The sequence below is a fragment of the Tauraco erythrolophus genome, chromosome 6 (genome assembly GCF_009769465.1).
Source record: "Tauraco erythrolophus isolate bTauEry1 chromosome 6, bTauEry1.pri, whole genome shotgun sequence".
Classification (NCBI taxonomy): Eukaryota; Metazoa; Chordata; class Aves; order Musophagiformes; family Musophagidae; genus Tauraco; species Tauraco erythrolophus.
The window spans coordinates 61,996,070-62,066,118 of record NC_141470.1 but is presented as its reverse complement, the minus strand read 5'-3'; the positions used below and the strand labels follow the sequence as shown (position 1 = coordinate 62,066,118).

Below are 70,049 nucleotides of genomic sequence, written 5' to 3'. Positions count from 1 at the left end.
TGTTTGACATGGGTGGAGACTGGGATCTTTCAGTAAGCGTCTCAACCCAAAGAACAAGGAAGATCTTAGCAGGGAGGAACGATAGCTTCATGGCAATGCCTCATGCAAGTGACCCCGTGGAGTGGACTGCACCCTGTTTAAAAAGCTGACCTCTGAGAGCATCGCCTCGTGGTCGCACCAGCTGGGGCAGCCACTACCACAGCAAGGGGAAATAAAAAGCATTCAGCACGTTACTATGCCTGCTCTAATCCCTTTGAATCACTTTTCCCTTATCTTTAGTCATGGCCTTGCTACAAGCCCAAGCTGCACACTCTCAGGAGCAAAGAGTGTCCTTTTACCCAACACGCATCTACCTTATTCAGCCGAGTGAGGCCCTGGCCTCTAGTGACAATTTTTAGGCTCTCATTGATAAAAGTAAACCCAGGCAATTCTACTTCTTATACGCACAACAATCAGGATTTCAAACCTTGGTTGAAGCCACTGAGCTCCTTTCATCTGCTTGTGATGCTGCCCGAAGCAAAGCCGTCAGCTGAGAAGCATCCTGTTGCGCTGGACAAAGAGAAGCCACTGATGAAGGCTGCTGAGCTGCAGCAAAGCTCTGATCACAGGCTCCTGGAGGAAGATGAAGGTTCGCAAAGCCAAGGCTAATAGACCTGCTGCTAGACCTTCTACCTGCCAAATCGCAGCATTCACGCTGAGGTTTTTAAACAGAGAGACTGTATGGCATGAAGTGAGGGAAATCACCCAACGCTTACTGTTCCCTTTCCTGGTGCCAGGAGTCTCTGAAGCTTCCAGCAGATTGAATCTGAACACCAAGTTGCCTTTTAAAGATGTACTTGTTACTGTTAATCAGATAGCAGCAGCAATAAATTCAAAGACTCAGGAAACTTTTAAGTCAGGCTTCTTCCTTCCCTAAAGAAATGCTCACAAAATGAACACTCATCTTTATTAGGTGGTGGAATCCTGATTTAATGATCTGAGGTGGAAACAGCAGTATGTGGGTGAACATACAGCAAGAGGTGTTAACTCAGTGCCAAGAATTTCATAGTTAGTGGAGGCCTCAGCACTTCTAGAAGCTTGCCCTGTGTGTGAATATTAGGATACCACCTTAAAATACACTTAATCTGACCCACCTGTGGGCTACTAGACAAGAACACTTTTACTCCCTGCACCCGCCCATTGTGTTTACCCCAAATCTACCATCATATAGCTTTGCTATGACATCATCAGTTCACTAATCCCATAGAAAACTCTTCTTTTGGTGGATTTATTTTCTAGTTTCCCCACTGGAGGGAACAGGTCCATCTTACAAGTCGCTTTGTCTTGGGGTGAAAAAAAAAGAGATTATTCTCTTTGGTGGCAGCCTGAAATTGTGATCAAGTCTGCTCTAAAATGAGGCTAACCACGTCCTAAACGAAACTTCACTGTGTCACAGCTGGTAGCAGCCAACACCATGCAACACACACCTCAGACAGAAACCTTCTGGTGACATCCTAGAGATGGTATCAACCTGGATCTGCAAAGCTGCATCTGCACACCACCAGCATGGATCAACTGATGGGTCTGGTGAACTGCACTGACCTGTCCTAGCCAAGAACCGGGCTCAGAGAGCGAGGAGAGGTACTGCCCACTCTGCAGGGAACTCTCTTGTGCAAGTTAAAGGGCACCAGTATTTCTCAACATCGCAACTGAGACAGGTCCTGGGAAGGCACAAAGCTTCTCATTGTTCCCTGTGCAAGCAGGAATCCTGCTCAGGAAAAGGTAAATCCCACTCAAACCCCTGTCTGAAGAACTAGCCCGATGGACAAGCACCTTCTGCTGCAACAGGTAAGCAACTACCACGGAGGCACAACTTGAGGAAGTCTTACACCCACGTCACCAATGTGACCAGGAGATACCAGTGAATGATTTCATTTTCTCCATATTGCCAATACCTAGCCTGTTGACAGAAGGAAGCAGGAAGCCCAGGGCTGAAGCCCTGCCTCCAACTCGAGTGTTTTTAACCCTTCCCTCTCAAACTTCTGTCACCACCCTACAAGTTCTAGCCTTTTGCTTTAAAAAGTTCCACGTTCTAGTCTCTTAATTGCCACTCACACGAACTAAAACCCATCCATACAGTTTTCTACAGCAGTACCAGGCGAAAAATCATCACCTAACAGCTACACTGTGTTTTTTTCAGAGGATCTCAACCTTCCAGACTCTGCTTCCAGCCTGGCACACAAACGTGCAATGGTGTGCACACAACTATTACACAAGGGAAGCGTGTGCCTGCACCAGGAGGAGGTATCTTCTGGAAGGGTCACATGAGGATTAATTAATCTTCCAGGTTCCCAATGAGCATAAAAATTGAAATACAAGCCTAGTCTGAATTGAAAGAAGAAAAAGTGTTCTTGTAAGATGAAAAATAAAAAAGCCAGGACTAAACCTGTATTTAAGTTTTAAAAAATCTTTTTGTACTACTGCAATAAAAAACTTGTCTAAAACAAAACAAGAACGCTTCCAAACATGTCATGGCTTCAACCCTATCGTCCTAATGTTGTTTGCCATGTCTGCCAGGGCCAAGTGACAATTTGAGGCCAAGACCACAGACCTACACCCCACTGCTTTGGAGAGGAAAACTGGCAGCTCAAGTCACCGCTATTGTTAGAGCAAACAAAATCTTCACTGTCATCGAAGTCTAAGAACAATTTGATTAGGAAAAGCAGCACTCACTGTCCACTGGAGCCTCTGTCTCTCAAAACTTGTAATACTGAATCTCAAAACAATGAAAAAAAACATTATTACTCTATTGCCAGTCTTGGTTTTCCAGAGCAAAAGGCAACAAAAATCCCTCCCCAAAACCCCATACTCCTAGGCCAAAACCCGTCACTTGCCACTCCACACCAGTTTCCTGATTTAGATGGACATTTCCCTTTGTATTGTTTCTAAAACCATCAGGTTCCTCAGCGTTGGCATTGAGGATCTACAAAACAGAGCAACACAGGTCGGCCTCAGGGGCTGCCACACGCCAGGCAGCAGAGCCTGCCCTCTTCCCCTCCCTCCCCACCCCGAATCAGACTGGAGGATGGTGACCAGCAGCAGTGCGTGCTGACTGCAGAGGTAGCAGCTCGCTTATCTGTAGTCAAACTGCTGAAACCTGTATTTGGCAGAGGTGTTGGAAACCTCAGAAAAAAAACCCAAACTTACATAGTGAACACCTGTAGGAGTTTTGTTAAAAACACACCTGCAACAATTAGAATCCAGACAGGTGGCCTCTGGTTTAAGCAGCTGGCATCTTTATACTGTACTGCAAAGCTGCCAGCAGCTTCTTGCCCAGGTTTCAAGTCTCCACTGTTGCAACAGCCTCCAAGATTTTTTTTTTTTTTTGCATCTCATACAAGATATTTTTTTCATTTTGTCTCAAAATCCGCACGCTTCATTAAGCTGTGTAAATACTTACTTGGAAAAGAAATAAGGGAGTTCAGAGTCACGAAGTAAGATTGACCAAAACCAAATCCTTTATTTCCACAACTGTATAAATGTGCTCCAAGTATGTGTCCAACACAAGTTAGAAAAACAAAATAGAACATGCCAGTTGCAAACTAGATCAGTTCACCGACGTGCTGACTCCTTGGTATTAGGCTTAGTTACACAAGACCAGTCACAGTAAAAAGATACATTTTAGAGTACAAAGAGTAGCGGGATGTTAAGCCATTTCAGCTTGTGCACATACAAGTCACACTTCTGGCAGAAAACGCAGAGAAGTTTGCATTATTTTGCTGGAAGCTATGTTGCATCACTTTAAATGGCATCAATATCGATATCGTCATCTTTATTGTTTGCAGGCTTCACAGTTTCAACTTTAGGTACACTGGCAGTTGTAGAGTACACCACCTGTAGCGACAAGGCACTTAGTTTTACTACAGCATCTACTGCCACTGTTAAGCAGTACAGTAATTTTAACATCAGGAGTTGCAACACCCACCCACTCAACAGCCCTCCTGTCTACTGGCAGGAACTGCTCCATGTTCTGAAACATGCTGCTCAGCCCTCCCAGTACAAGCCGAGTTCAGGCACGCTGCAACTATAGCTACACCTAACATCTGTCTTTAGAAGGCAGGAGTGTGCGTGCGAGTCTGCAAGAAGCAGGATCTCCTATCAGGAACAAGAGCAGGTACTATTGGGAGAAGGACAAACAAGCCCACACGCAAAAAAGATCCCAGCCAGAGTCAGCTGGAGTGTAGCTAAGAGATGCTACCTGGGGGCCTAAGCCGTGGGGAAAATCAAGTTGTTCTTTAATCAGCTTTTCTAACACACCCCACCAACTTCTAAAACACAAGGGCTTTATTGACAATATGGCAGGATCTCTTGCCAGTCTTTTGCTCTATCAACTACTACTGTGCAAGAGTCTGTACCGTTCCAGAGAGAGAGTCTTTGGCTACTGAGACACACCTGTACTGCTACAAAAGTGTCTTCAGTAGACAAGTGACTGTGTCCAGCAAAACCAGTCTGACAAAGCATTAGAAATGAGGTGTTCCTCCAGTTCCCAACAAGCGCAGTAATACACTAAGCTGTTTTATAGTGCACCAGGATGAAGTCCAAGACTCAAGCATGAAGAAACAGTGCAAACTTGAAGCTGTGTACAGTAAGCGACCCTTTCCTACCTCTATGTTTTCATCTTCATCCTCTTCTTCATTACCGGAAGATTCCTCTTCAGCTTCCTTTAGCCATTTAATAAATGGTTCTGCTTTGACACGGATTTCTTTGGCAAGCTCCTTGGAAACGTATTTCTTTGAGGTCTGAAACATGGAAGTACAGAGACTTGGCTTGAACACTGAAGGAGTTTACATCAGATCATACCCCAATTCAGCAAGAGCCTAACTTAGAACTCTAACCTCACCCCACTGCGTCCAACAACCCCATTTTTGAAAGAGAGGTTTCTCCCACACAGTAACTTATCTCAGATTAGTTATTTGAAGACATCTGCACAAGAAACTACACTAGAATGGAGAAGCCAGATGCAGTATGCTAACTCAGGTACTTAGCTAGTATAGTACATGAAATACAACCCTTTACCTTTTCTGCCCAGCTAAGGATGACTTCTTCTTCCAGAAGATCTGCATCATACATTTCCTTCAAAATATGTGGTATTTTAGAAATAAGCTGAGACTGATGCATGGCTACCACACACTCAAAGCCATGGAGAAGGTACCTCTGAGCTTTCTTGTTGTTGTGGCAGAACTAGAATAGTGACAAAACCAAAAGCAATAAGTTAGCTTTTTTCCTCTTCAGAAAGCTGCTGCTTCTGCTCAACTCAACAAGACAGTAAAATTTACAACAGCTTATACTGTCTCTCCCAGCAGTTTTCCCTAGGTAACCAGTAGTGGTTTAAAAACAACATCATCACCACCACCACCTACAAAAAGCTTTCTTCCCCACAGGACCATGCAATCCAGAAGCCAGCCAAGCAGTTGCTACAAAACCCCAGCACAACAGTTGTTACACTGGGTGCAGAAGAGACTGCTTACACGAAGGAAGTGACGCCTGTATTTCCTTATCTGTTCGCGAATCTTTTCGTCGAAAAGGACTTCAGTGAGAACTAGCGGGCCCATAGCCTTTACATCCAGTCTCTCTGCTTCTGCTACAATGTCTTTGTCAGAAGTATCAATAACGCCTTCTTCCTTCTTTTTCTACAAGACAGAACAAGTAGAAGTGTTTGAAAGTTACTCAGGTCTGTGCCAATGCTCTATTGCACTGCTTCCTTCCTCATCACTGGTGCAATCAGTACTTTGGTAGAAGCTTCAGCAGGTTGCTCTTGGTCTCCTTACCAACATTTTATACAACTACAGCAGAGTGGTTACCAAGAAAACCACCAAGAAATACTCACCTTCACAAAATCAAATAGTATGTTGACTCTCTCCTCCACTGTTCTTTCCAGGTCTTCACTAAGTGTGAGGTTTTTTGCATGGTCACTGATTTCATCCATTCTACGTCTCTGGGCTTCTTCTGTTGTGTCTTCACCCCAGTCATCATCATCCTCCTCCTCCTAAAAAACAAAACCAACCGAGAGATTCATACAATGTTAGTACAAGCTTAATAATAGGTGAGTGTTGTTTCTAGATACAGACTTGAAAGCATTTTTATGAACAAGTATTTTTGATTTTCCCTAAAGAAAGAATTACACTATGATTGGCAAGTCAAAGAGGATGGAGAAAAGACAGATGTAGGCAAGAAGTAATGGAAGCTAGATATGTGTTTGCAGCCATCTGTAGGGTTACGTAAGTGTGCTGTTTCATCGCTCTATCTAGTACACTCACAAGATACTCCTTTCCAGGGACCTGGATTGTAAAGGGTATGCAGCTTTCACTTAGCAAGGAGCACACATACTGTTACTGAAGAATTGATGAAGCTGCTACAGAGTGGAGACAAGGATACTGCTATTTAGCAGGGAAGTTCTAGATACACTAAGAACTTTTGGTGCCATGTTGACTTGCAAGGAATCCCACTGATTTGAGTTTTAAATAGGAGCAAGACACCACACACACTCATCTCCACACTTTCCCTTCTACTTACCACAACCTGTGGAGGAGTAATCTCCTCTGGTGGTGGTGGTGGAAGTGTCTCATTGCTGGACACAGAACCATTCTCTTTGTCCTTGCCTTTCCTGTTCTTCTTCTCCTTTTCTTTCTTTCCTGTGCCAGTGTCACCACTTTCTGCAAGTGAATTTTAATGTTTTAGCCTACTCTAGTTCATAGAGTGAAGTCCCTGCACCACTGCACCTCTTTCAAATCCCCATTTCAAAAACATAAGGTTGTCCAAGTCTATATAACAGGTGACCTCACAAGCAGAGACCCCTGGAATAGGTTAGACTTTTCTATTCTAGCAAGCTTAAATTGCAGCAGGCAACTAGATGCTTACTACAGAGTGTTGCTTGCGCAGAACAAGTACCTTACAGTTAGCATTTACTATGCTGCTTTTACTTCCTACCCTTTTAATTCATGGTGACTTAAAGGCAAAACTGCAGTGAGCTCCTGCTAATTAGTTCTCCTCCTCCTAAGTTTTGTCCTGCACAGGCAAATGCAACTCTTCACAAGTACTGCTGCTTGGGAAGGACACAGGATTACAAGGGAAGAGACTGCTCATATTGGAACTATGAACACACACCTACTAACATACTATAGGAGTATGCTGGCGCCTTTTTACACATTAATTAGATGCAAACTATTTGTTTTTCCACTTCATTAACAGCACTCACACCGCAGAACTTCCCTTTATCCCCACCAAATAAGGAAACAACACCTACCAGGTGGGTTTTTGAGAATGAACGTGCAGAGTTTATGGTTTGTGTCAAGCATGCCTCGATAGCCACAGGCTTTGCAAGAGTTACCTATAGTTTGTTTCTTAGGATTGACATGCTGTAAAAAAAAAAAAAACAAACCTCCAATTAACATATCACTTACAAAACAATTATGCATTAAAGCCTAAACCTGATGTTTACATTACCATCTCCACAGAATTAAGCCAGATGTATAAATACTTTGTATCACTCCCAACAGAGAAAGTTTAGAAGTAGCAATCTAGCTCAGAAGTTTTGACCCAAGTCTAAAAGCTTCCCAGTGGAAGGGAGTTTCTCTTCACAGATATTCAAGTCAGCTATTAACTTCGCACCACTTCCATAGTCTTACTATTATTACAGACAGAGAGCACTCACCAGATCAGTTTCAGGATTCTCACACTCAGGACAGAGAACAAATTTTTTAATGAATCCATCCAACATGTCTTGCAGCTTATTCGCCTCATGAGATCCATTGACAATGTAACGGTCATTCTTAACATCAAACTGGGTCTGTGCTCCCAGCTCACAACCAAAAAATTTGGTAGGATCTGTAAAGGAAGTATAATAACCACCACTGTCTTCATATCTTCACTGTGATTTTTAACAGCCAAGTAAATATGCCACTGCTTCTTTCTGTTCATTATTTCATCCTGAGATACTCACATTCCTTTCTTACAATCTTGAAAGAACAGTGCTAATTAATGCTTTATTAGCTACTTAACACTACCACTTCAAACACAACAGCACAAAAAATTGCTATCTCACTCTGGGCTACTTACACGTTGGAGGCCGATTAAGCGCCTTTGCAACGTCAACCATGTTGACTATAACCGTCTTTATTCCATTTCCTTTGCCCTCCACCTGAAGAAAGAGAAAGTGTTTTAAGATTAAGTGACTTCAACAGCCAAACCCAGTATGTATCACCCATTTCACTACATCAAGAGTTCTGCTTTGAAGTGTGTCTTCCTAAAAAAGCTAATGCGTACTTCGTCTGGACAGAAACGAGCAGACCTCCTCCCTGCTCTATGACTGTCTAAACACTGGGATCATTACCTCACACCTCTATTTCTCTTCTATCAAGACAGCAAGTCATATGAAACACTACCTACTTACTGCTAATGGTTAGTGAGTTACCTTGGCAATCAGACGGGGCATTTTGTAGCGATAGAACTGATCTGAAACACTGCGGTTGACGTTGACAGACATTTTGCCTTATTAGTAGCTTTATCAATAAGATGAAGAGATCTTTGATTGCAGTTTTTTGGTATCTTCTGTCTGGAGAAGACGGGATGACATAAACGACTGCAAGAGTTCTCGGTCTCTGACATGAAAAAATTTTCGCCACTGAGGCTGTAAGGTTCTTGCTTGTATGCTATGTTTCCCCAATACAGGTACCAGTGGCTGCGCAACAGCTCTGCAAACGTTAATAAACAGAAAAGAAATTAAGTTTACCTGAATATTCACCAATCAGATTTTGCTAGAGAACTACAAAAGTAACTACACTTAGGGTGAAAAGATTTTTTTTTTTTAAAGTATGTTTTTTACACTATGGCTTGCTTCAACTTGTGGAATGGAAAAACAATAGCCTTGCATTGTACTGCTAAGTAATTTTTCCTCAACTACACCATAGAGCTTTCTACTCTCTTCTTTCTTACTACCCAAAAAGAATTCAACAGCTTAGGACTATTTTCTGTACAATTAACTCCTGAAGGAGTGCTGCGATCAATAAGGAAGGGAAAGGAACACAGCTTGATTTATTATGGAGACCAACAGCTCTTGTACAGAGAGGGTCACGTGAATCATTTCACGCTGCAGGATGCAGAAGGATCTGGAAAATAGTTTCAAATTTCACATCATAGCATGAACTTATCACATAAACTGAAGTCTGTCAGAACATTAAGAAGCATCAGTAAGATGAAGCAGCAGCAATCTGTAGCCCAATGTAATTTTTACATGGCTTACCAGTTTTTTGGATCGGAGTGGAAAAGAGTTGAAAAATAGGTAATTCTCCCTCTCAATTATGGAGCAGCTTCTGTTGAGTTCTGACTTAACAATAAGCCTGATAAAGTCTGACATAAGTTGCTTCACTGTAGAAAGCCTAGCAATGCAGAGGTACAGAGCAGTGCAGCAGCTTTTCCAGTTGATTTTTTTCTTAGGGAAAGGGGGGAGGGGGAGGAAGGGGAAGGAGGATGAATCCTATTATTAAAGTTGCCTTAACCAGTATTTACATATTTAAATTAACATGTGTCTCTATAATCAGATCCAAGAGTACCTAAGCCACAACTGGTTGACTACCCAGGCAACCCTAACTACAGCATGGCTATTCTGACACGTCATCATGTTGTTATCATTAACGACAGAAGCGTTGACACATTAAAACAGCCTACTTAGTATTTATGATTAAGTATTTATGCATGTCTGTTGGTTCTGCATGGTCCGAGTCCCTCCGATCACGCTGACCAAGTCCTTTACACAGGAAACAAACAGATCTGTCTGCGCCTCATGTTCTACGCTTTCTCAGACGCAGTTTCGCCCTTCCTCAGCCAAAAACGCTCGGCGGACTTTGCTCCAAGCACGAGGCTTCCTTCCCCCGCCATGGCTAAAAAGAGCCGCCACGTGACCTGGCCGCGTGCCGGCGGCAGCCCTGAGGAAGCAGGTATGTCGGTGACCGAGCGCGAGCCGTTCCCCCTCCTTCCCGATCCCGGCTTTTGTCTGCTGCAGATTGAAGCTCCCTCTCCCGGTCCCTAGGACACCTCATCCCGAGCACCACCACCCCCCGCCGCACGCAAAGGAAAAAGCGGGAAGGCAGAGGGCCTCCCGGCTCCCAAGCACGGTCTCCCCGCCCCGCTCAGCCCCGCGATGACTCATAAATGCAGCAGTGAAGCACTGAGTCAGCCCCGAAGGGATGGATGGGGAGGGGAAGCCGCCTCCAGCCGCGCATGCGCCCCGCAGCCGCGGGGGTGCCGGGCTCGGCGGCTGCCCCCTCCCTCCCCTCCGTCCCCCGTCCCCCCGGGGCCAGCCCGTCACGGGCGGGCGCCCCCCCGCCACCGGGTCCGTAACTGCGCCACCGCGCCCCCTCCCCGCCCGCCCCCGGCACGGGCAGGCGCGGCCCCCGCCGCCGCCATCTTGTCTCCTCGCATGGCGGCGGTGGGGAATTAAAGGAAAAAAAATTTCAGGACAAAACCAAAACCACTAAAAAAAAAAATCAGCAAACAGGTACAACTGAAATGTCGGGGCTTTTAACTTTTTTTTTCCTGCTAGTTTTTCTTCCCCCTTCCACCAAGGGGGACACTTCGTTACACAAAACCTCCCCCACGATCCGCGTTTACCGACGCCTCAGCCCAGCCTAAAGCGCCGACCTGCTCCTCGCCCCTTCCCAGGACCCAATCCCTCCTCTCAATCCCGGCTGCTCTCGTGTGCCCTAGCCCAGCACTAATACTCACCGTTTTCGTCCAATAAAGACATAAACCCAACGCTGCTCGCCCCGGGCTGCGACGAAGCCGAGTGTGCGAGGAGAACAGGGCCGTGGGGGCACTTATATCCAGACGGAAAGGGAGGCGGAGGCGGACGCCGCAGCCTCCGGGTCCCGGCGTCCTGAGGCGGGCGGTATCAGCAGGGACAGCAGTGCCGGACAATCTGCGGGTAAGACACAATCAGGGGCATCGTTAGCGGCGACACCTGTGAGGAGAGGGAGGAGAAGGAGGGGGGAGAAGAGGGAAGGGGGGAGGGAGAAGCGGTGGCCGGCGCGCAGCTCAGGCAGAAGAGGGCGGCTGATGGGACCCCGGCAATGGCTGCCCCGTACTCACCTCTAGAATGTTCTCGCTCTAACTGAACAACGCCAAAGCTGGGATCAATCAGCCAGCGGCGCGCCCCGCCCCCTCAGCCTCACCATTGGCTCGCCGTTCGCCTTTTGACGGCGCTATTGGCTGAGGGCTCGACGTCCCCCTCACCCACTGGCAGCGACCGCTATCAATCAAGACACCCCTCTCTTCACCTCCCCCCTCCCGTGCCCCGAAGGACATCGCGTCTACATTGGCGGCGTCTCGCGAGAGAGCGCGCGATGGGGTGGGGGAGCTGCGAGGGCTGAGTCAGCGCGGCAGCGCCCGCGGGTCTCGCGCTTTGCGCGGCCTCGTGCTGAGCGGCCTCTCCCTTCCCTCAGCGCCGCCTCGCGCCTTGCGGCAGGGAGAGGCGCCTCGGCTTCCCCTCAGGGCCGCCATCCCTTCCGGGAAGGCGAATGGGACGCGACAGCCCCCCCGGCCTACCACGGGCCTGCCGAGCCCGCGCGGCCCGGGGGCGCTGGGCGCCTCGGGAAGGGCCCCAGTCCGGCTCCTCACCCTCCGCACTCCGGCTTCCCGCACGCCGGCGGCTCGGAGCAGGCCCCGAGGGGGCTGGCGGCGCCCCTTGCCCTGCTGCAGTCCGGCGTTGCTCGCAGTGCTGTAGGAATGACAATCTGGGTCGGTTGCCACTCATAATAGTCTGGCAATGACCGGACGCTTGACATCACAGCAACTACATTACAAATAATTTAAAGCAATTAAGTTGCTGAATAAGTTGTGTTTTTCCTGTACAGTCTGCTTTCAGGGTGCAGGAAAGAACCTGTTGTTTAACTAAAGTCAAAGACTCAGCTTTGGGTAGCTCTGGGTGCTTGGGCTACCTTACAGAGGATGATGAAATTGCCATGTGTGTATGCTCTCTATTCTTAATCTAAAATGTTGCCCTCCTTCCTCAGCTGAGTTGAGACCGTGGCTGAAATACGTTTAGATTTACATTCACTCAAAAAGCACGAAACTGGTCTTTTCTTCCCTGTGCTATGTTCTTTCCCATCTTCTTCCGTCTTCGCTCTTCCAGTACCACAGGAATTACGTATTTTGGACGTTTTAGAATGCAAGTGATGTTCAAGTGGTGAAGAACTTAAAATTTTGACTTTATCAATTGAGTGATGAACCAACTCTCTTACCCCTATAAATACTCCCTGGCAAAACAATGCTCCTTGGTTCCTGTCACTGTGTCTTACAGAATAATGTTGTAAAGCTTCTTGATGGCTATGTGGGTGTATAGAGCAAAAGAGAGGGAATGGAGATGAAACTAGTAGTGACATTAAATAGTGTCTCATACTGTAAATCTCTTCCTTCCTCAAGTTAGTTTTGAAATGGAGGTTTCCTGGCTGTCTTTGATATGTGTTTATGTAGTCCAAGGAAACACCCCTCCTGTTGAACCTTCAAGTACATCTTGAACATTTTTTGTGTGATAGGCAAAAGAACTGCATTAAAATATGAAGGTGACTGATAAATGAAGTTTTCTTAGAAATCATTAAAGCTGGGCTATCATTATGAACACTTCCAGTGACACGCAATAAAAAAATCTTATTCCCTCAACTGGAGCAACCAGAAGTAAATGTGCACATCTCAGTGCTTTCTAGCAAGATCCTTTTTCATGATGGCTGCTGCCCTAGTTACATGTCACTTTTCAGCCTATGGAATAGCAAGTGTTTGTATCCAGGACACCATCCTGTAAAACACGATGTGAGTCTGTCTTGGGCTTCACCATCTGCATTTGAAAAAGTTAAAAATTCTTCAGGATATATTAAATGTCTCCTTGATAAATACACAGCAATATTTTTTTAAAGCATGAGAAAGAGGGTTTGGGCAAAATAAGGAAGCATCTGCAAAATACGTGAGGCTTGGCAGTCACCGTGAAGGAAAAAAAAAATTATTAAAATGTGGGAGGCAAGAAAAGCGCTGCAGAAACTCCTTTGCTGTGAACATAAGCAGCATGTATAACTTGCTGAATGCCTCCTGTCTGTGGCTTTAGTTCCATGCTACAACACCTATGAGGTTAATAAATTACGAGTGTTAAAGCATGCTGCTGCCAACACCACTTTATTGAGCAGCAAAAAGGAAATGAGATCCTGGATTTGGTGCTGTTTGACATAATGAGTAACTCTGAACAGTAATGATTAGTAGCATAAAGAAAGATTTTATTTTTTTTAAAAAAATGGTAGTGTATATTTTGACATCATTAAGTTAGAGAGTTACCTTTTAAGATGATGTTCCTTCTGCCAAAAGCAGATTCCATACAGATGAAGTCGTATGAAATTCTCCTGGATTATACAAAACAGACAAAAATTGTGGATTATTGTGTTCTTGGTGCCTAGTTGTTGATTTTTTTTCTCACCAGAAAAATTAATTAATATTAAATGTTGGATCTCAAATAATTTTTACTGAATCTTAATATTTATAGTTTGTTCACTTTAGTATTTCTCGGTTCAGACAAGACAGACAAATATTTTGTCTCCTCCCACTTCAAAATGTCATGATTTAATGAACCCCAAAGTTCATAGTTCACATTGCTTGTGTGACCTTCACAATACAGACCACTTGTATGCTTCGCACTTCGCTGGTAGAAACTAAGCAGGTTTTATGTATACTTCTGTTGTTAAGACATTTAAAATGACATTAGTAAGTCAGGTTTTGGAAGTAGTTTCGTGTCTGAGAATAGGAAGTGTTCTGCGGTGGACCTTAGGGTGCATTTCCTTCTCAGAGGAATGCTGTATTATCGTTCAGTTCAGCCTTGAACAATTCAAGTTTGTTTTATGTTGCCTTAGTCAGTTTTTATCAAAAATAACAGAGTCAATGTCTGTGATAATGCAGCAAAATCAAAATTCGATTGAAAGTCTTAATTTAGACCTATACTTAAAATGTAAATCTTTAAAAATGGGTGTTGTAATCCTGTGTGTTTATGTTCTCTGGTAGACAACCTTGTGTCCTGCCTGCGGTTTGTTCTTCAACAAGTTTGTCATCTATCAGTGGTGTGGTTGGCTATAAACTTAACCCGATTTCAAATCCCACTTGTTAACCTTGGCCTTGAAAAATGTTTTTTCTCTGCTCTAAGCTGTACGTATTATCTCCCAGTGGCTGTTTCAGAGCTGTTATTTTGTCCAGTGCAGGCAGGAGCCCTTAGCAGCTGAGCGACTCCTCGTCGTGCTTTCTTCATGGCTTTTGCTTTGATTTCAGTAATTTCAGAAGATGGAAAGAGGTTATGTATAGTTGCACTGAACCCTGAACAGCAAGAGCCTTTCTTCTTCCTATCTTGGAAACGTGTAGAGAAAGTTTAATTATTTACATGCCAGGTTTGAATACACAGCCTCTGGGGAAGCATGAGTCCAAAATCCATCGGGATCGACACTAGACACTTATCAGTAGCAAGGGCAGAGGCTAATTCTTGTTTTGTTTTTCAGGAGCTCCACATTCATTGCTGTCTGGCAGCTCACTGTTCACTTGGGGAGACTCTCTGAAACGCCTTCCTCCTCAGGCTCTGCAACTTCACCATTCTTGTTAGCTAGCCGTAGTAGTGCGGGAATTAGTAAACAGGGAAAAAGGAGAGCAGCTATATGATGTTAGACACACATATAGCCATTATTTATGATAGTTATTTTTGTTGCTTCTATTACTGTGCAGAAGTGCTAAAATATCCCACTTAGTGTTTGGGTCCAAGTGCCCTGAAAGGGCTCAGTGTTCAGCTGACAGCGTGAGGCAGGCTCTGCCCCAAATCTGTCGTCGTCTCGGCAGGCACGATGAGGCTCCCTCCTGCCCTCCCTTTCTCCGACAGAGTGTGTCTGCCTACGTAAGGGAGGTGCCTCAGCAAGGAGAGGCAACCAGCTTTCTCTGCAGTATTTGAACTGGGGTTTGATAGCTGTCAATGCTAAGGGGAAAGGATGCTTTTTCTGTATCCCGGGGTTTCCTATCAGGATGCAACGTTGGGGAGGAGTAGAGGCTGGCTGGATAGGAGAGCAGTGCTAAGGGGATGCAGGGCCTGACTCTCCAGTTAGTGCTGCTCTATATGAGACCACTGCATCATCTGCTGAGGCAGCACCGCCCTCCTGTACAAACACTGTATCCAACACCAAGTAGGCTCACCACGTTGCATTTAACAGGGTATGGGGTGGCTTCCTGGAGCATCATCAAACCCAATGGGTCTGTTGTCACTTTGGCCTCCCTGAATAAGGCTGAGGTAGGCAGAGAGCATCCCTGCTCCGTCTGGGTGTATGTTTGCTGCAATACTCTTTCCAAAATAATAGTAGTAACAGATCTTTTCTTAGACCAACTGGTATCTGGAAGAACTAGCAAGCTTCCTGAATAGCTGAGTTATGCCCATGCTTGTGGGTTGAAAGGAGGGCTAAAGACTGTCACATGCATCTCTGAATTTCAAACAGCACCTATCTTCAGCCATGGGTTAGAAAAGTGGGTGTTTGGGCTATCAGGCTGCATGTACTCGATGGCCATTTGAGTGGTCTCACTGTGTTTTTCTACTATAACATGAATTTTCATCAACATGTTCCTTTAGTTGTTAACGTGTACATGTGTAATTTCTTTTGCATAGTTTTTTCTGTGGGTTGATTTTTCAGTAGTGTACCTTTACCTTTGGCATTGCACTTGGCTAGTTTTTTGCCTGTGGGAAAAGTCTGTTGGAAATTTTACAGGCAGTAGTTGTTTGGATGAAAGGACAAAATAAAACATCCTTTTGAGAAAATAAAACCAGACTGTCTGTGTTTAAAGAGGCAAATAAACAAAGACAAACTCACAGAAATGAATGAAGAGTACAGATGGGGTGGAAGTTCAATCAGGAGGTGAATTCCCACCTGGAATACTGCATTCAGCTGTGGAGTCCCCAACACAAGAAGGACATGGAGCTGCTGGAGTGAGTCTGGAGGGGGCCACAAAGATGATCTGAGGGCTGGAGCACCTCTGCTATGAAGACAGGCTGAGAGAGTTGAGGCTGTTCAGCTGGAGAAGAGAAGGCTCCGGGGTCATCTTATCGCAGCCTTCTAGTACTTAAAGGGGGCCTACAGGAAAGCTAGAGAGGGACTTTTTACAAGGGTATGGAGTGATTGGACAAGGGGCGATGGCTTTAAACTGAAGAGGGGAGATTTAGATTAGATATAAGGAAGAAATTTTTCACACAGAGGGTGGCGAGGCACTGGAACAGGTTGCCCAGAGAAGTTGTAGATGCCCCATCCCTGGAAGTGTTCAAGGTCAGGTTGGATGAGGCTTTGAGCAACCTGGTGTAGTGGAGGGTGTCCCTGCCCATGGCAGGGGGGTTGGAACTGGATGATCTTTGAGGTCCCTTTCAACTCTAACCATTCTATGATTCTATGAATTCAGCTCAGCACAGGTTGGAGGTCTGTGACAGAGATGCTGCTGGCTTGGAGAGCTGTTTCTCTCTGTGTGTCTCAGCAGTAAGTGGAAGTGTTGGTGATAGGAGTCAGAGCAGCCAGATTTCCTCAGTTTGTTCCAGGTAGCAGCTTTGGCTACGGGCCTCACTGGCAACCCCTGGCATTGTCCAGAAGTTGTATGCTTGTGTTTGACAAATCTGCCTGCTACACTTGTATGGCAGCTGAAAGAAGTGGATGTGGAAGATGAGGAGTCCCTGGGGAATATAGCTTCCAGCTGAGAACACGCTGTCAAAGCTGCCTGCCTGTTCATTATGCCCATTAGCAACCACTGCATTTACATTTCCCTGCTGCTTGTCGTGGCCAGGCTTCAGACTTCATAATCTGTCTGCTTGCGCGTTAAATGAAATCTCTCTTCCAGGATTGTTTTAGTGATTTACACTTTCATTTCCATTTAATTAAAGAAATTGCTGAGGTCCTCTGCAGCTGTCATGTGCTTTGCCAGCACCTTCACATATACATCCTTTCTCATCCTTTTTCTCTGGCTGCTGACAGTCGGGCAACCAGTGCTGTGATTGTCAGTATTGATTTCACAGCAGATGTTAACTCCTTAGTAAAAAACCCGTAATGAGTGCTTAGAGTTACCTGTTGGATTTCTGCTTTTACTAAGAGGAAGGTGTGGTAGCCTCTGATTTCAAGAGCCTCTCTCTAGAACCTCCTCCTATTCTGGGGAGGCCTCGGAGATCTTAAGTGCTCTCAAAGCCTTTCTCCCGTGGGCAGAAACATGTGGCTGCTGAGCTAGTTTCTCGGGGTCTGCAGTGCTGGTTACAGCATGTTTTGCTATTCTGTTCTTCTCGTTTGAGCTTGGAGGAGTTTCCTTGCTTTCAAATAGTATGAGGACATTGCTGGAAGAGCTGGGGTTTGGAGGCAGTACTGAGGCCCAGCTAGGGATTACTCTTGTGCTTCTGATGACAGATCTAGTAGAGGAGAAGGTGTCTCTGATGCTTGTGCTGAAAACAAAGGAAAAGTCTGGTCTGAAGGCAACGGAAAATCTTCGTATTCTCCAGAACTAAACCTTTGAAGGTGCTGCTTGGCTGGGAGGGCAGAGCTGTACATTGGGAAACAGACTGCTAGACATATAGCAGAAAAAGTTTTGTCTCCAAAGTCTAATTTTATATCCCTTACAGAGTTGCCTCTCACAAGATTGAAGGTATTTTGCAGGGCATTACAGGTTTTGTAGTGGATAACGTTGAATTTGTAGGTTGGAACTCAGAATTTGCTGGTTGTTTGGTGCGTTTTGCCTTGAGCTCGAGTACAGCTGGTGCAGGCTACTTAATAAAAATACAGGGATTACTTTTTGTAATGAAGCAAATACTACATGTCTGCAACGCAGTGCCAAAGTCTTTGAATGCTCTGGTGGTTTGCAGCTCAAGTATTTATATTACTAAAATAAATTATTTGCCGAACTGGGAGAAAAAGAAAAAAAGATTGATACTTCAGAAAATAGAGACAGAAACTTTGTTCTATGGTTTGCACATGCCAACTGTTATGTATGCTTAGGATATTACATGGACTAATAGCAATATTAGAATAGCTGATAACACATGTGGTTTCTAAGGGTGGTGTAATGATTAAAGTCTGGTTTTGGCCTATAGGGTTTATGTGATGGCTAATAAAAGCTGACCTGAAGCACTAAAAAGGTCTCACTCTACCCATCTACCCATGCCTCATGTACCTGAAAGTCACTGTATTTGGAATTATCCGGTGGGTTCAGCAAAAAGTAGATTGGGCTGAAGAGACGAGCAGGTGCACACGCACACACTGATACACCACGATCGCATAAATCTTGCTTGTTGAAGAAACGAGGCTAAAAATACTCTTGAATGTGAATCCAGGTCAGACATGGTGTTGACTGTAAATTCTAGTATGATTTTATTGACCTGATGTAGATTTTTCTGAGAGCAACCCAGGGGACACACTGAAGGTAGAACTTTCTTAAAAGGATATTACTGCCTTGAACAGTTTTCCTAATCAGTTTTTGAAAGGTCTTAAGACACACAGTTGGGTCAGTGAATGCTCAAGTGCATAATGGAGGCTGAATTTTGCCTTGAAGCTCAAGGATGTTATTTTAAGACTCTTTAAGAAACAAGTCTTGTCCACGTTTATTGTTTTTGAGCTTTTTCATAGATTCATAGATTCATAGATTTCTAGGTTGGAAAAGACCTTAGAGATCATCGAGTCCAACCATCCCTAATCCCCATTAAACCATATCCTCAAGTAGCTCATCCACCCTATTCTTAAACACATCCAGGGATGGGGACTCAACCACTTCCCTGGGCAGCCTATTCCAGTGGCTGACAACCCTTTCAGAGAAGAAATACTTCCTAACATCCAACCTGAATCTCCCCTGACTAAGCTTATGCCCATTTCCTCTTGTTCTATCTCCCATCACTAATGTAAAGAGCCCTTCCCCTACCTCCCCACCATCTTTTCTCAAGTATTTATAGGCCGTAATCAGGTCTCCCCTCAGCCTCCTCTTCTCCAGGCTAAACAGCCCCAACTCCCTCAGCCGCTCCTCATAAGTTTTATTTTCCAGCCCCTTGACCAGTTTAGTTGCCCTTCTTTGGACTCGCTCCAGGAGCTCAATATCTCTCTTAAAGCGAGGGGCCCAAAACTGGACACAATATTCCAGGTGCGGCCTCACCAGTGCCGAGTACAGGGGCAGGATCACTTCCCTGCTCCTGCTGGTCACACTATTCTTGATACATGCCAGTATCCCATTGGCCTTTTTGGCCACCTGGGCACACTGCTGGCTCATATCAAGCCGGTAGTCAACCAACACCCCCAGGTCCTTCTCCGCCAGGCAGCTCTCCAGCCACTCCTCCCCGAGCCTATAGCGATGCTTGGGGTTTTTATACCCCAAGTGAAGGACTCTGCACTTGGCCTTATTAAAGCTCATGCCATTGGCCTCAGCCCAACGATCCAGTCTGTTCAAATCCCTCTGAAGGGCCTCCCTACCCTCGAGCAGATCGACACAGCCTCCCAGCTTGGTGTCGTCCGCAAATTTACTGAGGGTACATTCAATCCCCTCATCCAGGTCATTGATAAAGATGTTAAACAGAACTGGACCCAGCACTGAGCCCTGGGGAACCCCACTGGTGACCGGCCTCCAGCCGGATTTAGCCCCATTTACCACCACTCTTTGGGCCCGGCCATCCAGCCAGTTTTTAACCCAAAGGAGGGTGTGCCTATCCAGGCCAGCAGTTACCAGTTTCTCCACCAGAACACTATGAGAAACTGTATCAAAGGCTTTACTGAGGTCCAGGAAAACTACATCCACAGCCCTTCCCTCGTCAACCAGGCGGGTCACCCTATCACCTTTTACTTGAGATAGTTTTAGGAAACAAGCTTTCACAAAGCAGGCGTTTTCATAGAGTTGAAATGATCTAAAATAAATGCTAATAACATGATTTGTGGCTACCACACTCATCTGGGAAACTGTGGTACCGACAACTGGATTAGATTAGGTGGTAGCTGTGAACAGTTTGGCACTGTAACTCTTTCAGAACTTGATTTTAGGATTCCAAAGTGATTGTGTGCATGTAAGTGAGATCACTGGTGTAAAGCGTTTTTCAGCCCTTGGGAGTCTAATTAATTCTTATTTCACTAGTGTGCTTAACATGCCTTTTTGTTAAGTTAACAAAGTTGTGTTTTTTTTATTATTTGCACAAGTAATCTTAAGCACAGTAGCATTTTTGTTTCGGTGCCTGGTGTAGTTATGGGGCATCTGAATACGCTGTAACTTGCAGTTGTGCAGTTCTCCATGGGTTTTGTCACTGGTACATCTTCTCTGCACTAAAGAACACAATGTAGGACTTCTTAAAGTTGCTCACAACCACTCCATCCTCTAAAAGAAGAGATACTCAAGAAGAATACACTGGCTGGTTTCAGTGTTGTTTTGCTGCACCTCACCCACAGTTTGTTTTTAATCATTCTCATGAATGATTTACTGTTCCCTTTCTATCATGTTACTTTTTCATTGTTGCCTCCAGCAGGCAAAAAGCTTTTAAAGGGTTCCTTAGGGTTTAATGTATTGTTTGTCCTAGATATTGGGCATGATTTATTCAGAAATGTGTAATAAATACACAGCTCCTCTCGTTTCTGATTGTTTGCACAGTCCACTGATTAATGGATGACTGGGTGATGGATGAATTCTCTGTTAGGGAGGGTGTGTGGGTGCAGGTGGGATCTCGAAGGTCATATGTAGATGCTTGTGAGCTCATTCAAGTCCAGGGAGATGCACTTGTTTATACCAGTGGATAATGTGCTGGTTTAACTCAGAGACTTTGCTTTTGGGACGTCTTTCCTAGTAGTCGCTTTGTGCACTTATCCCTGATTAGGCTATATAGATATAATACTTCTGTCTTCAAAATGGTATGCTTATAAATGGTTATTTTTGGTTTGTAGGTAACCAGTTGTTTTGATTAGTAGCACCTACTGTGGCTAAAGAAGGCCCTTATTTTTCTTCCTTGCTTTTTTTTTCCTGGTGCACTGAGACAAGGAGTGCTGCGCCAAGGAGTTTTGATAGTTTAGTCTACCTGCTGTGAAGGAGAGTCTCTCTACAAGTCTGCACGCTCTGGAGCATGTTTACCAGTACACATTTGATAAAACTTCCTTTAATTTTACACATAATGAATTATGAATCTCAGTGCCACTGCTGCTCCTACAGAGACCTGCAGTGAACAGCTGAGTCATACAGACGAAGCGTGAAATGCCTCCCCTTGCAGATGTGAGGGAGTCCCGTTGCTTCCTCTGCAGGAAGTCCTGAGCTTCTGCATTCTGCACAATGTTCGGGTGGGCAGGAGGGTGAAGGACTTGGCCACAGCACCTTGTCTGGCAGCATGCTAATTCTGGTGCACGGGGGGGGCATATGCTGTGACGTGTGCGGGCAGACTGCTCACAGCTTACTCAATTCCTGGAGCAGCAGGGAAGCGGGCAAAGTACGTTGGGCTGCCAAGTCACTGCCTGCTAGCTAGGTTGCCTGAGAGTCAACACAAACCTCCTTATCCCCTGCTATGGAGTAAACCGCTCAGTAATGTCTTCTCTTACCCTAGCAAAGGTCTTAAAGAGGCAGCTCTGTAGGTTACCTCGGGTTGTGGCAGATTTGCCTGATTTTTGCTTGTTTACTTATTGTGCTCTAGATCTGCAAACAGTGTTGTGTTTGCCATAGTGATTCCAACCTACGTATTTCTGCTGAGAGATCTTCGGAAGACGTGATCAGTGTTGGCGAGGTCTGTCTCTCTACATCCATGGACTCTGCACAGGGCTATTGCACAAGAGGCTGTGCAATACTTTCTTCTAAAAAAACTGCTAATGAGAAGTGAATCAAAGGAGAGTTATTAGTTGTGGGTTTCCCGTAGCAGTCTCTTTCATGGAGCGCTGACTAATGGCTGCTTCTCAAAAAAAATTAAAAATATCAGATAAAATGAAGTCAAATTCTTAAGCCTTGATTCAGAACCAGCTAAGCTTCAGCCGTTTGCTCTGACCACATCTGAAAGCTTGGCATGCATCACTTGCATGGGAGAGCTTTGCTAGAGCTGTGAAAAGCCCTATATGTCTTAACTCCTGTCCTGTGTCTTGTATCTTTCCCATTCCCATTTACATTAGCTGTGTTTAAAGATTTTTAGAGGGTCTGTCGTTGTGCACAGTCCATGCTAAGGCATTAAGGACAGACATGATTCTGTTCTTAAATCCTGCCTTGAAAAATCTCGTCATAATATGTCCCTAGAATAAACTCCTGGTTTGTTTGTTTTGATTTGTCCTTTGGCTGTGGCTGGACGCCCGAGCATGGGCCAGAATCTCACTGGCCAAGTACCAGCACAGAGCAATTTGCAGCTCCATGTAAGTGACTTCAGTTCGTTTTGGCCATATCTCCGCAGCATTTCCCAGAGCCAGTCAACTGTGCTTCAGCTGACAGCGGAACAAACTGAACTCTGGCTTGCCTGGCTGAGCCTGCCAAGAAAAGCATTAGCTAAGCAGAAACAGCTTGTAGCTGAGGGCAAAGGTGAGCATGCATTAAGTATCCATGTCTTGGTACAGAAAGGATGCAGCTACAATCAAAACAGGGGAAAGGGGACCGGGCAGACAGACAGCCGCCTGGGGTGACCCAGGGGTGCATGCCACACGGCTTGCCGAGAAAGGCCTCTTTGTCTCCCTGCATTATGCCTGCCTGTTTTGACTGAGATGCAGAACAAATGCAAGAAACCCACCTGTATGGCCTCGATGACCTTTTTCTGTTTCTTGGCATTGCTTTGTTGTGCTCAGAAAGACCTTGAATGTGTCGGACCATTGTGTATATCTCAGCCGCAGCCAAGCAGCGATATTTGTGCAGCTGGCTTTGCAGCTCCCGTCTCCCTAATGTGCAGGCTAAGGGATAAAGAGGGTGTCTGAATGCTGGGGCACCTTTCTAACAAGAGAATTCATTGCTGAATCACAGCTGGAAGACAGAGACTCACGTTCTTCCTCTGTGTCTAGGAAGCAGCAGAGAGCAGAGGTGGGGAGGAAGCCTTTAACCATCCCCTATTCCTTTAGCACTGGCTGATGCGTCTGTTTGATCCCATGTCATACAGCGTGACAGTACTTGTATTGATCCCCTGTTCCCATTTAGATTAGAGCTTGACCAGCGTGACGTGCATTTCCAGGCCTTGTTTTGAACATAGCTAATGCAAACCTTGCTCTGACAGAATCCCTGCTGTGTCCGTGAGTACGTGTCAAAGAGACAGGGCAGCATTTCTCATCTGTTTGAAGAGGAATGATCTTATCAATGAGTTCTTGGACTTCACCTGGATATGCATGATTCCTTCTTGTTCTGACAAGGCTTTACCACTTTGATAAATTCTGTCTATAACATCCCCCTGACCGTGGGCTGTAGATAACATGATAAAATGGACTTGACTTCCAGTTGGCAAGTGGTTTTCTTTTCAGATTGTCTTTCATATCTATTTCTGCACTGGCAAAATGGTTGGACTGTGGGCCTTGAAGCCATAAGACTGAACATGAGAGATACCAGTTCTGTGTTTCCCAGAACTTTGGCAGCATTCAAAAGATTAAATTTACAACTTGACCTCCGTATCTACCAAAAGCCTGTTTGGCAAATGCATGTTCTTGAATGGCACGCCCTGACTCTGGATTCAGCTTGGTGCTGTTTGATGGGGCTGGTTTGTGGGAAGAGGTAGCTTCCTGCTCCATCCAGGATCCACCTTGGGTGTTGGCATGAGGTAGTACAGTCCTTTAGCAGTCCTGGCTGCTGTTACCACGAGGCAATTCTAGCAACAGAGCATGCCTGCCTGGAATGTAATGCTTATTTCTTTTAGTTGCCCCTTACTTTGGTGTCCAGCAGGGACAACCTCTGAGCCCATTGGCATGATGGTAGCTTTGGTCACTTTTGGCAGTTTGGGACTACGTAGGCTCAAAACCGCTCCCTTTGCATGGGGGGGCTGAGAAAAGCCCCACGTCTGAGCTCCAGTCCTGTGTCTTACTTGAATCTTTCCCATTTCCCATTAACTGGAGCTATAAAAGTTAAACAGCAAGCCTCTTCCCTTCTTTTTTTGTTGCTCTCATGTTCGTTGTCACTCCAGCTCCCTAAGGGGAAAAGCAAATGCCATTTGCAGTTCGCTGCTGTGTATTACATTTATTTTCTCGATCTTGCGCTCACTCAGAGCATGAACCCAGCCGGCCAACTTCTTATCAGTTTGACAGGCTGTGACTGTTGTCCTGGTGACCAGTGTAGTTGCACTATCATCATGTACAGAAGGCACTGAAGGAGATGCCTTGACCTGTGGGTGTAGCTCTGTGTGCACATGATATGCCAGTAAGTCACTGCGATACACGAAGATAAGATCCAAGTCTTGGTCTATGTATCTGAAAAATGAAACCAAAACAAAATGGAGAAGCGTGCAAAGTTAATAGCTATAAAAGAAGAAATGAGAATGTGTGTAGGAGTTGCAAATGCTCAGTTCTTTTCTGCATCTGATCCATGTACCAATCATCTAATGCATTTGTGTTTGAGAGGTGCTTGCCCGCCAGCCTGCTGTCTCTTCGCCTTTCTGTCTTTTTCTACCCACTCCATTTCTTCCATTTCTTCCTTAGGTTTCTGGACATGAGAAAGAATGGTGTTAGTAACACTTCTGAGTCATGTTTTCCATCCAGACACACCATGCTTAACCTATTCATATACAAATTCCTGTACAACGTTGACTCCAATTCACTAATTACTCACATGAGTTGATGAGACCGATTTTGTGGTGCCCTGTCACAGGTTATCTCCCAGGTGCTGACAGAAAGCCCTGCTTCAAACAGTGTACAAGCAAAGTGGAAGACAAGGAACAACAGATGGAAGGAGATGGGTAAGGGAGCACAAAGAAACAGTGAGACGTCATTACTCAGCACATAGGCAACAGTGTCAGCACACCAGCTGCCTGACGCTTGGGACAGCTTTTGCAGGCTACGCTGGGTGTTCTTTTAGAGTTGGCCGATTCACTTAGATATTGTTAACTTTCAGCAGTTGAAGACAATGTGGGACGGGGTAACCTGGATAAAACCAGATCCAGGCTAGTATAGGCGATGTGTTAGTTAGGGGGTAAGAACATATTCAGGTCTTTTACCTTTGAAAGGCTCGTGACAAGCCTGCTGGTTTCTGTGCTGGGTGGGGACAGCTTTAAGCTGCTGGGGTCCAGGTGGGGCACGGCACAGAGGCTCGTGCGCCCTGTGTTATGTGTGCGGGGGCATGGTGGTGTGGCCATGGTTGCTATGGGGAGGAGGTGTCTGGTTAATCCCCAACTAATCTTCCATGGCTAATTGAGAGTTGAATATGGCTAGTTTACTGTAAAAGCTGGCCTTTCCGAACACGTATTATCAGGCATAGCTCCACAGACGTCAACAAAGTCCTGCACTAGACCCAGAATCGTGAGAAGGTAAGTCTGATCTGCTGCCTGTCTTGTTTTGCTTTTATATCTATGGCCTTAGCATTGCCCTTGCCTGTGTTTGCTTATCTGTGACCTCCAGAGGCCTTGCAGCAGATAGGGTGCTCCACTAGACCTGCCCACCCTCTGCTTACATCTGTGTATCTCCAGACAGCCTGCATGGGGGGGCTCTGTGGGAAGCATTGGGAGGAGGAGCTGATGGGGAGGAAGGGAGGAAAGTTTGGGAGGAAGGTTTCTAAGTGGAGGCTTAGGGCAGGCTGTGTATGTTTCAGTGGTGGTCAGCAAGGAGAAGGGATATGCTTGTGAACAGCATGAGTCAGGCCTCATGCCAGGGCTCCTGGTGGGAGGTGCCACATATCCCTGCTGCAGGATCAGAGCCCTGCTGACTAATGAGGAGAGGTTTAAGGATGTTGTGGGATGGAGCTTCTGTCATGTAAAATTCATGGTGCTAGCAGGCCATCTTAAATAAAACATTGCCCTCCCTGAAAAAGACATGAAGTCTTCATTTCATGCTTGTAAAAAAAAAAAACACAAAGAAAGAATGTTTAAAGAATGAGGGAATTCAGGACTGTCTTGTGTGTGCCAATCTGATGTCACCCCGAATCTGCCCTCACATCAGTTTTGCACTGGAATGACGCCTGCGTGTTGCCCATGAGGAAATGTAGCATTGAGGGGAGCATCACTTTGGCTAGAGGAGGAGAGGACTCATGCTTTCTCGTTAGCGGAAACAGAAAAGTTGCGTTACCCGTGCAACAGCTTCAGCTTCTGAGGTGGCTCCACGAACTTCAGCAACACAGTGCATGGTGCTGGTGGGTGACAGAGCAGACTTGTTACGGGAGAGCTGATAACCTGGCTTCCATTACGCTTCTCCTTCTGCTTTTTGTTTGCCTGCCCACCTGTGCCTATTGTCCTGTACTCATTAGTGCTTCTTCTGTTACCGAGATCAGACTGTTTTCCTTGGGCTGCTCGTAACTCTCTTAGGTGTTGCGTATACTGAAATTTCTAAGGGAGCCGTGAAAGTCCCGTGTACTTTGAGGTAGTAAGGCACGATTATGTGGCCTTGCCTTTGTAACTTGAGTTCTTCCTCTTATGGGAAGCTTGATAAATGAAGAAGCAGCTATTGTTTGTTATTGTTACAAAAGGCTCTTGAGATAAATGGGGATCTGGCACCAACAACTAACTGCGTAATTTCAGGAGAGTAACTGAAGTGGCTGGAAAGCAGTTTTTGCTGCTAATGAGTGTAGTGAATAATTGCTGCCTTCAGTTCTTTTTGAATGCTGTATTACTTTTCTGGTTTTAACAATAACATAGGAAATGCACGTCAGTGACTGATAAAGTACGATTTATTTTTGTATGAATTGATCTCCAAAAAGTATAGTTACAGAAAATTCAGTGCAACATGACATGTGATGTTTTGCAGATGATAGGTAGCAAAAGTGACCCATGTCCGTGTCTTACATGAGGGATGGAAAAAAAAAAAGAAAAGTTTGGGGAATAAAAAGTCATCTTCATGATGTTTATCCCAAACGACTGGTTTTCTTGGGAGCAACGTTAGAATCATGTGGCACAGCAGCGTTAGATGATGACACAGTGATACATGGTTAATCCTCCAGCCAGCCTCTATCTGCCAGGCCATTCCAGCAAGTTTGTAGGACATGTCCCATGTTCTTAAAACACCTCTGAGCATCCCTGCATGTGATTGTCATTCACCACCCCTCAGACACAGAGCTGAGTTCCCACGCTGTGCCGCACGTAGAGAGCCTAGCATTTCCCCATTAATTTGTGCTGTTTCTGTTTGCAGGAAAATCTATAGTTGCCTGCCCTGCATGGAGGATGTAGCTTGTGTAGTTTATCTACAGTGCATACCTAACATGCTGTGACAGCATGGTCTTTGCTGGAATAAGAAATGTTACTTGTAGTTGGAAGTTGAGTTGGATTCAGTCCAGTCATCTTTGTGCCTACATTGCTTCTTTAGAGATTCGTGTTTCTTTTTAGGGGGAGTCACCTTGGCAGTACCAGCAGTTAGCTCAGGGAGGCAGGCTGCCTGAGATGGGAGCTTCAGGGCTTGAGATAAGTGGAAAGGACAGATGAAAACAGCTTTTCCAAATTGGAGTGTATGTAGCACTGCCAAAGAGACAATTGGGACCCCAAAAAGGCCTTGGTTCCTGGGGCAGCAGTTCCTGCACAGGGGCAGAAAAGGTGTCAGCAAGCACAAGGCCCTCCCAGCCAGCTCAGCCTCTTCCCTTTGCCCCGTGGCAGGAGCAGCCTGTCCCCATGCTTTCGTCCTCTCAGCAGTAAGATCCAATGTCGCTTGCATAGTTTTGATGCCAAGAGCCTGCAGTGTCTCCCAGCCGTGCAGAAGCCTTGGCGTGGTGATGGTGTCCTGGGGAGGTGGGCAAGCAGGATTCCCATGCAGGGCTTCCCTCTTGCCAAGAGGACTTGCCCCAGCAAGCACCCTTTGCTGGGGCTGTTGCCACATATGCATCTTGTAAAGGCACAGGACTCATGAGCCATACAACTGACCCTGTGCCCCCCAGACCATATACATCTGAGTTTTTTCATGTGAGTGGGAAGTCAGAAGATCTGTGGGCCTGGAAACTTGTTTGTGACACTTTTTGTGGTGTTTAATTTTTGGAAATTTAGGCTGTGGTTCATCTGATCTGAAATACTTACATTGACATCTGAGCTACTCATTCTGAATTCTTTCTGTTGTTGGAGAGAATAAGGCAGTGCTGGTATGCTGCTTGACTGGCCTATTTTAGATGTCTGCATTCAGCTGAGAAGAAGGGCATTGCCTATGCCTGTGCCTTTTTTCTGGTTATAAAAACAGTCTGGATTATCAGCAGGGATGTAGACTTCTTCACACTGGCCATGCAAGGTTAGTAAAAGGATTCACATCCCCAGAACTTGGATTGCCTGTTAACTCACGCACTGAACAAAGACTATGGATTCTCCAGACAGGCCAGATGAAAACCAGACGGGTAGAGACCTGGACACAGAAGGTCTTTGTTGGGTCCTGGCCATAGAGCCCTCTCCCCCTCAAGGGGATCCACCCTGGCTTGGTTGTCCAATGGATATCCGTCAGGGTTGTGACCACTAACCTGCTGAATGAAAAGCTGGTACAGGATTTTGTTGCCTCAAGTTATTTTGTTTGTGCCACGGAGGTAAGAAGAGGTCTTGGATAATAAACTTGAACTTCTGGACAAGTTTTCTGTTGCTAAACTTGGCTCTCCTGCTGACTTTTGTCTAGCTGCTGAGGTCTTTGGTCTACCCTTGAAGGAGTTATGAAGATCTAAGTGCAGTGTTTTCTATCATCCTTCAAACTCTGCCTGATTCCCCACCTCCCATAACCCCCTGGCATCTTTTCTGCTCCATGCCCTTGTCCCTTGTTACCTGCATCACTGTCTTGCCTTTTCACAGCCTCTCCATGCTCTTGTCTGGTTTGGTTTGCTCACTGCTTATGTGCTTTGTTTTGTTGACCGCCAAGGCACGCAAACTGCAAGGTCTCTTGATTTAGTCTGACTTTGCCTTTTGAAAAGAGGCCCAAGATCTCAGTAATTCGCCCAAAGAACTAAAAAAACAAACCACCCCAAACAAGACAGACAGGAAAATATACAGTGGATCTTTCTGTGCTCTCATAAATAAAAGTCAGACAATCACATGGTTTCCTAAAAATAACACCCATGAGCCAGTGTTTCGGTAGGAATAATACTGACCTAGTTTGCATGTTGCCCACATGCAAGAAAAAAAGTTGGTGAGGAAAACTCAATTGTCTGCTGCAGTATTTGCATTTGCTGAAGCAGATCTGAATTGAGAGGTGGCTAATTAGATCTTACATTCTCCTCTCGGCAGCCCCTCTGGAGGTTTCAGGGAAGAGGAGAAGGTGGGATGCTCGCTGGCAGCGTGGCCCACAGCAGTCTCTTGCCTTCCGCGTGGGCTGGACGTATAGGTTGTGCCTGTGTGCTGCAGTCAGTGAGGGTCCGTGTGAGCAGAAGTCCTCCTCTGTAGACTCAGTCTGGGGTGTTCATGTCTGGAGAAAGGGCAGAATATCTCTGTGATCACAGGATGGGATTTTATGTGAATTTATATATATGAATTTAGCTTTCTGCCTCCATACTTGAGGCAGAGTCAGATCAAAATGTTTTGATATCGAAGGAGACCTCCCTTGGCTGCCCAGCTTCTGCCCACCCCGGGGACTCAGTCTGTGCTGCTGTCCTTGTCCGTGTGGCCAGCACTGTGGCATAGCCCTGGGGTGGGAGCTGTACCTTGGTGGGCCTCTGTCTTGCACTAGCTCCTACTTGCCAGCTCCTTCTCATCCCACTCAAGAAGATGTGCTCAGGTGCTAGCCTGGACCTGGACCTGCTCCCTGTGGGCAGCTCAGCATCAGTAACAGCAGTGACAGTAGCCATCAAGGGCTGGCATCAAGCTGGCCTGCCTCACAGCGACGGACACCCTCAGGGTCACTTTAACACCAATTTGGTGAGTGTTACTAGTTAATATGAAACTTAACTGGGCCTGGTTTACAGAGGAGCCTGCTAGGATCTCGGGGAGATGAGGAATGTGATTGTAGACAAACTGGATCAGTAGCAAAGGCAGGAAGAAAAGAACTTGGAGGTCCTTAATCCAGGGCTGACCAGACTTTCTGTCCCTCTGAGCCACGTACCACCATTGTTATGTTATTGAGTGCCACAGGATGGGCTTCCCATCTCTTGGAGGACTGGCAGCTGGAGAAGTGTCCTGTGTGGTTCACTGGTAGGACAGGGCATTGCCTTGTCAAGGCCTCCCTAGCTTCTCAGGGGGATGGATGTGTGCTGTGTCTGCAGCTGAATCCCATCGTGACCTGGCAGTGTAGGGCTCAGCAGACCTCACTGGCTTATTTCCTCATGGAATGATGGGAACCAGCAGTCCTTGATCCAGCACAGCCTCACTGCCGGCAGCCCAGGGGCAGGAGCTGCCTCTGAGCTGCCAGAAAGCTGCGAGTGGCTCGGGAGCGACAAGCTGGCCACCCCACTGTGCGGTCGTGTCCTCCACGGCTTTGGCACATCTCAGCCTCTCCATGGAGCTGTGGCTGCCTGACCTGCAACGTGTGCTGAGATGAGGGCTGCAGTCCTTTCCAGACTCTGAAATGAGAGCAGAAGTGTGTTGGGGAGTGCTCTGTGTGGATATGGATAAAGCTCTTTTATGACTAACAGATGCCATCACTTTCCCTTAAGATTATATCCTCTTTCTTTTTTTTTCCTCCTTTCTCATCATCAGCAATACATGAATTTCTGACTCTCTGAACAGCCTTGATGCTGGGAAATGTTCTTATTCAGGCAGGGAATCTAGGTCAGCTGTTCGTAAGAATAGATCAAGCCTTCACTGAAGGCAGTGGACGGGCCTTCAGCATGATGGGTTTTTTCCTGGCTTGTTTTGTTCATAATGAGCTCCGAAAGTTGACAAGCACTTTGTGGACGGCAGCTATAACTTCTTGCCAGCCAGCGAGATGCAGGCATTACTGATTCAGTGCATCACAGGGGAAAATCAATAATATGAAATATTGATTGTGATTTTTTTCATTTTTTTTAAGCTAAGATGGAGCACTCAGTGATGAAGATCTGTACCTGTGTTCAAGAGGATCTGATTCGTGAGATGATACATTATAAGGTTGGGGCTTAGATTTTGTTTCTGATTCTGCATCTATAAATAACTGCTTTTGCATATGGCATCTAATTATTTAATTGTGTATGCAGATTAGATAGTCATTAACATGCTGTCACCAATAGCAGCAGCTAACAGCACTGGCAGTTACTTCCAGGCACATATGGTAGTGCCAAAGGTTTTAAATATCAGTCAGTACCTGCCATACTTATCAATATCTCTCCCCATCTCTTCCTTTCAAAAAATATTAGGATAAATTAATATCACAAGGTACATCTGCTTCTTCTTGGAACTAGTTGTACCATGGCAGATCTGTTGTGTTATATATTTTGTGTGAGACTACAGTCCAGCTTGGAGTTCCTGATTTCTCTGTATGTGACGGACCCTGAGACTGGGAGGCAAGAGAAAAGAAAATGTTAATTTGCTTTTTCTCAGTTGTATTTACACATGCAAAAGGTGGGGAAAGAGGCAATTGCAGACATGAAGGACTCAGGTCCCACTTGTACAAAGTGGGATCCATAGCCGTTTTCATCCAGAAGATATTTTATAGCTCTTTGGCTTTCCCTTTGTGTAAACCTAAGTGGTTACCCACAGTAAGGTTATTATGAATCAGGGCTAGGGAGTGCCCAATTCATCTTCTTATCCTCATCAACAAAATCAGTGCAGTCTTCTTTTCCTGATGTAAACCAGGTTTTGAATATGAAAGCGTATGTTTTGCTGCCATTTTACCCATATTTCCCACCTAAGGTATATTTAACTGTGAAGAGTGTGGTAAGAGCCAAGGAGACCTCGGTGAACGTGTAACCATTATTGGGCTTGGAAGCTCCTCATTAAAACCTTGTGCAGAAAATACCATTCAAACCCCATTCATTCAAACAAACAAGCTCCGGGGCAGCTGCCTTAAAATCCAATGATTCCGTGCTGTGTCAAGATCAGCTATACTAAATTGTTTTGCAGTCTGTGTGATTTTCAGACGTTGTTGACTCCAAGGTGATTGTTGTCATGTAGCCATGGAGCATACAAACACCACTCCACACCACTATTTCCTGCTCACTAAACAGATGTGTTCAGCTAAAAGGCTGAATATTCTCTTTGAAGGTAAAGGAAATAGTCACGTACTTAAATCCTTTGCTGGAATGTGGCCTTAATGCTTTTATTAATTGAGTTTCAAGAGTCTTGGCTCTTGACAGCCAGTAAATAACACGTGCTGGTGATCTAAGGTCACAACAGTACAGATAACACACATTTTCAGGATGGAAGAAAAATACTGTTTCTTTTTTTTAAGACGCTTGATAATTTAGAAACATCCTTACAAATTGCCTAATTTTGGTTCCTCAAGGACCACATCTTTCTTCTTTTCAGGAGAAGACTTGCTGTGAGCGATGAACACCGGCAGAGTGGTTGCGATGAAGATGGAGAGGAACACCGCCAATGTGCTGGCAGTTGGTGCCATGCAGCTCTCGGGAGCTGGGTTAGTGTCTCTGAATCTTTATATAGTGCTTTGCTGAGAAGTGGGAGGCAACAGAAAGAAGAGATACATCCTGATACTGGCAGCAGATGAATACATTACAAATACTTTTCCCTTTCCTTTACCTTGCCTCTATCTGATGCTTCCCCCGCACGTTTTGCCCACCTCGTGCTTTGTTGGTATTACTTTCATTCCTGTAAGAGAAGAAGAGGTCAAAGTCTTGAAGATTTTCAGGGAGCTTCCCCATCATGTAGCAGTGCTGAATTTTCTAGTTCCACGGCTCCTCTAAATGCATTTCTGGTTTTGGAAGAAAACACAGTGGTGGAGTGTAAATGTTTTATCACCATGTATTTGGGAGGCATGCTTTATTCAGCCTGAACTCACGCTGATAAAAATTTAATGCTTCTCTTTGTGCTCATGCAAAGTTCCTCCCCAGGGTATTTTTCTGAAACAGTTTCAGAGGATGATTAGCTCTCTCCTAGGACCATTTTGAGTTCCTCTTGCTGTAGCAAACTCCTCACTGTAGCTAGCTAACTCCAGTGTTTAGAGATTGCAAAAATCTTCTGACCTTTTTACAGTCTGATGTGGCATCTTCTTTGATATCCTGAGCTTTACCAGGGCTGGTGGCTAAACCAGCTCCTCGCTTACTGTGGGGTGGGAATGAAGTTCTTACTCAAACTGTCCAGAAGTGATGGGGGATGCTGGGTGCTGAGCGTTTCTAAAGATGTGATTTATTTAGGTGTCTATACAAAAGCTGATCTCTTTTCTCTCACTTCCTCTCCTAAATAACCTGTATGCCATGTCAGAGTTTCAGCAACGAGGATAAGGGCCCTGAGTTGTGTTGTAAATACATCCCATCCCATATAACAACTCCTTTGGCAGTGCAGGTGCTGAGGTGTTCCTTCCTTAGTTCGTAGCCAGAGATACCTGCTGTGAACGTTGAGTGGAGAAATGGTTGAGTTTTGATCTTGTGTTAGTATTTAAATGTGCCCAGCTCCTCTCTGAGAGGTCTCGGAATGTCCTGGAAGCCAATCTGTAGTTAGGATTTTTAGCCTCCAGATGGTGTATGGCAGATGTGCCTTCGGAGCCATGGCAGTACCGTGGGGCTGAAACATGGGAGATGGAAATCACACAATCACTGGCCTCTTGTGGCAGCAGGAAAAACATGCAAATGATGTAATGTGGATTTTCACTCCTGAATCTCTGCATTTGCTGCTCCATGTAGGGCTGTGGGTACAAATGTGTGTTGGACGTTTCCTGCAAAGTTGAACCTAAAGTTTTTACTGCTGGAAGAAACCTAAGAAAAAATGCACAGAGGAATCCTGTCAATCTAAGCCAAATGAAAAGACTCAAATAAAATCATTTTAGGCTTGTCTGTCCAAATGGAGATGGAATTCTCATAATGCAAGCTTTCCAAAAAAGAACCCTCTGGATGGATCATCTGGAAAAGAGACATGGTGGTAGTTGAGGTAGAGCATTCTTTACCACACTAGCAAACAATATTCATAAAAAAAAAAAATTATTTTTTTAAAAAAAGCTCTTTCCATCCTGAGGATAGCAACCAGCATTTAAGTTGTAGTTTTCCTCTGACAGACCTGCCCCTGGAGCCTTTCGTGAATAATTCTTCAGATAGCTCTTAGGGTTAGAAACCAAGCTGCTGGGTGGCTGCTGTTGTAGGGATGTGATCAGACTGACAGCTGACAGCACTGCTGTGGTTTCTGTGGCAGAAGCACTTTCCTCAGCTGCTGTGAGAAGACTACTCAGGACTTGGGCTTTCTGAGTGCTGAAGTGATGAGGGTGGACCCTGAGTAACAGGAGATAAGACATGAAAAACTACCTCTGGGATATTTTTGCTTCGTGTTTTCCTGATCCCTTCTGAGGCAGAGAGGCCAGGCCACCTGCCCTTCAAACCCCTCCTTGGCACAGTACGCTTTGCAGATCAGCACAGGGTATATATTGTCTATATTGTTTATATAGAGGTATATATGCTAGGAGAACATGGTCAGACGGTATCTCTTCTTCACCTCCTGCCCTTGCAGGACTCCGGAGACCCTGAGCAAACATGGATTTGGTCAGCCTGCCTCACTTTGTGGCCCTGATGCCGACTGCTTTCCCTGATAACTTGTTGTCCACAGAGAAATTGAAAAATAGCCCTCAAACCTTTACAGAAACTTTATGTCCTGCCCAGCCCACGCTGTAGCAAGCAACAGGGGGCTTTTACCAAACTGGGGTGCATGGGACAAAGGGATAGAGCTAATGGGCTCCATCCCCTGTCTGACCCAGGTCTGTGCACCCCCTCCTCTCCCTATGTCCCTGCAGGAGCCACTGCCATGCTGGGGGCTGCAGCCCCCTGTCCCTCCACACCAGTAATGCCAAACCAGCTACTGGCCTCTGTACAGGTGCAGGGGACACAGAAACTGCCTCCTGCTTCTCCTAATAGCTGCTATTTCTGCACCTCCCCATAGCTGAATATAACCTAGCTCCAAAGAGGGCCTTGGAGTCCATTAAGTATGTGAAAATTAACAAGGTTGCTTTGAAATATTTTATTACCCCATTTCTGGGGTCAGGATGACCTGTTTTTTAAGCAGTCTGTATTGTGTGCTATGTACTCTGTCTGGTGGATAAGTTTTTCTCCCTCTTCCACTGATGCTGAAGGAAAACAGAAAGAAGTTGCAGTTACTGCCGTATCCTCAGTATTTGCTGAAGGCTTGTGGGACAAAATCAGGGAGTGGGAATTCTCAGCTTGGTCTCAGTTTCTTTACTGAAAGTAAATACTTCAGGGAGCATTGCTTTATTCCTCTCTTGCTATGTGGATAGGATATTTTTAATGCAGGGATTTTTAGGGTGACTTTGAATATCATTCTTGCTAGGCTTTCTGCAGTCCATATTTAAAATTTAGAGGGTTGTGTGATTTATTTATTATTATTGTCGCTGTCAAAAGGGGAAACATATTCCTTAAAACAACACTTGTTTCATTCTGAAAAACAACCCAAAAAACCAGAATGAGACAAAATCCCCAGGAATTAGCTAAAAATGTTGCAAAGGAACGGCAAAGTAGGTTACTAATTAAGTGCAAATTGAGGTCAGTTTGGAATGGGGTCCTCACAGTCAGGAGGAAAACAGAGCAAGCGCAAATGGTACCTCAAATCCAAATGTGTTTTGTTTCCATTTTGGGGGAAGGGAAAGGGGCAATATTCGGTTCTTTGGGGAACTTATTCTTAGGACTTTAGTGTGGTTTCTGAAACTGCTGGAACCATGCAGCCTGTCTGTCTGTCTATCTGTGCGTCTTTCCCCTCTTAATAAACTGAATTCCTCCAGTTTCAGACAAATCCAGAGCAGGACAGAAGTTTCAGGTTAACTTTTGCAAAATGTGATGAAAATCAGTGCCTGAGGAGAGAAGAGCTACGCAAGCGAATGCTCTCAGTAAGAGAAAGGAAGAAAGTTCCTTCTTTCCCTTTTGCTCTGACCATGGCTGTTGGACAGCAGTGGCAGCTCCAGATTAGCTCCAAATTCGCAGCTCTTTTGCCTGTTTGGGGTAACACAGCTGTCGGGGAGGTGAAGGGGTGCAGCCTGGGGCGGGAGGCACCGTAGGGAAGCAGCTTCATTTCAGCTGTTGCTGTGGGAAAGGTTGCTTGTATTACATTTGTGCTGCTTTATTTACTCTTGCACACACACGGGTTAGCTGGAGAGTAAACAGGGGATTTGGTGAGCAACAGAGGCAAGGAAACCATGTCTGTGTACCTTCGGATTGAGCTGCCGGGTGAAGTCTCTAATGTCTAATAAAGGCAGAGTTCATGCCGTGTTTTGTTCCTCAGCAGGAGCAGTGAAAGTCTCTCCTCTCTCCTCAGCCATGTATTTTCGTGAAGTGCTTAAGGATGTACTATTTTGTGCCAGCCACTCTCTGTCAGTTTGGTTAAAACTAGCTTTAAAATTGGTTAAAACTGATTTAAAACCCACACAAGTGCATTAAGGCAGGGGATCAGATGAACACAGAGATGGACGCAACCTATGGCTGCATTGTCTCCTTTCTTTAGGAATTTCAGTTATCCTTAGGAAAAAAAGAATAAATATATGCTTTCCATAGAATGATAAACAACGAATTTTGTACAAATAACAAAGTCGCCTCTTGCATATGACCATCGTGGCAATGCCAGCTGCAATGTCAAACTGGAGGAGGAGGTTTTATTGTTTGGTTGGTTGGTTGTTTTCTCTCTCTCCAAAAAGTCTACCTTGCTTATAATACTGTTCTTTGATTGCTGGTGAAGTCAAAGATGCTGCGTGTGGGTGGAGGAACACATTGTCAGACTACAGCATAGCTTCACAGTGTACTTTTGCATGAATTTATATCCTAGGGAACCACCACGTTTCTGTGCTGTACTCTGAATGTTTTATCATCATAATTAATATTCTTTTCTGCCATCTTTCATGCCTTTGGTTCAGGGTGGTGGGGAGTACCAGCATGTTCTGGAAACAGAGAAGGAAGTGAAAAAACCCCATATCTCTCTCCAGATACTGCAGATAGACCCTGCCTGCGTGTCAGGAGTCAAGTGTATTTCATACAGCAGATGCTACTGAGCACAAAGTTTCCATTGTGTATGACTGACTATGTGTTCGTGTGGAGTCCCTGCAAAGCAAGCAGAGGCATCACTGCATTGCTGGAATTGGAATATTAATATAACTGGACTCTTGCAAAGTCATTTCATTTGAAGTGCTAATAGCCTGACTTCATCCGATTAGCATCCATACCAAACAGCTATTGTTCAAGTCAGGCACACAATCCATGTACTATGAAGAGATTTTATCTGTATAGGCAAAAGAAATGGGCAGCAGCAAGATAAAGAGTTAAGTCAACAGAGAAACAATATAAACATTTATCTGAGATATTCATTTGTTTAGTGAAAGATCCCAGAGACAAAGGAGTTATGGTTTTTCCATTTTTTCCGAGATAGAAAGACAGAGTCTTAGTGATGTGGGGAGGCTGTGGGCTTTTCCAGGAGCTCCAGGCAATGAGGGAAACTCCTGAACTCTGGGGATGTTCCCAGAAGACAAGTTCCTCCTCTTTCACAGTGAGCATAGCAAGGGTCAGGGCAGAAAGGAGAATGACCCCCCTAGAGAACATCACACTGTGGATAAATAGAGGCATTGAAGCACCAGGAAGAAGGAAGGGGCCGGGTTGGGCTTCCAAGAAGTAGCTTTTGAGGAAGAAGGTGGTCATTTGGTACATCTGACAAAGGAGATTGTTCAGAAGCATAACTGTACTTGTTGCGGTGCTGTGACCTTGTGCTTTCCTATAGCCCTTCTTTCTGCTTAGAAGGACTCCCCTTGGGTGGGCAGCTCAGGAGCCCATGGAAGGGGCAGGTGAAATGTAGCACTGCCCTGATTCCCCTGCCCAAAACGATGGTTTTGGACAGCTAACAATCCCTTTGCATTATGTCAACACTTGGTAAAAGACCTTTGTTCTAGTTTGATCTTGACACTTTTCAGCTCCTCCTCCTAAAGGTGTAGCTTCCCTGAGGACTTTGCCTGTCTAGGCATAAAACTATTCATGGAGGCACTGCAGCAGAAGATGTTCCTAGAGATTCAAATCATCCCCATGTTTTAGCTGCAGAACTTTAGCCTGAGCAGTAAAATAACATTAGAGATGGAGCAGAGAGATCTGTGCAACCTGCATGTGCTGTTAAGGCATATAGACCCAGAAAAGCAGGCTGCTGGTGGCCTTTTGACAGGCCTTTGTGGCACATCCTCTCCTGGTACAGTCCATTATAGAATCATAGAATCATAGAGTGGTTTGGGTTGGAAGGGACCTTAAAGATCATCTAGTTCCAACCCCCCTGCCATGGCCAAGGACACCTTCCCTTAGATCAGGTTGCTCAAAGCCTCATCCAACCTGACCTTGAACACTTCCAGGGATGGGGCATCCATTCCCCTGTAGTGATGCCATCCTCAGTCCTTGCCTTTGGAATGTAGTTGTGGGCAGAGGTATGCAGCGGGGATTAGGATGGATTGCTGCTCCTGCTGCAGCAGGAGGGATGGGGAATCAACTCATGCAGCTGACGGGCTCAGCACCCACAGTCAGAAAGGCCATCCCAACTTGCTGTCCCTTTGTAGGGTGCTCATAGCTGCTTGCTCCCCTTGGCAACTGCCTGCTTTGCCTATACACGCACGTTGCTCCTGGTTTGTGAACCAATTGAAGGTAGAACAGATGAGCCATCTGGGTTGTTGGTGCTGCAGTCAACAGTGTGTTGTTGGGATATGCCCTGAGGGCCTTCTCATCTTGAGGAGTGTCTACCATGGCTTTGATTGAGTGGATCCAATGGACCATGAACTAAGAGACAGTCCTAGCCTCAGGAAGTCTATCCATCTCTGTTCAGTCACTCCCTGCTTTTCAGAGCCTCATATTGTAGGCCCTTGAAAGAAGCTTTCTGGGAAAATACAGCAATTCCCATACATCATGTTGCCCCAGTTTAGAGCACGATCTGCAATTGTAGTGTGTTCAAAATCTGTATACTGCAGAGCATCTTGCCTGCAGGACTGGCACTTTGACATCCAATTTCCTTCCACAGAGAAGTCTGGGGAAATGGGTTTTGTTAGAGCTGGGCTTGTTGGAAGAACGCTGATGAAGTGAAATATAAACACATTGTGTTGGAATTTTCATGGGAAAATATTGCTGAAGGGTTTCAGCACGCCTGGAATGTGTCTCTTCAGTACTAACCCTCTCACTCCGTCTTGTATTCATATATAGTGCAGCTATAATATTCCAAAGGAAACATTTTAAGTTTAGCCGATTAAAAATTGAGGTCAAAATGGAATGTACATAAAACATCTCAATTTTCAACTTTTTTTTTTTTCACAACCTTGGGAAACACTGTATTTTGCAACCTCAGTATTTCCTACTGGCAAGAGCTCAAACGTATGACCACTGCTGGAATTTCTGTTTGTCCTTCCAAATGAAATGCATTAATTTCCTCCTGCCTCTCGTTACCAATGAATCAGAGGGCTCTGTGATAACATGCTAGTGGAATTAAGCACGGAGTAAAAGAGCCAGAACAACATAACATTTACGTGGTTTCTAAGTAGGAAACTAGTGGAATTTTACTGTCACGAAAATGTACAAAATCTTGGAAGAAACTTGCGGGCATTAAACCCAGAAACATGAATGCACATATTTGGATTAATCTAGATGCTGTGTGGAAAAAATGCCCCTAAATTCATAACCTCCAAAAATAATTCTTGCGTAGTGTATGGTTTTGAATCAATACAGCTTGTAGTGGCTAATACAAGACTCTTTCTTCAGCTGATGAAAACCCTGAAGTTCTTGATTTCATTTTTATAATAACGGAATGGAGAAATCAAACCCAGTTTGTAACTATCTAGCAAACAGAGGGTGGTAAGAAGGGCGTTGCAGTGTATCTCCAAGGGTAGTGTCTTTCTCGCAGCAGCGCACGGACTTTTTAAAAATCTATGTTAAATATGAGCTCCTGGAGTTAAATGGTATTTTCTGTGTAGGAATTTGTTCTGAGGTTTATGGTCAGAACCTCTAGCAGCCCCGCAGTCACCAGTACTGTCCTTGCACTAAGTGGGCATAGATCTCCTTTCTCTTCACTGCAGAGACTGGCTGGTGAGGAGACCCATATATGTGTATACGCACCTGGCCACACACGCACACACATTTATGGTAGATCGCTGTAATGTTATGCCATTTATATACGTGTGTGTGTATAAATAGAAAATAATATATAATAGTGTATACAGTTGCTGTAAAGTTGCACAATCAGGAAGACTGAGATCACGCTGATCTCCTCTGAATGATGCTGCTGAAACCTGAAAACCAACGCCCGTCCTCCGGGGCGTTACTTCTCTGTTGGCTAACACTGGGCTTTCTGGGAAGTGGGGAAAAATTTGGCTCCAAAGCCAGGCGTGATCTCCTTGCCAAAGAAGAGCTCAGGTGCAGCTGGGGCGCGTGGGGAGGGTGGAAAGTGATGTGTGCTTCATAGAAACTATTAATAATCAACTCCTCTAAACTGATAGGATCGTCACTGAAATAACCGGTAGTGCGCAGGGATGTTTCAGTCATTTAGAAAATGCTGAAAATCCCGCTGGCTTTCCCCCGGTGCTTGTGGTTAAACTGTGTATGAGGTTTTTGACATTATTTTCCTAGAAGAGAGAGAGAGATTACATAAGAGGGCCGGCAGCCTATAAAAATGTCCTCACTCAGCATGGGCAGGAACCAGGTTGGACTTCTTTGAAGGCAGCTGAAGCCTGTAGCTGCACGGGAAAAGAATAAATCTGGGGAGAAATGTCTTCTCTGGGAGACAGCCGTTAAGATCATCTTGCATAGGAGTGTTTCTCATGTATTTTTCTGAGAGTATTCCCAGTTGTACAGAAAGCATCTGAATCTGCTGGGATCATGAAGAAGACAAAGTATTCCTGGGGAGCCTTTGCGGGAAGAGGCAGCAAGTGGGAGAAGATGGCTGGGGAAAACGCGAAGATGCTGCCGAAGGCCACGCGTGAGGAGAAAAAGAATCAGGAAGCGAAGAGGAGAGGGAAACTGAAAACCGTGGCAGGCAAATTGCTGAAGGCCATGGGTAGTGGGAAAGAGGCAGTGGAGAACATGGCTGGCGGTGAGGATGTGACTGGGAATTTGCTGAAGATCACAACCAGTAGGAAGGATGCAGAGGGAGAGATGCCTGCAGGTAACCTTGAAGTTATCTCTAGGTCCAGTCCTGGACCTTCTCTGCCTTTTCCAGCCCTGCAGGCTCTTGTTTTCATTAGCTTCTGGAGTAGATGCTTTACACTTTCCTCCTCCCCATCATTCACCTGAGTTCTTACCCTTTCTGAACTGTACACTTGCTCCTCTGGAAACTTCCGTGGCTTACTTTTCCTTTGCTTCACAAGTATTTCTCTTCCTGTTCTTATTTTTATCCCTGCAAAGACTCCTGATGCGTCTTGTGAGAAAGATGATGTATATGTGACTGACACCTTCTTGGGTGTGACTGTGCTGTTCTTCCACAGATGGGGAGGGGGAGGTAGGGTGTACATGGGCTAATTGTACCAAGTAAACATTTCTGATGTGTTGCATGTATCGAGGCAGGACAAGTGCAGCTTGCTAGACCCCTCCTGAGCAGCTTGCCCATTGCTTTGCTGAAGATCCTTGCATCAGCCCTTCTCCATTTTATGTCACATTCCTCCCTCCAATCCTATTTGGTTAAATGCTTACTACACAGACAAGGAAAGTTAGAAAACAGGTGAAAGATAATGGAAGCTCATACTCTTTCATTCTTCACTCTACACCCAAAGCTGTATCCTGAATTGATTTCAGAGTCCCACTGCTTCTGGCCTTGCTTAATTTCCCTGGGTTCTCATCAAGTTTGATTTTTCCTCTGGGCTCTGCTCCAGATACCTTTGGGCAAATCTTCTTAACCCTTTGTTGCTCAATATTGTCATCTGTAAAATGCACAGAAAAAAATTCCGCAGCTCTGTGCGCTGTTGTGAGATTACTTTGAACTCTTAGTGGTGGGCTCCGTGTGATGGGTAAGATACTTTGGAAACAAGCAGCGGTGACAAACTTCTTCTCCTTCCAACTTCTGAACTTTAAAGATTTCATAACTGCTGTGATGGGGTCTTTGGTGATTAGGGCAGTGGCTCAATCACCACAGCTTAGAATCATAGAATCATAGAATTGTTTAGTTTGGAGGAGACCTTGAAGATCATCAGTCCAACCATTAACCTAGCACTGCCAAGTCCACCTCTAAACCACGTCCCTAAGCACCACATCTACCCATCTTTTAAATATCTCCAGGGATGGTGACTCAGCCACTTCCCTGGGCAGCCTGTTCCAATGCTTGACAGCCCTTTCAGTGAAGAAATTTTTCCTAATATCCAATCTAAACCTCCCCAGCGCAATTTGAGGCCATTTCCTCTTGTCCTATTGCTTGTTACCTGGGAAAAGAGACCGACACTCACCTTACTACAACCGCCTTTCAGGTAGCTGCAGAGAGCGATAAGGTCTCCCCTCAGCCTCCTTTTCTCCAGACTAAACAATCCCAGTTCTCTCAGCCGCTCCTTGTAAGACTTGTTGGTGAAGACCCTTCACCAGCTTCATGGCCCTTCTTTGGACACATTCCAGCATCTCAATGTCTTCCTTGTAGTGAGGGCCCAAAACTGAACACAGTATTCAAGGTGCAGCCTCACCAGTGCCGAGTACAGCTTCTTGCAAACATGGGGAGTTTCGTGAATCCCCATTGCTGAGACACTGAAGATAGGTATCCCACCTTCTGATTTTCACCTTTGGGTGAAATAGCATACATAGTCATTTGGCCTAGTTAAGAAGCCCAGGCAAAGCGAGGGCCCTGGACTACACTGAACAGTCGCAGTCTAAGACAGGAGCTCGCTGGCAGGAGTGAGACCCTCTGCGTAGCCGTGCCAGCCTGTGAACAGGTGGGAGGGACCTTCCAAGAGAGTTTGCAGCACTTTGGTCCTGCCAGTGTCTCTGTAGAGAAGACAGAGGATTCCTTCTAGGCTTGACTTTCAGCTGTTGGCTCTTCCAGAACATGTCCTTCGTCTAAGGCTTTTCTTCTGGACAAAAGGTACATTCCTTAAGGAAAGATTGTCATTAATGGATCTTCATTGTCTACATGTGGAGGTCTACTGGGACCATGACAGAGAGCTGCAGAAGGCTAGTCTGCAGGCTTAGTTAGCCTGGAGGAGAAAGGGTGGAAGAAAGAGGAAAGAAAATGCTTGCCCTGAGGAAACTGAGAGGTGCTACTGCTGGATAAGTGAGGTGATCTTGAGTAGATCCAGAGAAATTTTGGGATACATATAAACTACGTACTTCAGTACTCAGATATTAAAGTGATGGGTCCTATGGAGGAGTGAACAAACATCAAGTTGTTTTGTTACTCTCTCTATTGCAGAGGAAACCATCTGCGGATTAATTAAGCAAGGAAAATTTTGTGAAGCTTGTGATCATATTTATGATCTGGAGCATTCTGGAAACGATGGTGTGGGAAAGTCTGAATCACTTTATTTGCTACTGGCTGAACGAATGTGGACTGTGGTGGGAGAAGTGCTCAGTGGAAATGGTAGGATCTTCCTGGAGCCGTTGCAGTCGGTGGGGGAATCGCTGAAGTGGGAGAAGCAGAAGGAAGCGGAGTGGCTTGGCAGCGGCCAAGAAACAGAGTCTGTTTCCACCTGGAGTCCAAACTTCTGGAGGAAAGATCTGGAGGAAAAACTAATACAGTACATGACAGCCCAGATTCCCCTCTTTGGTTCCTCTAGTAACACAGACGAGACTGCACTAAAACAGCATCTGAGTCAGCTGGAAACAGCATTTCTCCCCAGCCTGGAGCACAGAAGTGGTGTCTTCAAGGAAGCGGGACTGCTCGTCACCTACGCCCGCTGCTGTCGTGCTTCTTTGTCTTCTCACCTTTCCACGCTTACTGACAGTAGCCATTTCAGCTTCAGGCGATGTCTTTTAGTTTATGAATGGGGCCTTAAAGTGTATGAAAGGTATGTTTGAAGGACTTCTTTTTCTCTACATTTTTTCTATGTCTCTTCTTCAGTTCTGAGCACAGTCCCTGCTTCCTCTTAATGCAGTGATGCTCAGGACTTTTGCTGAGCTTAGACTTGCCCACTGCCTGTTTTATCTTCTGTGCTATCAGAATCAGAGACTGTTTTCATTGCAGTATTGCCTCTTTTAAAATCCTTGGTATCGGACTCAGAGGCTTACCTGAGGTAGGCAGGTATTTCTCTGCTGGACTCCTGTCGAACATGCACAGTGTCCTGCTTTGTTAAACAATTTCTTTTCTCACATCAGGCCTTTTTTAGCAAGGTCCATAATACTCCGATTACTCCAAAATAATCTTATCTTGCCTTCATGTCAGCATGGTGCTCTGTGGACTTCTCTTGTCTCCTTGGTTCTCTTGCTGCTTTATCTGGCTTGTAGTTAGACCAGTTGTTTCCGTGTTTTCTGCATTAGTGTTCAGATCACAGGAAAAACGTGTAGCAGATCATTAAATCCCTGCCCAAGTTTGGGAAAACAGATGTGGCTTTCCCCATGATCTGAAGAGTGGCACATCTGGGACCTTTTGGCCCAATGTGAATTCAAAGCCTGTGGGTGTCATCAAAGCCTTTCTTGTGATTTCTTTTTGTTATGACAGTGGTATATGAGGTGTTTCATCCTCTGTGTCCATGGTTACTTTGCTACTTGACAGCTCCAATCTACTTATGTCCTAATAGTTTTCAGCCCTTTTGGATTATTTGATTGCTTCCATCCAAGGTCAGAGCTTCTCTGTTGCTTGTATTAATTACACTTATAAACCCTTGATTAGCTCATAAACAGTTCATCAGGTGGGCCCTTCCTCTCAGCAGCTCCCAAAGGAGTGAGACAGGGTAGTGGGTACATGCTGGTGCATGCTGTCCTCAGACGCATGGGAGACACGTGGCCAGGATGCATCCCTTCTGCTGCTACTTTTATGGTTTTAAGATGATAAAACTTTGATTCTAGATAAGAGTACTGGATTGATGAAATACTGAAAACTTAGATGAAATTGGAGGTGAATAATTATGTAATGTAAATATATAATGAAAAGCTCAAAGATAGGAAAAATGTAAGTGTTATGCAAATGCTGAATTCCTTCAAGGAAAAAAAAAAAAAGCAAGGGCAGCCTGTGACTATATTAGGGTCAGAAGGTAGTGAAGAAAGTGGAAATGAGAAGAGCAGTGATGCCAGACTTCACTATTTGGATTTTCTTCTTTGAATATAGTTACAACCTTAATGAAAGCTCCTGTGTCGATGCAGTTGTCCTGGTATGTGGCTGGTTTTTACTCCATTCAGAGAGAATATGTGACACTTGGAAAATTGTGCATCCATGGAAGTGTGTTTGGGTGGCTCTGCCCAAGCTCAGGAAGGAATTCAGCAGCAGGACTGGGGGAAGGGGAGAGGGAAATGGTGAGCAAAAAGTGTAATTTGGGCAGCAAATACAGGAAGGAGGAAAAGCAACAGCAGAAAAGAATAGTTGGCAAAAGGACACGATTAAGATCATCTACCATGTTGTGGCTGCCCTGACACTGTAAACAGTGCTGGGTGCTTGCAGGGCACCTCATTTGCTTAGTGTGGGGCTGTGGTGCCAAGCAGCGGGTGCCAGGTGGGCGATGGGCTGTGGACCCACGGGAAGCTGCCACTCTGGCTGAGCTCTTGTTTCTGTACACAGTGACAGCGAGACGTGTCTGAGACCCAGGCAGACCTCCCAGCACAGCCTTTCACTTGGTGTACAATGTCTCCTGTGGATTATTTTGAAGACTGAGGAAAAGTTGCTTGCAGTCGCCCGGGTAAGAACTCAGAAATTTTACCCCAATCTGCCTGTTTTATTCCCACCCCTTTAAAACAAGGAATGCCCTCGTGAAATTAGCTCCTCCCTTGCTAGCTGAGCCAGCTCTGCTCAGGTGTGTGTGAACCCCAAGATCTGTGTTCGGCTCTGGGGCCCCTAACATAAGAAGGACATGGAGCTGTTGGAGCGGACCCAGAGAAGGGCCAAGAAGATGACCCGAGGGTTGGAGCACCTCTCCTTAAAAGACAGAATTAGAGAGTTGGGGCTGTTCAGCCTAGAGAAGAGAAGGCTCCGGGGTGATCTTATCGCAGCCTTCCAGTGCCTAAAGGGGGCCTACAAGAAAGCTGGAGAGGGGCTTTTGACAAGGGCGTGTAGTGATAGGACAAGGGGCAACGGATTTAAACTGAAAGAGGGGAGATTTAGGTTAGATCTAAGGAAGAACTTCTTCACTGTGAGGGTGTTGGAACACTGGAACAGGTTGCCCAGAGAAGTTGTGGATGCCCTATCCCTGGAGGTGTTCAAGGCCAGGTTGGATGAGGCTTTGAGCAACCTGATTTAGGGGAAAGTGTCCCTGCCCATGGCAGGGGGGTTGGAAGTAGATGGTCTTTAAGGTCCCTTCCAACCCAAACCATTCTATGATTCTGTGATCTCCATCTTGGCTGAGCTTCATTGCAGGGCCCAGGTGTGAAGATCCGTGACAGGATGCTGCCCCATCCTTGCTCCTTAGCAAAGAGATGTTGGGACATTTGCAAATCTCTCTTCATCCTGTTGCTGTAGCTTCATAGCGCTGCAATCTACTCTACTTAGAAGCATTGTATCTGGAGGAAAGGGAGGCTATGGTAAAATCCACTTCCCTATTGAGGGCCATTTCAAGATGCTGTTCATCTTCTCTCCAGCTATTAATATGCCCACAGTCTGCAACAGTTTTTCTTTTTTATGTCCCCTTTGCCTCAGCTGTGCAGGAGATTGAGGCTGCTGGATTGTCTTTATGTGGACCCTTCACAGCCCTCTCCAGCCTGCTGGACTGACGCTGCTGAGGTTATAGTAAAGGTTATTTCCAGAGCCCAGCACAAGAAGTCATGCAGCTGGTGCACTCCTAGCAAAGCCCTCCTGTACGGTTGGAGCAGGGCATTCTGCCTTGCCATCCCGTGGGTGACCTCAGCTCCAGGGCTGCAGGATCTCCTTCTTTTCTCAGTGAAGCTCCTCCTTTGAAGAATGCTGTCAAGGCGTGTGGAATACAAATGAAGCAGGGAAGATGTGTTGTAGCAACGGGGAACTCCAGAGGAAACCATGCTGTTTGGAAAACTCAGCCTGACCTTTTAGATTCAGCTAAAGCCAAAGTGCAGCAGCAGGAGTTAGGACACTCATCTTCTCTCTCACTTTCCTTTTCCACCAGCCCCTGGGAGCAGAGGAGGGGAAATTCCATGGCAAACTGCTGAATCACCTCAGGGAAAGTACTCTAAATTGCAGAGATTTTCCTCAACACCTCTTCCCTGAAGGAGAGCCCTGTAGTAGTCACAAACATGGGAGTGGAGGTGCCAGTCGGTGAGAATATGCTTAAAACCTACTGATACCAGTGTTTAACATTAAGCATCTTTGTGGGCTGTTTTTAATCGTTACCCTGGGGAAGCCCACATGTTCTTAAGGTCTGTTTTTAGCACGTATTTCAGTGGAGGAAATTATTTTACTCAGTGTAGTGCTAGTGAGGTTAGCTTGGAGCATGTGACTGAATCATTGACAAACCCTCAAAGATGCTGACTAACAGTGATGGAGAATTTAACTCTCTCTCTTTTTTTTTTTTCCCCCCTCCTCCTTCCCTGTAATGTAATGGCTGGAGAAAGCTTTTGTTTAACCGTGGGCATTCTCCTTTTCTGGTACACCATGCACTGAGCAGGCTCACCTAGGTCTGCCAGTGGTTATGAGCGCTTGTGCCATGCTGCCCTGAGTTGGTTGCATTTTTTCATGCCAGTTTGGATCTGGTCTACTTAGTGCTGCATTGTGCATAGTGAATGGAGCTGGGATTGCTGGGGAGCATCGTACAGCAGTGTCCCAGCTTGTTTCGAACCTGGCCAGCTTAGGATCAGCTCCAGGTTCAAGCTACTGAGCTTAAGTGGACGTGATCTGACTCCATATGGAAAAATTATGGGTGTCTCTTCACTCAGCTCAGTGGCATAGCTTATAAAACCTGCTTTATCCTTCCATTTCTTTTTCCAGGATACTCCAGCCCTTCATAATTCCAAATATACAGGAAGCTACTATTAAGCAAATATCCCATCAATTGACTCTGAGCGATTGTAATACCTAATTGTGACTGGAAATCTTTAATGGATGACTTAATTTTTCTAAATGAAAAGAGACTGACCAGACTAAGCCATGGTCTACTTCACCTATGAATACCTGTCTTGTCACTGGGAGTGCCAGCCTGATATCTGTGCAAACTAAAAGCACTTTGAACAGAAACGAGTGATGAGAGCTGTGACCACATCTGAAGGTGCCGAGAGCTCAGACACCATGTGGGGTTCAAAACCACTTCCAAACACTGCAGGGAACTTGGCCAGCTCTGCGTGCAGGCTGTGTTCCTTCAGCCCAGATGTGTTTAGGGTAAGAGGGCTTTGTGCCTTTTGAGGTCACAAGGTTGGTGAACTGGAAATGATAGTGCCATCGATTGGGTTGTTGATGTGCCACCCCTGCCCTTGCTGTACTGGGTCGTTTGAGATGAGTGCAAGGCAAACCTTCCAGCATGGCGTCAGGGTTCCTTCTGATGCTGAAAGGTGGAGAATGAACTTTTTGTCTCCTGAACCTGTAGCATCAGCAAAAAATTGTCTTACTGTCCAAAAGCAGAGATGGCAGGACTGGATTTAAACACCTGGACAAAAGCTTGAGGAGGGTTTACACTGACCTGCAAAGGATCACTTGGGTCTGTGTCTTCTTCCCTCCCTCCCTTCTCTATGTTTTCAAGTAAACAAAAGGGCGAGAATTTGGGCTTAGGGCTGCTGCTACCCAGATGAATAAGGCTGTGCAGTCATTCTGCCCACCTGCCTGCTGGTGTGTCAGCGGTGTGCTCTCACCTGTGTCGAGCCTCTTGGCCAATTTTAACTGCAGTTGATAACAATGTAGAGGTCTCAAGGATGTTAAATTCTTGTATGTTTTAAAACAGCAGCTGGAATAATGGTAGGGACCCAAGTTACATCTCAGCACCTTGTGTTTTCTGAGGGGAAGCGGTTGGCTGGGCGGTCAGCACCGGCAGGCTCGCCATCCATGGATCTGAAGCTTTACAGCGTGGGGTGCCATGTCTTGATCAGACAGGGAGGGACAAGGAGGAAACTGGGCCTGTTCGTTACAGCAGAAATTGTGGTCTTCTCCACGTTGGAGCTTTGGTGGATGGGGTGCTGGTGTCACCACAAGAGCGGCAAATGAGCAAGCTCCTGCTAATTCAGATGCATCATCTGATCCAAAGCAACTAAGTACTCTGGCTCAACAAGTTATTGCCATGCAGTTACTAACTAAATGCATGCTTTGTCTCACTGGGGAGCAAGACCTTCCTGTTGGCTTAAGCCGACACGTTTTACTGTGCAACTGGGGCAGGCTAGAGGTGTTTGTGCGGCCGGGCTGGGATGTGTTATCTCAGCACATCGTGTTCACACAGTTGCTCACAGTCAGGTGATGGCACTCGGGAGGAAAGGAATTTTTCTTGGGTTGTTTACAATTGCTTGTTTGTCTTTGATTAACACTTTTCAATGAGTATGGCAGAGCAGTTGTTTTGAATATACTTTTGATGAAATTCTTCAGTGACAGCCACAAATTTCCTAATTCATCAACCAGAAAAGGACAAAGACAAAAAACAGAAGATCATATGTTACATTCTTTCTATGTCTTTGGAGAAAGATGCAGAAATGAAAGAATAAATAAGCAAGCCAGGCTTTTGAGTTTAAAGCTTCTATAAAGGTCAGATCATGTTTTAAGCAATGAGCCTTTTCTCTGCAGTGTTAGTTTTGTTTTTACAGCCCATTCAAGCTAACACAAGCCAGCCAAGCCTTGGGAAATTTCCCATCGTGCAGCCTCATGGGGCTCATCTCACCGTGACAGTAGCTCTAAACACTAACCCGACTCCCCTTTGCGCTCACAAGTCCCTGGCTCAAGGAAGGGAATGCTTTTAATTAACACGGGCTGCTTTATGCGGGTGCCGGTTGGAGCTAGGAAGGGTGGAAAACCTCAGCTACAGTAGCTGGCAGCACAGAGTTGTATCTAAGCGTTGTTTTGCTGTGTGGGCGCCTTCATTTGAGCTGAGCTAACTAGGGAAGACTGTAGATAACCCGAGCTGACGCTGGGATGAAAGGAAGCTGCAAATCATTTAAACTCAAACAAACAATGTAGAACAAAACAGAACAATGTTATTAGGTCAGCTGGAAAATAGCCAGGCTTTGGGTTAAATGAGATGGCCGAAAAAACAGAGGCAGAAATTCATCTAGTCCAAATGCATAATGAGAGGCTGAGAAACCTAACTTGTTATGAATGCCATTGTATCTCAACTGTTCTTTTTTCTTTTCTTTTAATATTTAGGAGGAAGTAGGGAAAGCCCTGAAAGAAGCCTTTGATATTGGGAAACCCCCTTGTGCAGATGCTGCAGTCATTCAGGTAAACTGGGGGGAACCGAGAAGCTCTCATACTTTGGGGCAGTCGTGTTTTTGCACACAAGTATATCGGTATTTGGCAAGACCCAGTTTTGCATGTCTTGGGTGAAGCTCGGTGTGTTAAAAGCTTGCAAGTTAGCTGCCACACTTAAAACTGCATCTGTTTGCTCCCAAACCTGTTTTTCTCTTGTGCTATGTAAACAAAACTAAACAAACTAAAAAAGGATGAGCCTGAGATTAGCTGATTCAAGCTGGAGTTGCATTTTCATATGAGCACCTGGATTGTCAGGTAACCTTTTGGAAAGCCATAGGGTATGTTAACCGGTCTGCTCTGTAAGAGTTCTGCAGAGCACTTTCATAAAAGCAGCGAGAGCTGACGAGCCGTGGCAGGTCCCCGTATCTGGCAGTGCAATTGCAGGCAGCGTGCTCCCTGCTTCTGTGCTGGGTACGGCTGCCACTGCTGCCCCGACGGGTTAGGCAGTGCGAGGGGCTGCTGCAGAGCACAGCGAAGCTGAGTGCTGGCAGGGCATTGCAGAAACACACTCTGCTGATTTATGAGCAGTGCATACCATGGCCAGAGGGTGTTTGGATCAAGATCTGCAGAAGGCTTAAAATAAATCCTGGAGTTTACATGTGGACTCAAGTGATGAGAGAGATCAGGGACAGGTCATGGGTCACCATGACTGTATCTTTCTTCTCTTGCTCCCCTCTCCATTGCCACTACCTCCAGAAGCAGTCCTGTTTCAGGTCACAGATTAACAGCAGCTGACCTTCCTTGTGAGGGTACAGCTGGCAAAAAATGACTTTTCTGGCCCAACTCAGACCTAGGCACTGACTGCAAAGCTCAGGGAAGGGAATGTTCACTCACCTTGCCCTGTGCTCACTGGAGCGGTGATGTACTCTATGACGTACCTGTGCTAGGATGGCTTTTAGCTACCGAGCTGGCTTTTTTTTTTCCCTGCTTCTGGTTGAGGGAGCAAAGGTTTCTAACAGGGAACAGGCAAAAGCTTGGTTTGAATGCTGTGTTCCTTGTATCTGCAACATCTGGCCGTGTTTTCACATGAGTGATTTTGCTCTGTTGTGCATGTAACTGGCAGATTTAAATGCTCTGGGGTAGATGATGGAAAAGCCTGGATAAATAGGCAAGCCTTATGAAATTACCGCCTCCTCAGTTTTCTCAGGCTGACACTTAAAGATCAGATAGAAAACTAACAAGGTGCCATGGAAACTCTTCAGCCATGGTTTCCTGACACTTTGGGGTGCCATGCTTTATCCTGTCCCTTTGGGTGAACTTTACATCTGTTGTGAGCCTTGAAAAATACCATTCACAGTGTGAGTCACTCTTTGTCTCTGGCTGACGCTTCCCAGAGCACTGGGAGAGACAAGCCTAGAAGTCCATCTGTCTCCTTTTACCCATCTGGCTCTCCTCCCCTTGCAAGCTTTTGTTTCCACAGAGCAACTAATGGGCAGCATTAAGTTGCCACCTGCTCAAGCCTGCCCAATATGGGGTGGATTTTTAGCTGTCTGGCACAGCCCACCTCCTGCAGGCACCTGGGCCACTCAACTGGAGTTAGTGGGGTGAGATAGGCACTGTAGGATTTAACATGCACTGCCGCCGTTTCAGGTGTGAGTGGTGGTGACTGGGAAGAAGACACCCGTCTTCTTCAGACATCCCTGATGGAGATCCTGGCAGCAGCACAGGGCACACTGTTAGAGCTGCCTAACTTTTTTTTAGTGTCTGCACCCAGATTTGTCTGCAAGGGTGAGTCACACAGAAGTGCAAGTGCTCTCCGCAGATGGCAGGTCTTCGTATGGGCTGAGCTTCTAGGCTGGATGTTGCTAGCAGAGAACATCTGTAGGGACAGGCTTTCGCCCGAGCGCAGGACTTGACTCCAGCCTGTTGACCGCAGTGAAAGCAAAAGTAGCAAAGGCGTGGGATCAGGCATTAAAATCAGGCTCCTAAAAATACTTTAATTTCCACAAGGGCTCTCAAAACCAAAACAGAAGTTGTTGCCTAGAAGGCAGAGGGATTTGCAGTGGAGCGAGGGATGGGATATATTCCTGTTCACTGCATAGGGAAAAATGACTTCAGCCTGTTCTTCTCTCACGCCTTGAAATCCACAGATACTAACAGAGAAGACAGAGGCTGCCTGGCGTGTCAGTGAGAGCCTGAGTGAGAAGATGGAAGCTGTGTGCCTGGAGGAGTTCCTGAGGTTTCTGGAGAGGTAGGGGGGATGCTGTTTTCCTTCTTGGCATGTCCTCAGTGCTCAAAAATAAAAACTCCTCATAAAGTGACTGGCGATGCTGTGTTCACCCAGTTCTGCCATTGGCCCTCTTTAGTTCGATGGCTGTTTGCCATCAAGCTGTTACTGGAGGGTCAGCACTTCGCTGCTGTTTATGTCCTCAGCATTTGCTGTCAGACTAAAGCTGAGGGAACGAAGTGCACCCAGACTTGCCTGGACAGGTTAAAGCCTTGGAGGATGTTTGTTCTGGAGAGGCTTGAACCTTAAAAACAACCAGAAAGAGGGGCAGCCCAGGAGTGGTCTTTCCTACCCTGACCGTGCTTCCCAGACATAGTGCTTTCTGCTGACTCCCTGGGAGGGTGAGAAGCTCTGCTCTGTCCTGCTTCTCAGAGGAGGACAAATGTCTTCTCATCTTCTGCCCTCTCACCACTTCTGGCTCCCTTTATCTGCTTTTTGTTCTTGGACATCTCCCTCCCTGTGTATCCCCTGCAGCAGAAAATGCCAGTACTGCTGCTGGTTGTAGTTAAATATTTCAGAAGGCATTTTGATTTAAGATCCTTGGCCCTTCACGTTATGAGAGGAAGGAAATTCGTATAAAACAGAGTTGTCCGGGAGCCATTTGTGGGACTGAAGCTGTGATGAAGCAGTTGATAGACTTTGTGGGTTATTTGTATGCACTGAGGCTTTATTCTGCAGCTTTATCAGCAAAGCTGCTTCCCAGAAGGAAGTGTTGCAGCAACGGTAATGGTAAAATGAACCTCCTGCCTCTCGATCCCTAGCAGTGGTACCCAGGCAGCTCAAGGGCTCTCCCTGCCCTGTTTCTGTACTCTCCTTCCTTGCCAGCTAGGCAGGGCAGAGACTGTCTTTGTCCTGCTGTAGATCCCATCTTGGGAGGTGAAACTGAGCATACTGAAAAGACAAATAATCACAGAATGTTTCTCCCATTTGCTGCTGGGCTAACGCTGCCAGATGTGTTATGGAGCATGCCGCCTTAAAGATATGTCTTCCTGTTTTAATTTAGCTATGAAAATGAAGTAAGAAGCTTTCTCCAGCTCGATGGCTGCCCGGGGATCTGCAGCAGCTTACGAATCCTGGAGAACTGCTGCATTCTCAGGTTAGAAACCAGACCCTAGTGACACAGGAAGCAAAATGAATTTTCTGCTGTCTCATCTTCTTCTAACTCTGCTATGGGGTCAGCCTTGCCTCCAGCTGGATCTGATCATCCAGCCCCATGCACACCAACCCTTATGCATGGAGGGAGCCAGCTGTGGTCAGCAAGACTCCTTCAGAGCTGCCGTTGGCTGCCGCAGTGAGAGGGAGACTCAGGTGGGGACTGTGCCTGTGGCCAGGGTCAGGACTGCTGTGTTGGCAGTGCCATACTGCTGCTTCTTGCCTGTTCCCAGGCTCTGCAGGTGCAGAGACTGTAGCCTGTGGTCTACCATCTTGCTCTTCCTGGTGCCCACGACACTGAGCAGGACGCAGGCAGCAATGCCGTGTTGCATGTGGCGACATTATCCTGGCCAACCCTGCTGTTTGTTGCGATGTGGTTCCTTTCCCTGACCTGATTCTCCTTCATTAGCAAAGCCTCATAAATGTTGTGTTGAGATGCACATGATAGCGCACTTCAAGGTGAGCTCAAGTTTAAGTGCTTTGCTGAACGAAACCCAGTCGAACATGCCAGGCTTTCCCTGGGGTTGCTAGGAAGGAGGGAAGCAATAAAGCACAGAAGGGTGGAGGAGGCTGTTTGCACCTACGAACTAATTTCGGAAGTGCTTGCAGCAATGGAGAAAACAAGGTTGCTTCTCTTCTTCCTGTGTAAAATTATCTGGGGATCTCTGGAGTCAGCAAAATGCCCAAATCCAGCATATACACAGTGCTTACTTGACATCAGAGCCTTGTGTTGAGCCTAGGTTGCTGTTGTATTTGCATGTTGCTGATGCTGGATCCTAGACTGAATATTTATAAGGCTCTTTTATGTAATTCTTTACAGTGATACTGAGAATGAAGTTATACACTGAGCTTTCCCAGAAACTAAAATGTCTACTTTCAAGCTGATGGTAATTTTAGCCAGGATTTGCAGACTTGAAGACTATTCTGATAAGAAGATAATTGTTTGTCTTGTATTTGTAGGGTGTCAGAGGTGCACAGGGTGCTCATCCAGCTTCCATTTGTCAAGGGCACTTCATGCCTACTCATTTTTGAAAATACTAGAATTTTTACTTATCTAATCTCACTAGTGATGGATACAAATGACATTTGTGCGCATTGAGCTTCCGTGTCCTTGTGACATCCAAAAGATGGGTGCACATATATGGGTCATTGAGCTAGCCCTGGACTTGAGCATGTGTCTGCTCAATTACCCAGGCAGTCATGTTGGTTACTGTAGAAAGAGTTTTGATCTGAGAGAATAGCTTGATTTGATCTGATCAATACTTTCCATATCCCTTTTCATTCTTTTTTTTTTTTTAACAGGACTGTCTGGCATAAGCTAACATACATTTGCAGTGCCAGCACTGGTCAGAATGTTAAGATAAATGGATTTCTAGACAGGATGGAAGATGAGATTACGGAGCATTTTCTGCAGAAAGTCACTTCTAAAGTCAAGGTATGGGAGACTCGGGTTAACTCTGAATATTTTCAGACTGTAGGGCAGGCACACACTTCACTGTCATGTCCTGATCTAGAAAGGGTGAAACCATAGTTTGATCTTCAGGCCTGGTACCCTCCTCTGCCTTGTCTGAAGCTGTATATTGGCAGCTTCATCTTTTCCAGTTTTTGAGATCCCAGTTCCACTGTTTGTAGCATTTGCTATTATGCTACAAATGGATACCTCCTGGTGCCCCTGGGCACCCAGACCCCAAGGGTTGAACTTCATCTGGTACCTACTCATCCCTAGCAGCCAGGCATCTTCCCGAGGCAGTGATAACTCACAGAGCCTAAGGCTGTGGTGGGTAGTCAGGATGCAGAGAAGGCTGACCAGAAATGTATCCCTCCCTTAGGATAAGTTCCCCTCCCTTCACACTTTCTAATATTAGACTATTAGCCCAGACACTCACCTTCATATCCTGGGCTCCATGTCTAGACAACACACAATGGAAGGCTCCTAATAGGGTGTGGTGGTGTGCGTTTCCTTGGGAAGCTCCCCGGAGCATCTTCAGGCTCATTGCACAGGCTCCCTCAAGCATGCTGAAGGCAGCAGAAGGAAAATGACAAGAAGAAACCCTGGCCACACTGTGCAGTTTTGGTCTCCAGAGCCTGTCCCCTGGGCCCACACGTCAAGATGGGAGCTGGGGATGGTTCTGACAGGGAGCGCCGACAACCCTGGGAGACCGAGGGCTCAAGTTTTCAGTCCTTCTCTGGCTGTGTCGACATGGCCTTCGAAACATGAAAGATGGAGTTTATTCCCTGCCTGCTAAATAAATGATCCTTATACTTTCCTATTGAATAAGAGGCAACGGCCATGCTGGGAGCTGGATGCCAAGAACAGAAGGGTGCAGAACAGCTGGCTCTTCCTGCACTCCCCATCCACAGGGGCACGTTTTACGTAGTCCCCGGATTAGAGCTCTTGCCACCCATTTTTTGTAGTTTTTGGTCTTCCAGGTTTGGGCTTAGGAACTCAATACCTCCTTCCTGAGTTTCAATTGTTTCTTTCTTTCATATTTTGCTTTTATTTGAAATGAAGGCACAGGATGCTGCAGCTCATGGAGGGGTCTGTTTCTGAAAGCAGAAAGAGCAAAAGCACAATAATCTGTGTCTGTTGTCTGTGCAATGTCTTTACATGTGCACCCTTTGACTCTGTCCCTTTTCCTCAGGAAACACTGAAGGAGCACTTCAAAAAGTGTAACAGTGGTTTTGGCCACATCCTTGAATCCTTAAAGCAAAGCTTTTTGGCATTTGGGAAGAAAAAAACAGACACGTATGAGGTAAGAAATAAGTAAGAAAGTAAGAACAAGATATTACTCAGGAAATCGCTAAAACTGGTCCTTGAACCTCTGGATGTCACAGTATTTGAACATTAATACAAACTACAATTTCGTCTGTTGTTAAAAATGCTTTTAAAGACCTACTGGTCTCAGTCCAGCTCCTCTGTCCAACAGAGTTGGCTGTCTTCTTCACCGTGACAGCTAGGACCTTTCTGTAATCTCAGCAGAGAAACCAACAAGTGAAGAAATGTGGAAACTGAATGTGCCTCCCAAATACAGAGCAAGAACATCGAGCCATCTCTGATCCTGCCATTGCCCCAGTACCATTATATTGGAAATCTTCTCGCCTTCTAATGTGCTTCAACCTTAGTTGTAAGGAATATTTATCCCTTTGATGGAGATTGGACACATGGAGAGGTGAAAGGTCCAGACCCCCAAAGGACATGGTCTCTTAGGTGGAGTTGAACATGCCAGAGTTGGCAAAGATCAATCTCACAGAGTTGTTTCACCTTTACAGTAGCCTAAACAATTTGTGTAGGGTCACATGACACCCTTGAGTCTGTCTCTTCGGCAATGAGATTGGTACCTGCGGTACCTTCTTTTGCACGCAGGTTGGATTTGCTGCTGCTACCTGTGCCGCACATGTTCCCCTAAGCACTGGGCTCCCTTTCTCTTACCCTTCCAGGTCTGCAGGCTCTTTGTCAGTGCCGATTTTAATTAACATTTTGAAATGTGGAAAAAGGTAACGGAACAGAAAAAATTAGGAGCTATTCTGCTGTTGTTCAGAGCCTGTCACTGGACATTATGTCACATTAGTGCTGGGGCAAGTAGCAGCTCGGTGGTGGAGCGCTGTGCCAGAGCTGTCTGTCTCTTGCTTTGTCTGTTTTGGACCGGGCTGGGGATTTCCTGTACCTTTGGACTGCAGCCTAAAACTGCTCTGATTTCAATTGCTAATGAAAATGTGGTTTCTGTGCAGCCGCCCATCTCCCCTTAGAAACTGCTCACTCTCCCTCCCCCTTTCAGGCACTAGGGTTTCTCAGCAGGTAGTGGGTGGCTCAGAGATGCCCAGGTGACTTCTGTGTGCCCAGCGACAACTGTGTGCCCAAGGGCATGTCCCTGGGACGTGTCTAGTGGGGATGCTTCAGTGAGACTGGCTCCGGCTTTGTCTGTAGTCCAAGCTGTCCCCAGGCGACATGTTTGTCAGCTTGGGACTAAGCCAAGTGTCACTGCTGCTCTGGAGAGTGAGTGACCTCTTGCTCAGCTAACTGGTCCCATTGCATTTGGATGGATGTCTCCACACTTATCATCAATGTTTGTCATGCACATACAGCCCGGAGATGCTTCATGTGTTAGACCACGCATTTTAAAGGGACACTTAAGCAGAGAAACAAGATGCCCATCTGCATGGACCCTATATTCCCTGTCTACACTGGTCAGAGACCTATAGGTATGGTCTGGTCGTTGTTCAGTACAAGGAAGTTAATTTGAACTATTTTACTCCGAACAGGCCCTTGTCAAGGCTGTCAACATCGTCATTGTTACAGAATATGTGCAGGCCCTCCTGACCACTTCCAGGAAACCATCATCTGTGCAGAGGAGGAGGATTGTCAGCAAGATAGAAGAAGATCATAGGATGCTGCAAACCATCTTTAAAGAGTGCTTAGTAAGTCTTTGATATGGTTATGGTTTTGCTCTCTGTCAGCAGGAACACTACCAGCAGAGGAAAAGGCTCTGAAAGCAACAGAAAAGCTTGAGAGGTCTTACCACAGTGGCATCCAGCTTCACAGAAATGACAATCAGATGTGCTGACGGCCCTTCTGATCTGCCAGAAGTTGTTAGTTTACAGTTTTGAAATGTGTGACTAGAGGAGGCAAGATTCACACTCCTGCCACTGAAATAAGAATGAAGCATGATCCTCTGAGTTGGCAAGACAGCTCCCAAGCTGTCAGCTCCCCCAAGCAAGTCTTTGGTACATGGCTTGGGGGTGCAGAAGAGGAAGAGCTGTGTTCCTCCCCAGTGCTTTCCCTTAAGCCTTTGGGGTGATGAGCCGAATCAGTTGCTTCACATCTTCACCTTCTCAGTGGATTGCCCCGCATGCTGCTCCTCCTTGGACATGGGGTATGTATTTTTACCCCTCCATCTGGCCTCCTCCCTCCCTGCAGGCCCTTCCCAGCTCCTCAGAACTGGGCTGATGGCTGCGTGAGCCATTTCCCTGGGCTGCAGCGTTTCCTCATGGGTGGAAACCTGCTGATGCTGTTGTGGTTGGTGACGGTTGCAGGGAGGAGTGAGTCTTCCTGCAGGGGAAAACACCTCACACCATTAGGAGGTAAAGATGCATTGCAGAAGGGATAGATGGAGTGTAAAAGCAGAGCCACACCTTTGAAGAAAACTTGTGGAAAAATGCTAGGTCTGATTTGCAGAAGCAGCTTCAGAAGCTCAAAGAAGCCTCTTGGCTCAATTCATAATCTGGTGAAATTGGCAGTGCCACACACTGCATCTGCGGATGCCACGAGGTTGTCACATGGGTCCCTTGATCACCCAAGGGCAAGGACTGCAATGCCAGCAGCAGCCCCTCCTGTGGCCACTTGGCCGGATAATCGCTGCCGTGCTATGGCCCCTGGCACAGCTCTTTTGTAAATGCAGGCTGAGAGCGCTCCGGCGTTGCACTTTGTAAGAGGCTGGACAATTGCAAAGGTAGTCTGGTAACAGGACTCAGATGTGAGAGAGGAGATAAAAAGTCTTGGCTTTATTGGTTTTAATAATTTCACAGATTCTGAGTCATTCTTATGACTTGCGAATTTAAGTGCTAAGGACTGGCAATCTATTTTCTCCCAGACAAGTTCCCCTGCAAGTCATTTGTCAGCAATTCTTACTTTGTCCAAATAATAAAATGAAATCAAAATAGTCGTCTGTAGACTCCTCTAAAAACCTCTCAGACAAATTACAATTGATACATTAGTTTCATGGTGGAAAGCTGGAAGCTGGCATTGCTTTTATCTGAAGATCCACCTCTCCCAGAGTGATCGATCACAGACAAGTCAATGCTTTGATCAATCGAGACACTGGGAATAGCAGGAGGATTCTCTAATCTTAACTCTGAAGTTTACCAGTAATGCTGTGCTCAGCATCAGCTTTGGGTGTAATGTGCAAGGAAAGCTGGTTTTATAGTGTAAAGGAGATACAGGAAATCTAATTATCTACTAAAACCCTACATTCAGCTTGGGTGAAAAAAGTCTGCATCTAGTTAGCACTGTTTCCCTTGCGTCCTCAGTCTGTTCGCTTTGTTATTGATGTGGGAGCACTGAAAACCTCGGGGAGGAAGCGCATAAGCAGTTTGCAGGGGACAGCCTGATCCTCAGTTCAATGAGGTACACGGTTATGCATGCAAAATATGTACTCTGCTGCAGACTGAATTTACCGTGCAGTTGCTGCACAGGCTGCACCTGCTCCCTGCCCTGCTCTGCCCTCTCCTCAGGCTCTTCCTTCCCTTAAAGCACATTAGGAAATACCTTGCTTCTCCCCTAAGAGCAGTATGTGTCAAAGGCGCTTAAGCACTGCTGACGAGACACCTTTTTTGTCCTTTTAGATTGCAGCCTGTTTGCCTCTGACCTTGCCTGTGTATATAGCACTTAACTAAATCTGACACCTTCAAATTAACGAGCATTTTGTAATAGTGAGCTTGCCAAGTATGAAGCCTTACAGTATGGGTGCTTTAGGAGCTGAGTACAGCTTGTGCACTGTGCAGAGCTGGAGATGCTGTTTGTCTGCAGTGCGGAGGAAGAGAGGGAAGGCTGTCTTTGAATATTACTATTATTTTTAATTTATGTTCAATGCGGAGGTGAGCTGCACTGAGAACGCAGCCTGCTGTTTCTAATGCCCTGTGGAGACTGGGCTTCTCCTGCCCCAGTTTGGCAGCCCATTGTCCAGGTTTGCTTTGTCACAGGGTCTCTGTTGACGTGATGGCATCAATAATTCATGGCAGTAATTTAATCGCGTTACTGCACTGATGAAAAATGCGAGCAAGACCTGAAGCTCTCTCTTGGCAGTTCATCCACATTCTGCTTCCTCCAGCTTTGCTAAAAATGTTACGTGTTTCTTGATGAGGCGTTCTTCTTCTGTGTGCTCTAGGGAAGCTGACCACAGGCAGCATCTACCAGCCATGTTGTATCATTTATGGTGTCCAGGCTTACTTCTCATTTTTCTGTTTTTCTGTTAGAGGATCTGTGTCTCCTCACCCTCTCCCCAAGGTCGCTTTTCTGTTCCTGGGCTTGCTCTGGGGCAGCAGAACTGCCATCATGTCTGGCCAATGGAGCTTGTTTTCACATGGGTACAGGGCTGTGCTTACCTCTGGAAGTAAACCACTTGCCAAAGTGTTAAAAGGCCTTGAGAGAACAGGTGATGTAGGGAAAAATTAGGTACATTTGCCTGCTTTGCCAAAGGAAATGCAAGAGGGGATTCTGTGCTGCTGAAGGTAGTCGCCCAGCTGTGACTGGAAGCAGTTTGTGGCTACACTCCAGTTTCTTTTCTCCTACCCTGGAGGGAAAACAGGCTTCTGTACAAGCACAGTCAACTGCTAACCCACATAGTGAGATCCCCAGTCTGATATGAGTCCAACTCTTGTGTGCTGCTTCCCTTGCCCTGGACACACCTTTGCTTCTCTCCCCAGGGTCCTGCAGCTGGTCCCCTCAAGGATCCTATAAAAGCAATTTTAGAACTTATTCAAACTTCTGATGCTGAGGGGATGAAAATAGCCCTTCTGCCCATTCTCAAAGAATTTCCTGATCTAAGGTAAGGTCTTTTATTAGTTTGACTTCTGATTACTTGCCACCAGAAGACCTGTAGCAATACTAGTCCTGCAATACTTTCTTTTTGCAGTGTGCTGGGCCAGGCACAGTGCTTACCTTTGAATGCACTCGGTGCTGCCTATGCGCAGATAATGATTAACATGGTTTATGACTTTGCCAGACATTAACCAGTGGAGCTGAGGTGTCCTTCTGTAAAGGTGAAGGATGGATGAAATGGCTGTCAACAAAGCAAGAATGCTGTGGAAAAATACTACTTGAATGGACAATTTACAGGCACATGTGTGCCAAATGTGGGTTTCAAGAACATCCTTAACTCAGGCATTTCATAACTTCCAAACACTTGGCTTTTGGCTTTAACACTTCACCAGTCCTTTTCTAGGTATAGCTATTTCCACAAAATCCTAGGTGTATTCAGCAAGAATATACACTTCCATCTCTCACAGGAAGCTGTTAACAGAAATTAAACCCAACTTTCATTAGGAAGGTGAGATCTTTGCTAACTGCGTTTGTTCCAAAATCTGTGGTTTGTTACATCCATCTTTTGTTTGGATGTCTTGTGCTAGTGACTGTATTTTTCCAAGTTAACGTGATTATGGTGTAGAGCTCTCTGTTGCAGGATGCTGAGAAGGCCAGAAGTTTGAATAGCTTCAAATGGGGAGCAGACAATTTGTGGTAGATAATTATTTCAGTGCTTGTTCAACATGACAGCCATGATATAACCTCCAGCAAAGAAAGTCCCTAAACTGCAGACTGCCAGAAGTGAAAAAAAAAAGACAGACAAAGAGAGATCGTGTTAATGCTTTGTCTGGGTTCTATATTCTTTTCCTAAGCATTTGCTACTTTTGAAGATGCTATTGAGCTAAAAAGTTGCTTATCTGATACAGCATACCAATTCTTATTCTCTTACTATACATGCACACACATATAAATAGTAAAATATATATAAAACTATGTATTTTTATATATATATAATATAGGAAGTGGGCATAGGAAGTACTGAGAGGAATATTATTTTGATCCAGATCTCAGAGGAGGTCATCCTGGTGTGAGTACCTGCACTGGTCTTGATTTCAGCAGATTCCTGTATGTTCAAAACTGTTTGGCTTGGATACATTTGCCCTGTTTGATAGACTAATATGTTGTGGTCCCGCTCTGCGCAGCAATGCTATGTAGAACAAAAATCCTGTAGCCTTCCAGATGAACAAGAAGTAGCTCCATTTGAGGGGAGAAAAGATACTAAAAATGCTTCCAAATGGACCAATGCAGAGTTACCTGAAACCTATTATGGTGGATATAGATCTTTTTCAAGGAGAAACCTGAGGTGAAGATTTCCACAGTTTCACGAGGATGCTGTGTGCACTGGGCTTGAGACCCATGAGCTCTGCCATACCCCACACAGCCCTTGTGATATGGCCTTCTCCTTGTTAGGTGTCCAGAGGGTGTCAAAAAGCAGCTCAGCAGCTTCCAAGCCTTGGTCTGGCCCAGCAAACTGAGTGATAGGAAGCAAGCATTTTCACTTGGCTCTTTCACTGACCTGCCCTCTTATCCTTTTGGAAAGGAAGGAACACCTAAGTGCAGTGCTGGACATTAAAGACTCGCTCAGCCGACAAGACAGAGCTGCTCTCTTGAAGGCATTTCACGATAATTGCAGGGAATCGGAAACAGAAGCAAACTTGCTTTTTGCAGATATAGAAGTGAAATCTAGAAAATATGGACTCTGTGGCTGCCTCTGCTGTTAGCAAAGGTAGGTGTGTGTGTGAGCGTGCTTGTGTGTAACCTGCACAGGCGTAGGCATTCCTGCTTTCAGGGGGATGCAATGACTATGGCTGTAGCATCACCTCCCCAGGGTCCTCATTGCTGTGTATGCCGGTTACGTTTCCCTCTCTCCACCTGCAAATTTCCACGTCATGAAGCATGGTGTTGTAGGCAGTGCTGGGTGCCAGATTCTTAGATGTGGGGTTCAGGTTACTGCAGGGACAAAGGAGAAGACAAATCTCTGCCTTCCTGTCCTTTGCTCCTGTCTGTGTGTCCCTGCAGCAAGGTCTCTCCACAGCATCTCCTCCCTCCCAGCTCTTGCCATGTGTGCATGGGCAGGGTCTCCCAGGCAAGTGCTGCTGCCTCCTGGCAGGGCATGCTGAGGGATTTTCTCCTTGGTGGTCCCCCTGCTTCCTCCCCCTGGTGCAGAGAGAGGGGGGTATGTCAGCCCCATTGCTGCCCCCTCCATGAGAGCTGTATTAATTAAACCAGGTTCGGTCCTGTCCAGGTATCTGTGCCATGCTGTGAGCACCAGAGGTGAGCGTGTCCCCTCCATGCTGGCAGCAGCAGCTGGTGGCAGAAGGGAGGAGGGATAAAAGTCAGAGGGATGACTGTCACTGTAAGGGCTTAAATCCATTTGGCATGAATTGCCAGGGCTTATCTGGAGCACCTGCAATCTCCTTTCAGTTTCTCAAGTGATTCCTTCACAGTCACAAGTTGGGGATTTTTGTGGGTAAGCTGCAGCAGATCTTGAAACTGAGCGGGTCCTCATGGTTTAAAAATACTTCTTGGTGGAGAACGTGAAGCTCTTTGCTTCACTTTAAATAATCTGCAACTTCTTTTTAGTCCAAATTTGTGCAGCTCAGAGCCAGATAATTTTTTTTTTTTTTAATCTTTGCCAGGCCAGAGCCCTTGGCTGTCAGAAATAGTCTCCCTTCATTAGTATTTACAGATTGTCATCAGTCACCTTCTGTTGGATAAGCTGACTAGACTGAGTGTCTCAGGTTGAGAGGCACAGTCCCCTTCCACCTCCTGCGCCACTGTCCTGTGTCACCATTTATTTATAGTTCCCCATGTTAGCAGATCAGAGTTACAGAGGGCTCTGACCTGGGGCCTCCAGGCACAAGCAGACAGCGGGCTACCCTGTTAGCAGGGAGAGAAAACAATTAGAGAAACAATTAATAGGCACACAAGCTTTCCCTTCCTAGTGAAAACTGATTCTGATATAATGAACTGGCTATCAGCCACCCACTTTTATACCCTCCTTTAAAGAAATTAGCCATGGCACTGCCTTCGCTTTGGAAAAGATACTCAGGAACATGTTTTTAAAACACCGTAAGTCACTTAATCTCCGATTTGCTGAAATCCCCTGGGTAAATAGGCTCCCAAATCCCAGAAGACCTGGCTGTGTCTGCAGTGCGCATGTGCAGCATGGGTCGGTAGCCTCACCTGAGTTCAGGGGCAACAGTAACGGTGAAATCAGTGGTGGGACATGCTCAAAGGGAAGTCACCTTCCTCCTTCATCCCAGCCCTGTGATTTTTGCTACCATGCGCTGAGGTGTGACCTGCGAGTATGTTGGGAATCATCTGCTTTCTCCCAGCCAGGAACGCAATAGTTGTGCATGTTTGTCCCTTCTGTATGCAAAGATGGGAGGACTTTAGCAAAGTGTTATCTTTGGTGGTTTCATGTTAGTGTGAAATGACCTCCCAGAAGAGAAGTGACAAGGTTTGGCTAGAGTGGGCAGGAAGCAGCAGGGCTGCTGCCCATGGCTGTGGCCTCATGGATTGTATTAGCCAGAGTAGCCCAGGAACCAGAGATTTTCAGCGGGTAAATGTCAATACAGGTTCATGCAAGAGTCTATGCATAGGAGGGATGTTTTTGCTGTTTGACTCTTGCATGTGTTCTGATGAGTGCTATTTATTACCCAGCTTTTTTCTTGCTTTCCCTCAGGCCCGCTGTGAGAAACATGAGGTCTTGCTCCCATGTGGCAGCATCTGCAATCACAGCTCCTTGAAAGCTTCAGGGACCTATGCAGCCAGATGCACGGAGAAGCCTGACAGCAAAGGAAGATGCAATTCCTGCACTTTTGCAGCAAAACCACGTGGCCCAAATCCTAATCTTCCAGGCGGAAGATGAATGGGATATGGCAGAAAGACATTCCTTCACAATTTCCTAGAGATTGCTGCTTAGCTGAGTCCTGGTCATTATTCCCAGCATGTGGCTGGGTGACGTGTGGGGGAGGAGGAAGGTTTCCCCTCACCAAATTTCTCTCTGTTTCCATCCCTTGTTTCACGCAATCTCACATGGAACCAGGGAATGCTGCACCACACGGTGTCCTAGCAGATGACATGGCATTGCAGCCTCCCCCAGCGACCCAGGACCCTCGGTCAGGGAATCCTGCCCAGCCCATGGTACTGGAGGTGCCTGTGGGTTTGGGCTCCTAGATCCCCCACCCAAAGCCTGACCGGCATGAGAAGGGGTGCAGCAGAGCTGCCTCTTCCCTCTCTCCTCGCACACGGAGGCTGTGGCCCGCCGTGGGGCAGCCTGCTGCCACACTGGCTGTGGGACAGGCTGCTCTTCCTCCATGAGTTTTACAGCCAGCTCTGGATCGGAGTCTTACATTCATTTTTGTACCTCAGCTACTGGAAATTTCCTCTTGGAGAGGGAGGGGAAAGCCTCCTGGGAAGCAGGCAGTGAAAGGAGCTGTTTGTCCCAGCTTCCGGGCAAGGTCTGTGCTGTTTTCAGATGTAAATAGGCAGTTCTGCCAGGAAAACACTGACTTTTCTTCTCAGTTATCTATGGACTGGTCACAACCTCGAACCTGGATTTGGTTCAAGGCCCCCCTTCGCCATTGTGTTAATGTGGGCCATTGCCACTCCTCTCTGGCCGTGCAAACACGCGGAAAAGGCTCTGCTCACTCAGACTGCCAGTGCTTTTCTGAGCGGCCATTCCTCCTCCAATCTGCTTCCCTGACAAGAGAAGGGGCAAATCTGTGCATCACCTGTCGGCATGTGAAGCTGGGGACGTGTCTGGCGCCGGGACCCTGGGAAAGCGCTGTCCTCGGGGACGTGGGTGTCCCAGCTCAGGGCAACTAGTCCGCCCAGTGCCCTTCCTGCAGACAGGTCCTGGGAGCTTGGCAGGAGCCAGGGCAGGTTTATCATTGTCACGGGTTTTGCTCCTGACACAGCGCAGAGTGTGGGGTGAGTGGCAGAGAGGTGGGAAGGAACGGGCCGCCCTGTCTCCAGGGGGTCCTCTGTGGGCTTTCGGGGCACCGTGAGGCCATGGCATCGTTACACTCCGTCCCTCATGCCATTGAGGGCAACAAGAGCATCCCGTGGCCTTGCCTACCCTTCCTGACTCCATGTCTGCTTCAAAGGCCCAGCTTGTATATCCCTTGCATTTTACAGTTGCCTTTTGCATCTTCAGCGAGACCTTTCCTGGGACAGGGGAAGGCTGGGAGAGCTGCAGCTGTGGGGCTGGGTGGACGCTCACTCTCCGAAGGGTGCCAGCCCTGCCGGGCATGCTGGGCTGGTCACCCTGCTCTCCCAAGGGTGCCAGCCCTGCCGGGCACGCTGGGCCAGTCACCCTGCTGTCCCAAGGGTGCAAGCCCTGCCGGGCACGCTGGGCCAGTCACCCCGCTCTCCCACCTAATTACATGTTTTTTTCAAGGATGGGAAGCGATGACAGACCCGACTGCCACAGCAGGGCCAGAGACAGCCTCTGCCAACGGGGATTTCAAGCAACGAGCCTTCCAGAGAAAATAAATAAAAACCCCTCTGACGATTTGATAACCATTGGGCTAAAAAGAATCCCACAGTGCAGGATGGCTTCTGCCATGTACGTGTCAATGTCTATGTATGTCTCTGCTGTTTGACTTGCAGTCCGACATGGGGTGAGGCTGGAGCCATGGGGAACACCGGACTTGCTGCTGCTGCTGACTGTGTGGATGAGGTGGCTGAGGACAAGCCCCTCGCCATTGTGGCTGCCGCTGTGCCTGTCCTCACTGGGTGGGCAGCGGTGGGCAGCACCTTCTGCTCTCTGTGTGTCCGTGGAGAAGCAGCACTTACAATGAGGTTTCTTAGTGGCAAGTTTCTCCACCCTGTGCGGAGGATCCACTTTTGGACAGGGCAAATAAAGATGAATTTGGCCATGAAGTTTAGCGCTGGTGGCACGCATGAGGTTTTCTGGAGCTGGAGGGCCTGGGGATGTTGGCTGGGGTGGGGATGGGGGGGGTGATGGGGAAAGGCTGCCTGGCATGGAGGCAGATGGTGTGGCAGGGATGTCCTCGGCCACCTGCAAGTTGCCTGGGGAAAGCAGATGGTGTGTGGGGAGGGTCCTCATGGCTCCCCGGGAGGGGAGACGGCAGCAGGGGGGATGCTGGGTCACTACTTGGGGCTATCTGAGGCCGTCAGGGAGGAAAGGGAAGGCTGTGGGGAAGGAGGATGAGGGATTTCTCTTGTTTGGGGGGGATTTTAGCCTGCTTTGCCATGTGTCCTGACCTTCCCAAGTGACCCAGCCTCCTCTTTTCTAGCCTTCACCCTAGGCCAGGGTTAAAGCGCTTGGGTGGGATTTGTGCTGTGCTCTGCAGAGGACTGGGAAGCAGGGTCAAACTCAGGATTCTTCCGCAGGATTATCTCGTGGCCTTGCAATGTGGTCAGGGGCAGCATTGTCCTTGCTCTCAGCCTGCCAGACCCACCTTGGAGTTACAATGAGCATCTCCCACCTGCCCTTGTGTCCGGCAGCCCTCCCAGCAGCTCCACCACCATGAGCAGGACAGGATTGCTCAGAGCTCAGCACCCAGAGGCTCCCTGCACAAAATCCTCTCCCACTCCCTCTGCACCCGAGGTTTCACAGGGATCTTCTTGGTGCCAAGGTCATGCCACTGCCGCGCTCACCCATTGCACCAACATGCCAGCCCTGGGGACATGGGCAGCAGGGAGTGACATGCTGCTCCTGGTGGCTTGATGCTCCAGCTTTTTGGGGAGCTGCTCTCCATCCGTCACCTTTCCAGCTCTGCACCAGGCTGATGGGTTGTGTGGTGAGCAATGATTTGTCACCCGTGTACCCTGCGTTGCTCAGGGCCAGAGTTTGGCGGGTCACTTTGAAGTGCTGCGTGCAGCAGAGTCTCGCCGGCCACCCCTGTCATTTGAGCTCCTGTCTCAGAGGGTCACCTTCAGTGCTCCACGCTGAGGACAGTGGAAAACAGACGCTCCTTAATTATGCTGCAAAGTCTGAGGAGACACCTGACATTCGCTGAGGTGCCACCTGCACTTCCTCAGTTTACTTAATGGCTTTGCCAGGTATATGTGAGAGTGAAGGGGGAGCTTGATGGGGAAAAAAACAGGTAATACTGAGGATTTGAGACATGCTGACTTCTGTTGGATAGCAAATGTGCACGAGCAGAATCCCTAAACCCAGGAGATCTCAGAGAGCACAAGCCACTTGCCGACTGCAAAGCAATATAGAAAATTGTGTTTTATTCCCTTTCCTCCTCCTTCCCAAGAGTGAGCCCAGTCGATCCCAATATTAACCGCAATAACTTGCACACACCTTTGAGGCTTTGCTCTCCAGCCCCGGGCTCTGCCAGCACCTGGCTGGGGACTGATGCCCGTCCAAATGGTTGGGATGGGTGTGTGCGTGGGATCAGCAGCACGGCGAAAACCATTACAGGTAATTTTCCCCCGGGGAAACAGCCCAGCACGTTGCTGAAACCACTTGCCTTGATTTTAAGTCTTAAACGTCTGCCTTTACCCCAGCACCTCACGGTCCGTGCGGGAAGGAGGAAGAGGCACCGGCATGCGCTGAGGTCTCTTGCTCTGCACCAAGGATCTGGGTCTCCCCAGTTTCCCCCAGTGGCCCTGAGGACACTCCGGGCTGGGAAGGGTACACACCTGGTGCCATCTAGTGGCACTGGGACACGGAAAGGGCCGTGGCTCTGTTATATTTATTATTTGCATGATTATTATGGGATATTCCAGAGGTACATGCCTGCATGGCATACCATTTGTGTGGGCTGTGAGCAGCACGCTGCTTGACTCGCGGCCCCTTACCATAGTGTGAGATTTTCAGGAAAACAGAAAGTTGGGAGTCCTGCTGTAAACTGGGATGCATAGAGCATTTAGATATTTCTGCCAACCAAATAACTGGCAGTTTAGGGAGAAGACTGTAAAAGAGAGTGATGAAAAGAGTTGTCAAGATGTGTCCTGTGCTTTAAAAAAACAGCTGGAGCTTGTGAGCGCACAGAGGAGATGTCGAGAGACAGTGCTGCAGAGCTGGGACCAAAGGGACTGATTTCTTCCCTCTCAGCAGTGATTGGGGTTCCTGTAGCTGTCAAAGGCTTTAAGATAAGGTTTTAGTTGGCTTAACCTGACCTAAGGCTGTATTGGCACCAGAACACAGGTTCCTGCCCTCGCCCCTGGGTGCCTTCCCACCACCTCCATCACATTGGCTCTGGGGGTCGACTCCACTTCTGTGACAGCAAATTAACAGCCAAAACAGAGTTCTGCATGGGTTTACCTCTCCTCTTTCCTTTTCAGGTGCTCCAGGGCAGTTTCTTCTCTCTGAGCTCCAGCTGCCAGCTCCACACCTAACTCTCCTGTCTCCTATTGCCATCCGAAAGCTTCTGGTTTTCAGCCTGTTCCCAGCCACCCTCCTCGAGCTGCCCCTCGCCCACGCTGGACCGAGCCATTCTCTCGCTGGCATTTTGGTTGCTGCTGCCCGCAGCATCGTGGAGAGCGTGGGGCTGCAGTGCCGCCTGTACCTGCCTGTCCTGCCCGGCCTGCGTGAGGTC

General features: G+C 46.5%; 2 protein-coding genes and 1 non-coding gene across 5 annotated transcripts; 1 reads left to right on the top strand and 2 right to left on the bottom strand.

Moving 5' to 3' along the window:
- Nucleotides 1-3,474: 3,474 nt before the first annotated feature.
- Nucleotides 3,475-11,106, bottom strand: EIF5 (eukaryotic translation initiation factor 5). Of its 2 annotated transcripts, XM_086612629.1 has the most exons (12): nt 10,759-11,106; nt 9,278-9,466; nt 8,450-8,729; nt 8,095-8,176; nt 7,691-7,863; nt 7,283-7,394; nt 6,553-6,692; nt 5,867-6,025; nt 5,508-5,669; nt 5,056-5,220; nt 4,644-4,778; nt 3,475-3,873 (listed from the first exon to the last, which is right to left on the bottom strand). In XM_086612629.1, the coding sequence occupies exons 3-12, from the start codon at nt 8,519-8,521 to the stop codon at nt 3,781-3,783; spliced, it is 1,293 nt and encodes a 430-aa protein (XP_086468755.1). In that variant the 5' UTR covers nt 8,522-8,729; nt 9,278-9,466; nt 10,759-11,106; the 3' UTR covers nt 3,475-3,780. The 2 variants fall into 2 exon arrangements, with proteins under 2 accessions (XP_086468755.1, XP_086468754.1); XM_086612628.1 differs by lacking the exon at nt 9,278-9,466.
- LOC147528635 (small nucleolar RNA SNORA28) lies at nt 6,790-6,912 on the bottom strand. Its single transcript, XR_015222239.1, has one exon. It is a non-coding gene; the product is annotated as a small nucleolar RNA SNORA28 (small nucleolar RNA).
- A 21,381-nt stretch (nt 11,107-32,487) lies between the features above and the next one.
- On the top strand, nt 32,488-65,380 carry LOC147528634 (exocyst complex component 3-like). 2 transcript variants are annotated; one of them, XM_086612626.1, is made up of 13 exons: nt 32,488-32,576; nt 40,940-41,266; nt 43,487-44,081; nt 45,785-45,902; nt 50,462-50,536; nt 52,657-52,757; nt 53,797-53,889; nt 55,248-55,380; nt 56,588-56,698; nt 58,206-58,361; nt 61,365-61,486; nt 63,062-63,247; nt 65,210-65,380. In XM_086612626.1, exons 1-12 carry the CDS (start codon nt 32,537-32,539, stop codon nt 63,240-63,242), a joined length of 2,052 nt encoding a protein of 683 aa, XP_086468752.1. In that variant the 5' UTR covers nt 32,488-32,536; the 3' UTR covers nt 63,243-63,247; nt 65,210-65,380. The 2 variants fall into 2 exon arrangements, with proteins under 2 accessions (XP_086468752.1, XP_086468753.1); XM_086612627.1 differs by lacking the exon at nt 65,210-65,380 and having other exon boundaries at nt 62,932-63,122.
- Nucleotides 65,381-70,049: the final 4,669 nt, after the last annotated feature.

Excerpts from the sequence above, each read along its gene's own strand:
- EIF5 (XM_086612629.1), bottom strand. The coding sequence starts at position 8,521 with ATGTCTGTCAACGTCAACCGCAGTGTTTCAGATCAGTTCTATCGCTAC. Across the intron at positions 6,693-7,282 it reads CATTCTCAAAAACCCACCTG|AAAGTGGTGACACTGGCACA; the intron begins GTAGGTGTTGTT and ends ATTCACTTGCAG. Across the intron at positions 5,221-5,507 it reads ACAGGCGTCACTTCCTTCGT|TTCTGCCACAACAACAAGAA; the intron begins GTAAGCAGTCTC and ends TCACTATTCTAG.
- LOC147528634 (XM_086612626.1), top strand. The coding sequence starts at position 32,537 with ATGTGCTGGCAGTTGGTGCCATGCAGCTCTCGGGAGCTGG. Across the intron at positions 45,903-50,461 it reads AGTTGCTTGCAGTCGCCCGG|GAGGAAGTAGGGAAAGCCCT; the intron begins GTAAGAACTCAG and ends TTTAATATTTAG. Across the intron at positions 53,890-55,247 it reads GAGAACTGCTGCATTCTCAG|GACTGTCTGGCATAAGCTAA; the intron begins GTTAGAAACCAG and ends TTTTTTTAACAG.